Source organism: Tiliqua scincoides, chromosome 1, assembly GCF_035046505.1.
Source record: "Tiliqua scincoides isolate rTilSci1 chromosome 1, rTilSci1.hap2, whole genome shotgun sequence".
Lineage (NCBI taxonomy): Eukaryota > Metazoa > Chordata > Lepidosauria > Squamata > Scincidae > Tiliqua > Tiliqua scincoides.
The window spans coordinates 8,320,953-8,393,041 of record NC_089821.1 but is presented as its reverse complement, the minus strand read 5'-3'; the positions used below and the strand labels follow the sequence as shown (position 1 = coordinate 8,393,041).

General features: G+C 45.7%; 1 long non-coding RNA gene and 1 pseudogene across 1 annotated transcript; both read right to left on the bottom strand.

The window, feature by feature from the left end:
* Positions 1-9,776: 9,776 nt before the first annotated feature.
* Positions 9,777-9,893, bottom strand: LOC136638142 (5S ribosomal RNA; annotated as a pseudogene).
* A 40,323-nt stretch (positions 9,894-50,216) lies between these two features.
* LOC136636829 (uncharacterized) lies at positions 50,217-65,332 on the bottom strand. Its single transcript, XR_010793554.1, has 3 exons — positions 65,284-65,332; positions 57,929-57,988; positions 50,217-50,318 (listed from the first exon to the last, which is right to left on the bottom strand). It is a non-coding gene; the product is annotated as an uncharacterized lncRNA (long non-coding RNA).
* Positions 65,333-72,089: the final 6,757 nt, after the last annotated feature.

The following is a 72,089-nucleotide window of genomic DNA, read 5'->3' as shown; positions in this document are numbered from 1 at the left end:
TATCCATTTGGGCACATCAAAACTGTGAAACCAACATAGCGCTTAACACTGTGCAAATAATATATTGTTTAGACTGGTACCTTAAGGCTCCATAACCACTGGCTATACAGTCAGAGCCTGAAGAATAATTCAATTAAATATACAATTAGAAAATGTAATCATTCACAGCTCTCTTTAGCTGTGGGGCCGAATGCTAAACATATTTCCAGGGCTTCCATCTCCCCCTACCTCCCCAACTTCCTGGGACAAACACAGCTGATGGCGCCCGGAAGTAGGTGGTAGCAATGTGACGATGACACCACCAACTGCTTTTGGGGAAGCATGTTGGGCTGTTTGGATGCAGGGTTGGGTGAGCAGGCCGCACATAGTTGTGGTCTGCTCAAGCTACCCTCCCTGCTGCACCGTGGCATGAATGATTCCATGCCAGGGCGTCAGCTGCAGAGTGAGGTGGTGACATTGGCACAGTTCCCCTCCAAAGTGCACATCCTAATTCAGAGTAATTGGTCCTATTGCCCGAAGGCCAACCCTGATCTTATTGATTTTGGCCGAGTTTCACGCCTACCGCACTTGGACTTGAAAAATGAAAGTACGAAACCTGCTAAATCAGTGCTACTCAAAGTGGTGGTCTGTGGATCAGTTGCTGGTCCACTGGGAATTTCAGTAGGTTTCATGTTCAGTTGGTTTATAAATCAGTCACTTCTGTTTAATAAAGTGGACCAAGTTAAACCCAAGTGCAGTCTGGTGTCTTCTTTGGGGGGGGGGGTGCAAGGGTAAATAGAATGCCAGATGCAGGGGAGTGCCAGCAAGATGCAAGTTTCTTGTGGTCTTGTGTGCTCCCTGATGCATCTGGGGGGGCACTGTGAGATACAGGAAGTTGAACGAGATGAACCCTGGGCCTGATTCAGCAGGGCCTTTCTTCTTTTGTTCTTATGTTCTAGGAAAGAAATAAACAACAGAATCATTTTAAAATTGCTTGCTTGAGATCCATTTATTGTTTCATACACAAGCTCATTGTGTATTATTTTTACTTTCTTTCTTCAGTTACACAGGCCAACACACATTTTGCTTCCTTAAACGGTACACCAGTTCCTGGGTATATTTGGGGTGCTGATTCCAAAAATGGCACCCATTTTGCCCTATCACGTCTAGTTTTGGAGACACGGCATAGCCTCTTTAGTGAATGGTTCAAGCAGCTTCCTCATGAGGAAACTGCTTGAACCATTCACTAATGAGGCTATACTATAGCTCCAAAACTAGACGTGATCGGGCAAAACGGATGCCATTTTTGGAATCAGCACCCCAAATTTGTATCAAACCACCATAAATTTTGGGAGAAACTTTTCTGACCCTCTATTTTTCAGGCCTCTGTTATCAGACCTATATTTTTCTGCCAAGAAGTTCTCAAAAATTCATATTTTTGATGGTACTGGTCCCTGGCACACTGGGGGAAAAAATTGCTGGGCCACCACATCAGATAGTTTGAGAACTTCTCTTTTAAAAAAAGAGCTTGGAGAAAGGTAGTTCTTTTAACAATGCTAAAGATTTTTTTTTTTTTTTTGCATTTTGAAGAGGCTTCTTTGTTGCCTAAATTGTTGAGGGAACTTGTATGTTCAGCCTGGAGAAGAGAAGGCTGAAAAGGAGTATGATAGCGTGAATATGATAGCGTTCTTCACAGGGTTGTTGTATGGAAGAAGGAATAGATTTGTTCTCAAATGCATCTGAGAATAGACCCAGATCCAATGGGTACAAAGTACAGGAAGAGAAGTTTCTGCTGGAGACAAGGAAAAAATTCCTGACGGTAAGGGTGGTTCAACAGTGGAAAAAATTGCCAAGGGATGTGGCGGACTCACAGGAGATGTTTGAACAGAGGCTCGACAGATACCTGCTGGAAATGCTTTAGGAGAATTTCCTGCTACAGGCAGGGGGGTTGGACTAGATGAGCTTATGGATCCCTTCCATGATTCTATGCTGCCATTGTTTCCTTTGTGCTAAAGATCTGGCTCAGGTCCGAGGAGACCCATCGATGATCCAGGAGCTTATGGAAGAATAGGGGAAAATATTTTCCCTTTCCAAGCTTCCCAGTTGGCTCCCCCATATGTTTTGGTACAGCTGCAGGCTATAGTGGGAGAAGGAAAAGGCTTGTGCTGTTAAGACTGAGCAGCAGAGAGCTGCGCTATGGCTGGATCATGTCCATTCTTTTACTTACAAACCATTTTCTCAAACATGCAAAAGCTGGCATACCCTTTCACCAAGGGAGGCTGACATAATTAAAAATACCCTCTTAAGTATTTTGTTGTCATTCATCACTGGGGATGGCTATCCATATGAAGAAGAAAAAAATCCTTGTAATGCATAAAAATCAATTGACGGGCAACCCAGTTCTATTTAAGTGCTGATGCAGCAGCACCAGTGCAGCTTTTGTTGCATCCTATGGGGGAATTCTGCAGGCTGGAGGTCTCTCCAGGGTAAGGCCCAGCTGGCCCGATGGAGCAATTTGGACCTGCCCCAGTGATATCACTGGCACTAATCCGTGTTTATTCATGTTGGTGGATCAGGCCTGGGAAGGGGGATAGGATACAGTGCACACTGGTGCCACTGATCCCACAACCCCCCTTGGCCCAGTCCACCCACCCCAAACCGTCACTGCCCTACACCCGCCCATTCCACCCCTCCTCGACCTCTCCTGCCCCAGCGTTGCACAGCACAGAACGTGCCTTCGCCAGCGGGCATTCCTCCGCTGTTTCAACACATGTGGGAAGGCTCTGGCCTTCCCCTTCAGCACATCTAACTGTAACGCTGTCGCAGAGTGCTGGCGCGCGAATAGGATTGTGCCATAATTTGAATTGCTAGCCAGGCATGGCAAATGTGCCGAAAATATTTACGTGCATAATTTATCCTCTAAGATTTGTTGCTAGTTAAAACAAAAACAAAATGACACCAAGCTTCCATTCAAAATGTGGTGACTTACCAGTTCATCTATAAATAAGGAATACTTGTATACTGTTATGCAGCTTGTCCCTCAAAACGGCCACAGTGCCAGAAGACTGGAGGATAGCAAATGTCACGCCGATCTTTAGAAAGGGAAAGAGGGGGGACCCAGGAAACTATAGGCCGGTCGGCTTAACATCTATACCGGGTAAGATGGTGGAATGCCTCCTCAAAGATAGAATCTCAAAACACATAGATGAACAGGCCTTGCTGAGGGAGAATCAGCATGGCTTCTGTAAGGGTAAGTCTTGCCTCACGAACCTTTTAGAATTCTTTGGAAAGATCAACAGGCATGTGGATGCAGGAGAACCCATGGACATTATATATCTGGACTTTCATAAGGTGTTTGACACAGTCCCTCACCTAAGGCTACTGAAAAAACGCCACAGTCAGGGAATTAGAGGACAGGTCCTCTCCTGGATTGAGACCTGGTTGAAGACCAGGAAACAGAGTGGGTGTCAATGGGCAATTTTCACAATGGAGAGAGATGAAAAGTGGTATGCCCCAAGGATCTGTCCTGGGACCGGTGCCTTTCAACCTCTTCATAAATGACCTGGAGACAGGGTTGAGCAGTGAGGTGGCAAAGTTTGCAGATGACACCAAACTTTTCAGAGTGGTGAAGACTAGATGTGATTGTGAGGAGCTCCAGAAGGATCTCTCCAAACTGGCAGAATGGGCAGCAAAATGGCAGATGCGTTTCAATGTAAGTATAAAGTCATGCACATTGGGACAAAAAATCAAAACTTCACATATAGGCTAATGGGTTCTGAGCTGTCTGTGGCAGATCAGGAGAGAGATCTTGGGGTGGTGGTGGACAGGTCGATGAAAGTGTCGACCCAAGTTTCTGGAGGAAAAATCCATTACCGGTTACAAGCCATGATGCGTATGCGCAACCTCCTGATTTTAGAAATGGGCTGTGTCAGAATGCCAATGCAAGGGAGGGCACCAGGATGAGGTCTCTTGTTATCTGGTGTGCTCCCTGGGGCATTTGGTGGGCCGCTGTGAGATATAGGAAGCTGGACTAGATGGGCCTATGGCCTGATCCAGTGGGGCTGTTCTTATGTTCATATGTTACTTGACGGAGCTGTCACGAGAAAAACACATTATTGTTTTCCGAGCCACATTTGACATGTAAACATGAGGATTCCATTCTCGCAAAGATTATCGCCTGTTCTGAAATCTTAAATGTACTTGGAAGGAGTGCATGGTCAGGGCAGTGCAATCAAGATAAAAAGTACTGCAGCCTTGAGTCCCTTTGGGGAGAAAGGCAGGATAAAAATAAAGCATAATAATAAAAAGTATAATAATACTGCTAGGACCAATGTCTAAAGTCCTCTAACCCTGTTGCAGTTTGTCATGTTTTGCACTCGCCCCTACAGTGGCATAGCGAGAGGGGGTGCAAAGCAGTAAGTTTTGCGGGGAGACTCAGCACAGCACGCAAGTGGCCCCTCCCCTTTGGAGCCATTCCAGGTGATAGGAGCAAAATGGAGGCATTTTGGGGAGGAGGAGGAGGCCGCTTGCATGCCGTGCTGAGGCTCCTTGCAAAACTTAGTGCTTTGCACCCCCTGTAAGCTACACCAGTGCATCTCTATCTGCTATTTGTAAATAAAACAAACATCCCCCCAATTGGGTCACATTAGGCAGTTCTGCACACTCCTTCTCCCCACCAGGTTATAGCATGCAGTCATGCCAACAACTGCATGCTATGGTGGGGTGTGTGTGATTGGATAGACTGCAGGAGGTGCTATTTTTTACTTACCTCCTGGTAGGCTTCCCAATCAACTACTGGACTCCTCAGACCTATGCCAGTCATTTTGCTGCTTTGTTTGCTTGCTGTGGCTGTGGGTGGTCCGCTTTCCACCTTCTTTGGTGGTCTATTATGGAAGAGTGCTTGCTCAGTGAGATGCTGGAAGTGATCAAAGGTGATTTTTTCCCCCTGCGACTTCATGGACCACTTCTCAGGGAACCAATGATCTAAAGGAACTTCTCCACTCTGTGTGTGTGTGTGTGTGTGTGTGTGTGTGTGTGTGTGTGTGTGTATTGCATACAGGCAAATGAACGGAGGAGTGATCACCACCCATACAGTCAAAACTGCTGACATATTTTCTCTGCAATCCAATTTGCTGCCACATTTAATTACCTAAAATATTCACCTTTCAGGACAGTTTCCAGATAATGAACCTTTCTGAAGGTGAATCTCTTCCTTCTAACTTTCCTATTTGTCTCCTCTTTCCCGTGATCTTCCCAGAGTCTTTACTCAGGTTTTAGGACTGGATCATGTGATCACCAAATGCTTCATTGACTATATATTTTTTGCCCAAACTGATCCTACAAGGCGTTTGGTTGTTTTTGTTGCTGCAAATTAACATGGCAACCACTCTGGTTGACATATAAATAAGTCTTTTGTTATTTTTATTTGTATGGCTTTATGACTGGGATATCAGTAACCGTTATGCTACACAGAGAACAAGATACTCTGGGTTTAAATGTGGTTGTAGGTCAACCTAAAGCCCAATCCTAACTTGTGCTAGAACAGGGAGACTGGCTGGCCTACCCCTTATCCAAAGCAAGGTTGGGGCCAGTTATGGCTCAGCCCAGAGCAAGGGGAATCACTTCCCTTTGCACTGGGTAAAGCGGCACCTGCCCCAATGGGACTATCCTAAAGATGTGGTGCAGATCCAAGCAGCCAGAAGCTGCCCTGGGCTGCCTGGAAACAGGGTCAGAATCGTTTTAAAGAATGTGTTAGTTTGTCATGTCTAGCAAATAACTAAGGGCACAATCCTAAGCAGGTCTGCTCAGAAGTAAGTCCTGTTGCATTCAATGGGACTTACTCCCAGGAAAGTGAGGTTAGGATTGAGGTTAGGCACTAGTCTGGGCTGAATGTTCTCTTAACAACGTAATCGCATAACAACGGGGATAGAAGAATGTATCTCCATCGTTAAGTGGTGCACACCTGTGTGTGTGTAGTTGAAGAAGCACTTGTGAGCACTTAATTCAGTCCTAATACCTGAGTATTAGGACTCTGGAACTCTTTTCCTGGGTTTTAAAAAAGACAAAATCAGCAAAAATGCAAGAATGGTGACAGAGGATGAGTAGATCATTTTTTAAAAAAAATAAATTAATCGGTAAAAACAGGTATGGCAAAACACAAGCCTTGATCCCCTGAAATCCAATCATGGGGTTCTTTGTTGCTGCTTTGACGTTATTGCGGTTTAAAAAAAAAACAAAAATAAAAATAAGGCAGCTAAATCTGCAGCATTGGATTGCTGAACTCAGCAGCTATTTGAATTCAAAGACTTGCTTCATTTTAATGTAAAACCAGAGGGAACAACAGGAGCATTTTCTGTCCCTCAGCACAGTGAGGAGAATATGCCCTGTCAGATCCTGCTTTCTGTCAGTCTGGAAACCTGCCATTCTGTTGAAGAAAGATTGTGATCTAACCCACGGATATCTTGGGGACAGAAGGTATGTCGGGCCAAAGTGCTAGTTGTTTTGTATCAGACACATACAGGTTTTTCACATGCCCAATCTTGTCTGATCTTGGAAGCTAAGCAGGGTCAGGCCTGGTTAGTACTTGGATGGGAGACCGCCTGGGAATACCGGGTGCTGTAGGCTTATACCATAGTCTTTCGAGACTGAAGGTTGCCAACCATTTTTTTTGAGGAAGGCAAACATCGTGCACTGATAGATCAGAGGTGTAGCTAGAGGGGGTGCAAAGCACTAAGTTTTGCAGGGAGCCTCACCACGGCATGCAAGCTGCCCCTCATCCTCCCCTTCGGAGCCATTCCAGGCTGGGGAGCAAACGGAGGCGAATGCAGGATGGAGCTCATGGACAGTCAAGGCGAATGCCTCCTCTGTGCTCCCCCCACCCGGAATGGCTCCAAAGGGAAGGGAGAGGGGCTGCTTGCACACTGCAGCGAGGCTCCATACACAACTTAGTGCTTTGCACCCTCTCTAGCAATGCCACTGGTTCGGCCTCATGGAGATCTTTGAGTGTTGCCAAGATACCTGTGATTCATGGGGCTGTCCTCAAATCCCAACTCGTGTCATAAAGAAGGTTGGCCCTGTGTCAAGATTCACCAAGACCAGTTTGGAAATGTCCACAAGAGGTCTGGTGACACAAACCGTAATAAGTTGAAGGATATTATTTGGATCTGTACCGTTCCCTTTCAACTTCCCAAGTGAAATAGCATTGCTTTCTTTGTCCATTATTTTTATCAGTCTTGGCGCTCTCCTGTCCCATCATGTAGTAGCCAGGAAACCAGTCCAGGAAGGTCGCAATTTCCCGAGATAGAACAAAAGCCATCTTGCTAGCTGTCCCAAAGAGATTTATTCCCGGCATGGAACAGTGTAATTTTTTCCCCCCAAGCTGGTTATATATCTCCCTTATGGCGGTTCCAGGCGAAAGCTTCTACTTCATCTGAGAGACTCACCATGATATTTAGTGAGTGCTGTTTGTCCTTTCTGTGGACAGGAATGCATCTATCTGTTGAGTTGTGTCTGCAGTATGGACCAGCAATGAGAAACAGGCAGCAGACCAAGCTAGGTGAAAATAGGCTTCATCGTTTTTGGACAGCCAAGAACTTTCTTGCAGGATAGTCATGTGTGAAGGGTGAGTAGCCCAATCCTAACCAACTTTCCAGTGCCAACTCAGGTGCAATGCAGCCTTCAGGAAATGACCAAACATTCCCTTGCCTTGAGGAGGCCTCCATGACTGCCCCACCACCGCAGGATGTGTGCCCTGTTGCTATGTAGTATTGGCACTGGAAAGTTGGTGAGAATTGGGTTGTCAGTTGTAGCTCCTGATCTACCTGATTCTTGTTAGAACCTGAGAAGAACGGTGGGAGATGGGAAGACACAAAGCCTTCAGCTTGTAGCCATTGCCCTGGGAGCAAGGCTGTTAATTCAGCCCAGGAGCTGGAATAGTGTGGGTGCCTCCAAACCCCAAGTCTTCTTGAAGTTAACAAATGCTGAAGCTGCGTCTGTGGTAGGCAGTTTTTTTCAGATTGCAAGAAATAGGGATGTGCCGGAGCCACTTCCTTGAGTCTTGAGTCAAGTCCTGAGTCTCCGCCCCTTGACTTGAGTAATCCATGAGTCATAATGGCAGCCGTTGTGACTCGCCCAGAGTCATTTTTCATGTCATTTTGACTCGAGTCTGAGTCTTTTCGAGAAAAAAGTCAAAGAAAAAAAAATAAAAGCAAGCACACACACAAGTGAGTCTTGATTTGAGTCTGTTTGAGTCTTTGAGTCTTTTCATTTTTAGAGCAAAACCCCCAAGTCCTGAGTGAGTGCTCAAGTTTTGGACAAGGGACTCGAGTCTGTACGAGCTGCGAAAATGTGTATTTTCCCAACTTGAGTTCAAATCATCCAAGTCTTGACCTCTGGTAAGAAACGATGTAAAAATAAAATAAAAACCCAGATCTTCTGCATCACATGTGATTGAACCTGAGTCTTTTCCTAGAGGTAACCTAGGTAGCATCTACTCCAGCCATGTTTCATCAGAGACCAGCCACGCTTTTGTTGTGTCTGTTAAGGCGTGTGACTTCACTGAGAGGGTGACACAGCTGGCTGCCAGGCACAACTTGCGTGGGCCACAGCTGGCTCTACAGATCCCATTCTGCCAACCTCTTTCTGTTACCTTTTTGCCTTCTGTACCAGCAAAAAGACTGTTTGATTGAACATTGTTTACATACCTTGACTATGCCATTGAGTTAACTGGTTGAAGTTAGCTACCAGTATATCAACTTAGGTAATATCTTGGCCAGTAGCATAGCCAGAAGGGACGCACTGTAAGTAAAGCAGGCACCAATATGCTCCATGTAAACTGACCCTCCCTCTTGCTGTCTGAACCATTCTGGGTAGTGAAGGCAATGCACAAGCAACGCCTGCAGGCATTGCCTCTGATGGCAAGTGGGAGGGACCGCATACAATGCAGATTGTGGCGTCTGTTGTAGTTACCATGTTGCCCCCCCCATGGCTACACTATTGATCTTGGCAATTTTTAACACCACCCAAATCTGTGGCATGGAAGCTGTGTGTGTGTGTGTGTGTGTGTGTGTGTGTGTGTGTGTGTGTGTGTGTGTGTGTGTGAATCCTAAGTAGCATACCTTTTAAATTAAAATAATAACGCAATAACGCTTATTAATCAGTGGCGTATTTTTAATTGATCTTAATCTACTTGATTAAACAACCAAACGTTGCCGTCCTAAGACACATGCAAAGGTGTAGCTAGAAGGGGTGCAAAGCATTAAGTTTTGCAGGTGCCTGAATGCGCTGTGCAAGTGGCAACTCCCCCTTCCCTTTGAAGCCATTCCTGGTGGTGGGAGCAAAACGGGGGCGCCTTCGTTTTGCTTCCACTTCCAGGAATGGCTCCAAAGGGGAGGGGCCACTTGCACGGCGCATTCAGGCACCTGCAAATCTTAGTGCTTTGCACCCCCTCTAGCTACACCACTGGACACATGCACATGAAACCAAGTACAATTCCTAGGTCCTAGCTCTGGAATCAGCGCTTGCTGTGATTTCTAAGAAAGAAATCACTGTGTGGGTGTTTCCTCAAAGAAGCCTTGCTTGGAAGACAAATCGTACAAAAATAACTCTTTCAGAGTATGTTTTATATTTCAGTTCAAAAAAGAAAAAAACTACAAAATCTCAATTTTCAAGTGTCAGGATTTTCTAGGAGCTTGGCTGTTCTCTTACTGCCCAATCCCATCCCCCACCAATGGTGGGGCATATGCTGCATCCAGTGACAGGTTGGTTGGCAACCTTCAGTCTCGAAAGACTATGGTATAAGCCTACAGCACCCGGTATTCCCAGGTGGTCTCCCATCCAGGTACTAACCAGGCCTGACCCTGCTTAGCTTCCGAGATCAGACGAGATCGGGCATGTGCAGGGTAACAGTTAAAGCATTTCAAGTACCTGGGAATCAACTTCCATTATAGGCTCACACGGGCTTTTCATCGTAAGGCAGTGCAGAACACATCCAAACTAGCATCCTCTGCTATTTCCCGTTTCTTTTTCACCTGTGGCAATGGTTATGTTCCGGCTGCTCTGGAGGCATTTAAGGGGAAGTTTCTTTCCCAGGTTTTTATTTTTATTTATTTATTTATTCACATTTTTATACCGCCCTTCCTCCAAAGAACTCAGGGCGGTTTACACAGCTGCTCCTCCCCTCCTTGTCCTCACAACAACCCTGTGAGGTAGGTGAGGCTGAGAGAAAGTGACTGGCCCAAGGTCACCCAGGAAGCTTTATGGCCGAGGGGAGATTTGAACCTGGATCATCCAGGTCTAAGTCCACCTCCCAAACACTACACCACCCTGGCTCTCTTTATGGTTCTTTATGGTTCTCCTGTCCTGTATAAGGCTATTAACCAACCATAAGAACTCATTGAAGTCTCCTTTCTGCAGAAGATTTTGGGTTTTTCCAGGTGTGTTCTGTGTCTTGAGGTGGGGTTAATCCAGTTAAAGACTACTGCATGGCTAAGATTATTGAAATTTTGGTTCAGGATTTTATTTAACCCTACCTCTACTGGTCTAATGCACCAATTATTAACAGATTTAGTCCTGCCTTTGGAGATCGCTGATCTTTTAACTAAACTTAAGTCAATAGGGCTGGACACTGCAGAGCTAGGCATGATTGGCTGTGATGTAGCTGACAGAATTTTCAAAGAAAGAATCCTTGATATTGAACAACAAGCACCGTTTAGTGCTGCCAAAACTACATGCTCTCCACTCTATCTCCTGTTCCGGTTAGTTTTGGGAAACTGGCCTTCTTCTTTTATCACCTGGAGTGCCCGCAGGCTCAGAGAGCTTTCACACTTGCAAGATGTAACGCTCTTCCATCGGCCTTGTCAACGGGCAGGTTCAGTGGTATCCCCTACTCGGAGAGGAAATGCAAGTGTGGTAGGGATTGTATTGAGACTCAAACACATACCTTTTTCTACTGCCCGTTACGTGATCCGTCACGCAAGAAATATCTAGGTCTATTGTCAGCTAGGATGCAGGGCTGGGAGGATTCAATCATGCTCCAGTTTCTCCTTTCCACATCTGAATCTGAGTCCCTGGATACGGTCGCTTTTTTTTTATCCTGGGTAATAGCCAGGGAGAACTCTGGGACTCTGGGCAGTGTGTGAAGAAAGGACTGATGTTTATGTTTGTGTTGCCTTTGTATATTTGTATTTTGTTTTGTTTCTTTCTCTGTATTTTATGCCAATAAAGGTCTTACTGAACTGAACTGCATCCAGTTCGATGGGATCGATCAGGAGGCCTGCCAGAGGTAAGTAATTTTTTTTTTACTTATTGCTGTGTAGGCCCCCATACGGCCCAGGGGTCTCCTCAGTCCACGCCACCTATATTACTGTTGTAAGTTTGAGAGGAAAAGGCTGGGGCAGATTGAAAAAAGGGAGAAAAGATCCAGTATGCACGTTTGCCACTGAGGTCCTTCCCCTCCAGCCCACTCCCTGTCCCTATCCTCCTTCCTGCCTCAAAATGCCCCCAAACCTCCCCCTGAAGTCATCATTCTGACTACATGATCCTTGATCACAGAAGTCACATATCACAAATCTGCTTATTTAAAGAAATGCATTGTGAAGAAGAAAAGAAATGCATTGTGAAGAAGAAGTACAAAGAAAATTTTTTTCCTCTTTCCTTGTGTTTTGTGTCGTTTGTAAATTATAAGAGTGTGGCACAGACCTTCAGCTGTAGCAGTAGCGTAGCTAGAGGGGGTGTAAAACCCTAAGTTTAGCAGGGAGCCTCACTGGTGCGCAAGGGGTCCCCCCCTTCAGAGCCATTCTGGGCCGCCAGGAATGGTTCTGAAGGGGAGGGGTTACTTGCACACCGCGGGGACGCTCCTTGCAAAACTTAGTGCTTTGCACCCCCTCTTGCTACGCTAGTGATTTATAAGCACTGTGTTTAGTGTATTTTTAGGTGTTTCATATGGAGATACAAGTGAGAGTAATCATGGCAACAGCAGCAGCAGAGATAATTTGGGATTACATGATTTGATGTCAATAATAATAATAATAAAAATAATAACAATGCTTCCGACCAAATTCCTTTTCCCATGATTTACTCCCGTACACGCAAGTTTGAAAACAAAGAAGCAGCTAAAACCATATTGTTCATATTGTTCATATAAGCACAAGTGGGAAAACTGATCGGAATGGAATTCTAGATTGAATACTGTAACATTTAATCAGAAAGCAAAAGGAAAGAAGCAATATACAAAATCCAGCCTCAGCTTAGCAGGTGGTGCACAGAAACAAGAGGGCAGCATAAGCTTCTTAGCAGCCCCAGATTATAAAGTAACATTAAAAAAAAAAAAGGAAAGAAAATTTGCTGATTCAGAAAATGAAGGGTCTGCGAATCTTTGCCACATGTACGACGGCCTTATGAGATATTTCGGCACTTGAACATAAGGATCCTTCAAAATCTATTTTCAAACCAGATGGGAGTGTAATTCAAATGATCAGTCTCATCCTGATCACACTGCTGTTGATAGTATTTTAACTATTGTCTTCCAAGAGAGTAAGCTCTCTCTCTCTCTCTCTCTCTCTCTCTCTCTCTCTCTCCCTCTCCCTCTCTCAGTACAGCTAAATATAGATCACCTGAGATGACTCAGTTCAAGCAACAGCACAGCCAAAGTGTTACAGTTGAACAGGCTTCCTGTTTGCAGTACAAAGAAGGAACCACAGCAGTGAGGAATAGGACAGGGCTGATCTTTCGATCATTCTGCTTTGGGCCTTTGAAATTTCGTGCCGTGAACTTCATCCTCCTGGGAAGGAGAACAGAGCCCAAAATGCCAGCTGATCATTTTCTAAAAGCAGTGGGAGTTAATTGTGAAGCCTTCTGATAGTTCAGTGATAACAGAAATTTACTCAGGAGTGAATCCAACTGCGTTGACTGGGACTTGCTCCCGTGCAAGTGAGCTGACGGTTGCAGTCCTAGAAAACGGAACTTCCTGAGTGCAGTGGTGTAGCTAGAAGGGGTGCAAAGCATTAATTTTTGCAGGGTGCCTCACCGCAGCATGCAAGCAGCCCCTTCCCGCCCTTCAGAGCCATTCTGGGAGGGGGTAGCTAAACAGAGGCGAATGCCTGGAATGATTCCAAAGGGGAAGGGGAGGGGCCCTTGCATGCTGCGGTGAGACACCCTGCAAAGCTTAGTGCTGTGCACCCCCTCTGGCTACGCCACTGCTTGGGTGGCCAGAGCACTTATAGTACGATGTTCAGTTCAAAATAAACACAAGCAATATGGTAGCGAAATCTGTAACCAGTTGTCCCAAATCGGCAAGGTCAATGCACACAATGAAGCACCTATATCCACATACAGTACATTAAACTGGGAATCTCTCACACTAGTGCAGTGCACAAAGGGCACATGACGTTGTCTAGTTTTGGGAGCCATGTGCTCCAATTGTATAGTTGAAAATCACAGTGATAATGCTGATCTCATTATCTTAGCTACACTGGGAGAATCCAGCAGTAAAGGGAGTGCTAAGCACTAAATTTTGCAGGGCACCTCACTGTGCCACGCAAGCAGCCCCTCCCCTTCGGAGCCATTCTGAGCCACTAAAGCAAAACTATCAATACACGTTGCAGTGCCAATCATTTCTACGATATACAATACCTCCTTTCTTTATATGGGAGCATTACAGAACATGGATGGGATAAGGTAGGCCAAGTATATATGAGCTGGGAGAGATGTTTGATAAATAGGACTTACTTCTGAGTAGACCTGGTTAGGATTGTGCCCCCAGGCACTTGTTCTGGCACATCCCGTGACTGGAAAGAAGAGGTGATTGACAGGGGACATTCACTAAAATTGAACGTCGGGAGAGTTAGAACAGACAAAAGAAAATACTTCCTTACCCAGCATGTAATCTGTGGAACTCCTTGCCACAGGATATATCTGGCCTAGATGCCTTTAAAAGGGGATTGGACAGATTTCTGGAGGAAAAGTTCATCACAGGTTACAAACCATGATATGTATGTGCCACCTCCTGGTTTTAGAAGTAGCCTACCTCAGAGTGCCTGATGCAAGGGAGGGCTCCAGGATGCAGGTCTCTTGTCTTTTGTGCTACCTGAGGCATGTGGTGAACCACTATGAGATACAGGAAGCTGGACTAGATGGGCCTTTGGCATGATCCAGTGGGGAACTTCTTAGGATTGGATTTGTGGGACATGTATTAATATTGAACTAATGACTTAGGTTTGCAAAGCACCATCTTTTCTCCTAAGTAAATAGGAACAAATACAACATTCAATCCAACTTGCATTTCTTCCTTTCTATGCAATGGAGAGTATTTTAAGCCACTCTTGAGCTACTCTGAGCCATGAGAGAAAATCAGACTTAATGAGACATGATTAACGTCCAAAACCCAACTACTTTGGAAGGAGTCTATTACAGCAAGTGAGATGCAGCAAGAATCTTCCCTCATCATCTCCTCACCTTGTGATCCCTGCTACGGTTGCATTTGTGTGCTTGTTGAGAGGCGGAATCTTCTGTGGGATGACAGTGACACTTCCCCAGTGTGCATCTCCCAAAGGGAGTGAGTCAAGACCAGCAGGTGACCCTTCTCTTTTCCCCGCAGAGCTCAATGCCGCCTTTCCCTTCAATACCTCACTGAAGCCTTCTGCTGTCATATCTACGCATGTTAATTTATGAGAAGTGATTGAACTGATGTTAGCCAGGTCTGCAGTGTGGGTGGGATAGCTGCACAATTTGAATAATGATGCCTGTTTCTGTGCATAACTTCCAGCGTGTATGTCTTAGTGTTCCACATGATGGAGCTCTAGAAGGTTGGATGAGTGAATTTTGGAGAAACTGTATCAAGTTGAACATGTCTCTGTTATAAAATCATAAGTGTGGCAGGATCTCTAAGAGCTCAATCCTATTTTCCCCCCTCCCCTGCTTGTGGATCCACTCTATTCAGTGGGAGGTGGATCAGAAAGCTTTGGAGAGGAAAGGGAATTTGAGTCCCCATGCACCTCTGCAAGCTTCCCACCAGTGAGCCACCAGGGTTTGCCATGATGGGTACATGCTAGCTAGTTGGCAACCTTCAGTCTCGAAAGACTATGGTATCGCGCTCTGAAAGGTGGTTCTGGAACAGCGTCTAGTGTGGCTGAAAAGGCCAATTCGGGAGTGACAATCCCTTCCACACTGGGAGCAAGTGTAGTCTGTCCCTGGTCTGTCTCCCTGGCTATGGGCCTTCCATCTTTGCCTCTTTGCCTCAGACTGCTGGCCAAGTGTCTCTTCAAACTGGGAAAGGCCATGCTGCACAGCCTGCCTCCAAGCAGGCTGCTCAGAGGCCAGGGTTTCCCACCTGTTGAGGTCCATTCCTAAGGCCTTCAGATCCCTCTTGCAGATGTCCTTGTATCGCAGCTGTGGTCTACCTGTAGGGCACTTTCCTTGCAAGAGTTCTCCATAGAGGAGATCCTTTGGGATCCTGTATTCCAGGGGTGCTCATTATGTCGATCGCAAGCTACCAGTCGATCTCCAGGTGAAATGAGTTGATTGCAGGCTTCTCTCCCATCCATGCATCCCTAGGAGTGAGCCCCTAGCAGGCTTGTGAGCCCAGGGAGCGAGCCCAGGGAGTGAGTCCAGGGAGCCTAGGGAGTGAGCCCAGGGAGCCCAGGGAGTGAGCACCTGGCAGGCTCCTCCCTGAGAGAGGAGCTGCTGGCAGGCTTTTCTCCCATCCACGCATCCCTGGGAGTGAGCCCCATTGACTCCACTGGGGCTGACTTACCTTTCCCCTGTTTTTGCACTGGTATGTATGGAGATCTGCCCCCCCCCCAACTTCCATCTGTTGGTTCTGTGTGCAAGGGGTTTTGCACTGGTCTTGCTGTGATGTCTATATAGAGATCTTCCCTCCCCCACACCTTTCCCCTGGTTTTGCACTGGTATGTATGGAGATCCGCCCCCCCCCCACAACTTCCATCTGTTGGTTCTGAGTGCAAGGGGTTTTGCACTGGTCTTGCTGTGATGTCTATATAGATATCTTCCCTCCCCCACACTTTTCCCCTGTTTTTGCACTGGTCTGTATAGAGATCTGCTCCCCCCCCCACCTGTATTGGAATCCAGGAAGATCTGGTGAGGAGGTAGATGTGGTGTCAGCAGTGGCCCCTTTAAGGGTAAGGCCTGGGCATCCAGCAGAGTGTGCTGCACAGCTGCAGCCACTTGAAGGCAATAGGGCCCTCAGGGATATAAGAGCACCTGAGGCAGGAAGGGCTCCACTTATTTATGTGAGTCAGCCTTTTCCTACATGAAGATCATTAAGTCCAAGTACTGTTCCACCATGACTGATGAACATTTGGAAGTGTGCTTGAGGCTGGCTGTCAGCAGCTACTGTCTGGACTATGCATCCTTGGCTGATTCACTTCAGTGCAAGTCATCAAAGTAAACTCAAGTAATTACAAAAAATGTTTATAGTTAATTATGTTGTGTTGTGCAATATTGGCTCATGTGGTTATGCAAGGTACACCAACGTACATTGTACACATAAATGTTATATGTTATGATGGCGCGAACATTGTAAAAAAACTCTGGTAGATCTCTGGGCCTTGCTGGGTTTCAAAGTAGCTCTCCAGCCAAAAAAGTGTTGCAAGCAAACAACATGTTGGGTAGGGCCGAGTCTAAGGACATAGATGATGCTTCCCCCATGACTACCAAGGGAGGCCCAGTGACAGTTCTAATGCCTGCTGGAATCCACAAAATGAGCAAGTGTCTCACAAAGAAGACATTTTTATTAAACAACTCCTAGAAATAGATTTAGGATAAGGATTGTGAAGCTATGTGGAGACTTCCCAGTGGTTCGCAAGCAGAATGCCCACCTATAATGGAACGAATTCTTGCTGGGACCAGTGGTGTAGGTAGCAGGGGGAGAGTAACTGGCCCACCTCACCCCAGCACTGTCTGTTCTAGTGGCTGTCTGCTGGTGTTCTTTTGCATCTTTTTAGATTGTGAGCCCTTTTGGGACAGGGAGCCATTTAGTTATTTGATTTTCTCTATAAACCGCTTTGTGAACTTTAGTTGAAAAGCAGTATATAAATACTGTTAATAATAATAATAATAATAATAATAATAACTCACAACAGGAGAGGAAACTGAGCGCTTTCCACATGCGCTGCCTCCGACGCATCCTCGGCATCACCTGGCAGGACAAAGTTCCAAACAACACAGTCCTGGAACGTGCTGGAATCCCTAGCATGTATTCACTGCTGAAACAGAGACGCCTGCGTTGGCTTGGTCATGTGGTGAGAATGGATGATGGCCGGATCCCAAAGGATCTCCTCTATGGAGAACTCGTGCAAGGAAAGCGCCCTACAGGTAGACCACAGCTGCGATACAAGGACATCTGCAAGAGGGATCTGAAGGCCTTAGGGATGGACCTCAACAAGTGGGAAACCCTGGCCTCTGAGTGGCCCGCTTGGAGGCAGGCTGTGCAGCATGGCCTTTCCCAGTTTGAAGAGACACTTTGCCAACAGTCTGAGGCTAAGAGGCAAAGAAGGAAGGCCCATAGCCAGGGAGACAGACCAGGGACAGACTGCACTTGCTCCCGGTGTGGAAGGGATTGTCACTCCCGGATTGGCCTTTTCAGCCACACTAGACGCTGTGCCAGAACCACCTTTCAGAGCGCGATACCATAGTCTTTCGAGACTGAAGGTTGCCAATACAATAATAATAATAATAGGTAGAGAGGGTGCAAAGCACTAAGTTTTGCAGGGGCACTCAACACAGTGTGCAAACAGCCCCTCCCTCTCCCCTTCAGAGCCCTCCAAATAGTGGAAGCAAAATGGAGGAGTATGTCTGGCTCCAAAGGGGAGGGGAGAGGCCCCCTGCACACTGTGGCGAGGCTCCCTGCAAAACTTAGTGCTTTGCACCCCCTCTAGCTATGCCACTGGCTGGGACATTCTTTGTGCTGTAGTTGCTCAGGGGAAACCACAATGATAGCAGGAGGCTGCAGAGTTCAGTTTGCTGGTATCTCAGCAAAGTTCAGGAAGGACACTTTTATTTTTTACCTTGAATGGTAACTCTAGTCCATGGATGGGAACTTAAGTCAACTGATACCAAAGAGAATGCTTATTCATCTCTTCTTTCTTAAAGGCAGGATCAAAAAGGGGGGAAAAATCCATCCCAATGAGGTGTTCACCTTCTTTTGTTGAAAGGATTAGCTGTTTGCAGCAGAATATATCAGACGCATTTTCTGTCCCAGTTCCCTGTTCAAAATCCCTGTTCAAAATCCAGCTACATATAAGAAAAACATCTCGGGCAGCTAAGATTTCTGTCTCTGCTTTAGCCCAATCAGTGCTAACCTGTTCCCACCGTCTTAGTGTACTCATTTTTATGCTATTTCTAAATATAAATCTATTTCTACAGGCCAAAGCAGATTTGCCCCCAATCTCTTCAAACAGGCATTTATAATTCCACCTTCAGAAGCTCCGAAAAGCAGTTAAGAACATTAGAACATATGTAGAGCCCCACTGGATCAGGCCCAAAGCCCATCTAGTCCAGCTTCCTGGATCTCACAGCGACCCACCAAATTCTTCAGAGAGCACACAAGACAGGTGTCCTGCCCTGCATCTGGCATTCTGAGGTAGCCTACTTCCAAAACCTGGAGCTTGCACATACCTACCATGACTTGTAACCCGTGATGGACTTTTCCTCCAGAAATTTGTCCAATCTCCTCTTAAAGGCATCAAGGCGAGATGCCATCACCACTTCCTGGGGCAAGGAGTTCCACAGACTAATTACATGCTGGGTAAATAAATATTTTCTTTTGTTTGCCCTAACTCTCAATTTGAGTGGATGTCCCCTGGTTCTGGTGTTGTGCAAGAGGGAAAGGAACAACCCTCTATCCACTCTATCCATCCCCTGCATAATTTTGTATGTCTCAATCATGTCCCCTCTCAGGCGCTTCTTTTGAGATTGAAGAGCTTCCAGTTGCATAACTGGGGGAGGGGGCCAGCATGCTAAGTACATCAGGTGCCACAACACACCATGTAAGTGCTCCCTCCACCATAGCAGCAAGCACCTGTGAGTTGCTGTCACTGCTCCAAATGGCTCCGAAAGCAAGTGAGAAGGGCTTCTTACATGGTGTGTGGCAGCGTCTGCTGTACTTACCACACCATCCCCTCCGGCTATGCTACTGCAGAGAAGCCAGATCATCTAGAAGGGCTAAGGGAACAAGCCGAGCAACACAACACCCCATTTCCTCTGGTTGCTGCCATTCACTGCCAAAAAGAAAAGCAATGAGCCTGAGAGAACCACTTGGCATTGCGAAGAGTGGCCCCACTCCCATCCATCTGGGGATGAACACCATCATTCATTTTGCTGTCATTTTCATGTTATTGATTTTGATAGCCGCCTTTTGTTCATTGCAGCAAAGAAGGGTGGAATGCAGATCCCTCCAATAAGCAAAAAAACCGTTTTGGGAGCAAAACGGAGGCGAGCGCAGGCCATCATTCATTTTGCTCCCCCCTGCCCACAAAGGCTCTGAAGGGGAGGGGGAGGGGCCACTTGCACACTGCAAAACTTAGCGCTTTGCACCACCTCTAGTTACGCCACTGGTCTGAGGAGACCACTTCTCATTTTGGTTTAAAAAAAACAAAACCCACCCCAAAATTTCTGTTGATTTTTATTTATTTTTAATGGGGGGAGGGAGCTGCATTGGCTGTATTTGCTGACACTATACCACCTATATCACTTAACTAGTACACTAGCCAGGGTGGTGTAGTGGTTTGGGGGGTGGACTTAGACATGGAAGATCCCGTTTCAAATCCCCCCACAGCCATGAAGTTTCCTGGGTGACCTTGGGCCAGTCACTTTCTCTCAGCCTCACCTACCTCACAGGGTTGTCGTGAGGACAAAAGGAGGGGAGCAGCTGCGTACATTGCCCTGAGCTCTTTGTAGGAAGGGTATAAAAATGTAATAAATAAATAATTAGAATGTGAATTTTGGATAAAACACATAACACCGCTTTCTGCACTTCTTCGTTTTGGCAAAAACTGAAATTCACAAACAATAAAATAAAATTAAAAAAAAACAAAAAACAATTTTTCCCACCTCTGCCCATAGGGGATTGGGCAGCCTATTGGGGGGATATTTGGCTCATTGGCGCCAATGGTGGGGGATAGGATTGGGCAGTAAATCTCCCAATTAGAATTTTTGCGGGTTGACGCTGATAAAAGCAGGATCAATTCTTCTTGGAATGATATCTTCAGTTTGGGCCTGGGGGGAATATTGCACACACAAATCACCACCAACTTCAGAAACTTTGCTTAATGTAGTGTCATCGCTGGTATTTTATTAGTATCCTGGCTTCTAATGTCCCCATCTTTGTTACAGATGATTAAAGAGACTTGTGTGTGTTTGAAACGGCAGTAGGGGACACTTCTGAAGTTTTGTGCCACGTGCATTCTTTGAAACAGATGGCCGGAAGGCAAGTCGCTAGTGGGGGGGAGTGAGCTTGATTGATCACTTTGCAAACATCCAATGCAAAATTCCCCACTGTCTCCACATCCACATCACCTTTTTCTTTCCATCTGTTTACCGAAGACATAGAATTCACCTTTGTTGCAATGATCAAGTACTTCTGAAGTTGTCAGCTTGCATGATGCCCAGATGGTATCACATACACGTGTGGGAGTATCCAAAATATTTCTGCAGCCTGTACCGCTCCAAATCCAAAAGCTGCCTTGGCTGTGGCCCCCACTTCTGATAAATGATAGATAATTGAGAGTTGGGTAAATCCATGTTGTAAGTCCAAAGAGCCTCAATGGGTGTATTGGGCTGGGAAAGGGGGATAGGCTTTTGACATGCACCACTACCACCAAAATCCTTCCCCACCTGGCCTCAAACTGCCTGGTTTAGCCCATTCCCTGCCCCGATCCTCACCCAAACTGCCCCTACCACCACCTTACCTGCTCCAATGTGGGCTGGATCAACCACTAGCTTGCGTGTGGAGCTTCCAAACATTTGAGCTGGTGGCCTGAAGTGCGCAACAGAAGGACAGCTTTTGTGGCACTGAACTGGGACTTTAGGTTTAACACAATATAACTGTTGGATCCTGGCCTCGCCTCCTGCTCCCTGCCCACTCACCCCAGGAATATCCATCACCCGCCCCAAAATACCTCCCTCCCACCTCCTCCCCACCCACCCCATGCCCTTCCAGACCCCTGCACCAGCCCAGCTTGGCTGACACAAACTCACTGTTTCTGAAGCTCACTTCGGCATGGGAAGGCCAGTGCACATTGGTCTTTCATCCCCAGGAGTGGCACAAAAGTGCTTGATGGCACTTTTGCAACATTCCTGGGCTGGTGCAAAGGACTTGTGTCAGCCCAGGCGCAGTTTGAATTGCACCCTAAGGGACTTAAGGATTGTGGAATCTACTGCTGTAGGACCTGGATAAGATTCACCCATAAATTAATCATAGAGGTGGAGGAGATTAATTCTGAACTGCCTGGGTTCTTGAGGAAGCCCAGTTAGTTATCTAATCTTTCAATCACCTGTGTTTTCATTGGATGCTCTGCAAGACCCACCAGAAACTGGGTCACGATTCCCCACGTGGGACCTGACCCTCAGTTTGCAATTAGCCAGGGATGAACAGCTCAGCAGTTAAAGGCAGTTAGTCCGAAAGGCTCTTTTTAACAAACCGATGATGCTGGGAAACCCCACTCTTGGGAATACCATTTTAGAAGATGCAAATTTGGCATTTGGAACCAGATTTCAGAAACTTTTGTCTACTGGCTGCTACCCCAATAGCTGACAACTGGGTGAAATTCATACCACAAGGTACCAACGTGGGGTTCTAAAAAGTTCCTGTGTATCATGCAGTGTGAACAAATCAGCATATTTTCATTTAGCTGAGCTACTGCATGTGAAAATCATTGTAGTAAATTTGACAGGCAACAGATGTAAAATCCCCCAGTGTTTTCCTTCTCCCTCGTCTAGACCATCTTTAAGGGTTATTCTCGTTGGGCTTCATGCCAGACACTTTTCACACAATAATACCATGGAATAAGTGGGCTGAGAGCCAATCAGCTGTCACTACAGTTGGCCTGGCAACTGCATGATGACTTCAGAACTGGGGAAGGCAGCTTGGGTTCCCACCCCATTAATAATTTTTTAAAAAAACACCAGTAATATCAAAGAAAAATATCAAATCTCAGTAATATCAAAGAAGAAGATCTACCTGTGATGCCTCTTTCTGTACCAAATGTATGATACCCCAGAAAAGGTTATAGTGTATGCATATTTTGTTCATTTTTAAATTAATAAATTATTGATTTAATTAATTATCTTTTAATTTAATTAATCATTAATAATAATATAATATTAATATATTGTTGGAATTTGCACATATATTTATTGCCAATTTATTGGCTTTCTGGCATTTTTCATTTTCTAAAATGGCTATAATAATAACCCACCATTTCAGCCCGTGGCAAAAAGCTAACCTGTTACAAGACATGCTCTAAGATAGCAATTTTCAACCAGTGCTATGGCATATCAGTGTGCTGTGAATGGCCCGCTGGTGTGCCATGGGAGTTTGGGGGGGTGGTCTTTTCTTAGTAGGGCCATTGGGGGGGATGTGAGCCCCCCACCGGCAATGTGGTGTGCCTTGTCAATTGTCAAAAAACTGATGGTGTGCCCTGATGGTTAGTACCTTGTCAGTGGGGTGTAATGTAGACTTTGCCACAGGATGTGGTGATGGCATCTGGGCTTTGATGCCTTTAAAAGGGAATTGGACATGTGCAACCTCTTGATTTTAGAAGTGGGCTACATCAGAATGCCAGATTCAAGGGAGGGCACCAGGATGTAGGTTTCTTGTTGTCTTTTGGTGGGCCGCTGTGAGATACAGGAAGCTGGACTAGATGGGCCTATGGCCTGATCCAGGGGGGCTGTTCTTATGTTCTTAACTACAATTCCCAGGAAGACTTGCAGGTCTCTTGTTATCTGGTGTGCTCCCTGGGGCATTTGGTGGGCCGCTGTGAGATGCAGGAAGCTGGACTAGATGGGCCTGTGGCCTGATCCAGTGGGGCTGTTCTTATGTTCTTAAACTACAGTTCCCAGGAGGCCTTGCAGGTCTCTTGTTCTCTGGTGTGCTCCCTGGGGCATTTGGTGGGCCGCTGTGAGATACAGGAAGCTGGACTAGATGGGCCTGTGGCCTGATCCAGTGGGGCTGTTCTTATGTTCTTAAACTACAATTCCCAGGAGGCCTTGCAGGTCTCTTGTTATCTGGTGTGCTCCCTGGGCATTTGGTGGGCCGCTGTGAGATACAGGAAGCTGGACTAGATGGGCCTATGGCCTGATCCAGTGGGGCTGTTCTTATGTTCTTAAACTACAATTCCCAGGAGGCCTTGCAGGTCTCTTGTTCTCTGGTGTGCTCCCTGGGGCATTTGGTGGGCCACTGTGAGATGCAGGAAGCTGGACTAGATGGGCCTGTGGCCTGATCCGGTGGGGCTGTTCTTATGTTCTTATGCCTCCTCCTTCTGGAATTCAGTGTTCAAAGAGAGGAGGTGCAGTCATTAAAACATATGATTTCCCTTGCTGCCCCTAGTTCCAAAATGTCTTGGGCCATTAGTGATGAGCAGGGATATGAACCTCAGCTTCTTGCATCAAACTCCATCCTTCCAGACCAGCATCTCTCACTGTAGATTGGGTCATGAGCATTTCAGTGTGGATTTTATTTTTAATATATTAGACTACCTTGGTATGTGACTGCATTTGGGGAAGCGTTACAGATCTGTACTTTCAACAGGTTAGTAGGTATATGATTTTAAGAATGATAATCAATGGGCTTACTCCCAGGTTAGTGTGGATAGGATTGCAGCCTTTGGGATGTTTGGGAAGTTTTGTTTTTTTAAAAAATAAAATAGCAACTGCTTGGGAGGGTTAAGGAGGGTTCTTCTTTATTTTAAATAATTTTTAAAAATTATACATATTGTAAATTTTTAATTTACTTAGGGCACAAGCCTATGCAGGTCTACTCAGAAGTAAGTCCTATTGTGCTCAATGGTACTTACACCCAGGAAAATGTGGATAGGATTGCAACCTTAGTTAATCTGATATGATTTTGTCCTATGGGGGTGTTAAAATTTTTCCTGCTTGATGATGTCACTTCTGGCCATGACATCACTTCCAAGTTAATAACATCACTTCCAGTGGGTCCTGGCAGATTGTCATTCTAAAAAGTGGGTCCTGGTGCTAAAATGTTTGAGAACCACTGCTGTAGACATTACCACCCTCTAGTTCTCACCACATTGCAGCAAGGCTATTGCTGCTGCAATCAGGCAACTCCCATCCATTATAGAAGGACTAGATATCATGAGACTCAGGACTATAGGACCAGCTCATAGAAGCAAAAATACACTAAGCCGGGCATACTGCTGAATGAAGTCCTCATAGCCAGTGGTGTAGCTAAAGGTGGTGCAAAGCACTAAGTTTTGGAGGGAGCCTCACAGTGGCATGCAAGCGGCCCTTACCCTCCCCTTCAGAGCCAGGCTTCACCTCTGTTTTGCTCCCCCTGCCCAGAATGGCTCAGAAAGGAAGGGAGAGGGAGCGTTTGCATGCCACTGTGAGGATCCCTGCAAAACGTAGTGTTTTGCACCCCCTCTTGCTACACCACTGCTCACAGCCATATGCAAGCTCATTTGTCTACTGCAGCATTTCCAATTGCAAAAGATAACTGCAACGTGTAAGACAATATTTCTTGCTAATTAGGCTGTTGAATTGATCTTTTTCTCAAAAGATTTATGATGTATATCCCTGTTAGCCAAAGAAGCTTTGTCCCAACCCGAACCACATATTTACCAGGATGCTGTTTGCCAAATACATTGGCATCCACAGCAAAAGATGGAGTTACGTTCTCCCCTTAACGGAATTAGTGCGGAGATTTTGTTAGGGTACAGGGAAAGAGAGAGGCTTCATGGTGCACAAACTCAGAATAGGATATGCTGTGGCTGGGAGTAATCATTTGGGACATGTCAAGTTTCCGGGTATTGACCAATTCAGATTAAATCTAGCTCTTAAGCACGACTTGGTCCCTCTAGCGGTGCTGTCAGATTGATAGCAGAAGTAAGAACGATGTCTTCCCTTCAGAGAGGAGGTAAGCAATATCAAATTCAGCGGAACTGTTTGCTCCTCCTCTGTGCACGGCACTAAATTTTGTTCCCAGTTACTGTAACAGAATTAACCATCGCCTCACCAGGAAGAAGATGCTGTGTGATGTGTTGGGGGATCTCAGTGCCTTTTTGCTCCAAATCCACTTCCTCCACAAAATCATTTCTGAACCACAAATGTCCCCTTACCCCAAGGAGACCTTCAGAAGCTGAAAATCCTCCATGAGATGCAGCACAGCCAGTGCCAGTGGCATCGCTAGGGGGGTGCGCGGGGTGTGGGCCAGACCGGGTGATGCGCATGGAGGGGTGATGTGCACTAGTGACCAAAATCGCTAAAATCGTGATTTGTAGGAATAATATCATCATATTATATACCATTCAATGTGTAATTTACAGTGGAAAGCAATGAAAAAAAACAGAGTGAAATATCTCAGTTCTAGCAAAAATTATGGCCAAAAAAGCAGAAAACAAAAATGCAAGTGTCTTATGTAACAAAAAAGTATGTTTCCTTAATTCAGAATGGACCAATGAGACTGATTGTTCAAAGAGCCAATGAGATGTTATTATGACACAGCTTGAACCAATAAGGTATTAGTAAGGTGACACCTGGGCAGTGGTGGACCACCCCAGCCTCATGCCCCAGGGCAAAGGTCCAAGATGGCACCCCCCCAGGATGTTGCCAGCCCTTCACGTGCAAATCTGCCCCCCCTCACCTGAGGCTCATAGAGCTTCACACAGGTTGCGTCACAGGTTGCGTCAGGGAAGCTTCCTTACCCGAGGCTTTAACTGTGCTACTAGAAAAACAGAAGCACAGTTTCTGACCCTGTTGGGAGCCTCAGAGAGGTTTCCATGGGGTCCTAAAGCATTTTCTCCATCGTCCATAATGGGATGTCTGCCACTGCACCCGGGGGGGGGGGGTAACACCACTAGTGACCAAAATCACTAAAATCATGATTTGTAGGAATAGTATGTGCCCGATCTTGTCTGATCTTGGAAGCTAAGCAGGGTCAGGCCTGGTTAGTACTTGGATGGGAGACCACCTGGGAATACCGGGTGCTGTAAGCTTATACCATAGTCTTTCGAGACTGAAGCTTGCCAACCAACCAGGAATAATATTATCATGTTATATACCATTCAATGTGGAATTTACAGCAGAGCGCAATGAAAAAATATATGTTGAAATATATGTGTTCTATCAAAAGATTTAGCCAAAAAACCAGCAGGGCGGGGCAATAGTACATCACCATGACTACCACCCGGGTCATTGCCCTGCCCGCTGCATGGGAGGAGGTCCATCATAGGGGTGACACGCTGGCCTCCTGTGCTGCATGGCGAATCAGGGTTCAAAAACAATCTCAGCAGACTTAGAATTGTGGTTATCTTCGAGCTTTATTCATTGCCAGCAATGGGCTTCTCTTGGTGGTTCAAAATGGGAGACACAGAGTGCTGTGGTAACTCTCAGTGCCTCCAGAGAATAGCAACCTTTCCATAGGTGTCCATTGTTTAAATAGTATTTTGGCCTCTTTGTTTCAAAATCTCACACTCTCATTTGCTAGAAATTATGACATCAGAGTTAGCTCATTTTACAGACATCTGGTTGGCTAGGTTTAACTAACCAATAAGAAAAATAGAAATTTGCATTAAACATGTCCAGAGGCGGCACTGTTCACCCAATTATTATTGTCTTTGCCTATCTCTGCTTATTCTTCTATTGGCCTGACCTTGACTTCGTCTCTTTAACATTCTTAGTACCAGGCTTCTTAGGGCTGTATGCCAGCATTGTTTAAACTAAGTTTTCTCTTATATGTGTACTTTAGGAGATGTTAGTAAGGTATAGTAGTAAACCAGGTACTTGCAGAGAGCGTCTATCCAGAATCGCAGTGTGGATTCTGAGCCAACAGGTCCACCACTGATATGGTATTCTCCCTTAGACAACTGCAGGAGAAATGCAGGGAACAACGACAGCCACTCTTTATAGCCTTCATAGATCTCACAAAGGCTTTCGACCTGGTCAGCAGAGACGGCCTCTTCAAGATTCTCCCCAAGATTGGATGTCCACCCAGGCTCCTCAGCATCATCAGATCTTTCCACAAGGACATGAAGGGCACTGTTGTCTTCGATGGCTCCACATCAGACCCTTTTGACATCCGAAGCGGAGTGAAGCAGGGCTGTGTTCTTGCACCAACCTTGTTTGGGATTTTCTTCGCTGTCCTGCTGAAGCAGGCCTTTGGAACTGCAACAGAAGGCATCTATCTCCGGACCAGATCAGACGGAAAGCTCTTCAACCTCTCCAGACTGAGAGCAAAATCCAAAGTCCAGCTGAAATGTCTGCGTGACTTCCTCTTTGCCGACGATGCAGCTGTCACTACCCACTCTGCCAAAGATCTCCAGCAGCTCATGGATCGTTTTAGCAAGGCCTGCCAAGATTTTGGACTGACAATCAGCCTGAAGAAAACACAGGTCATGGTTCAGGATGTGGACTCACCTCCCTACATTACAATCTCTGAGCATGAACTGGAGGTTGTCCATGACTTTGTGTACCTTGGCTCAACGATCTCTGACACTCATTCTCTCGATACCGAGCTAAACAAGCGCATCGGTAAAGCAGCTACCACGTTTTCCAGACTCACAAAGAGAGTCTGGTCCAACAAGAAGCTGACGGAACATACCAAGATCCAGGTCTACAGAGCTTGCGTCCTGAGTACACTTCTGTACTGCAGCGAGTCATGGACTCTTCGCTCACAACAGGAGAGGAAACTGAGCGCTTTCCACATGCGCTGCCTCCGACGTATTCTCGGCATCACCTGGCAGGACAAAGTTCCAAACAACACAGTCCTGGAACGTGCTGGAATCCCTAGCATGTATTCACTGCTGAAACAGAGACGCCTGCGTTGGCTTGGTCATGTCGTGAGAATGGATGATGGCCGGATCCCAAAGGATCTCCTCTATGGAGAACTCGTGCAAGGAAAGCGCCCTACAGGTAGACCACAGCTGCGATACAAGGACATCTGCAAGAGGGATCTGAAGGCCTTAGGGATGGACCTCAACAAGTGGGAAACCCTGGCCCCTGAGCGGCCCGCTTGGAGGCAGGCTGTGCAGCATGGCCTTTCCCAGTTTGAAGAGACACTTTGCCAACAGTCTGAGGCTAAGAGGCAAAGAAGGAAGGCCCATAGCCAGGGAGACAGACCAGGGACAGACTGCACTTGCTCCCGGTGTGGAAGGGATTGTCACTCCCGGATTGGCCTTTTCAGCCACACTAGACGCTGTGCCAGAACCACCTTTCAGAGCACGATACCATAGTCTTTCGAGACTGAAGGTTGCCAATATATAGTAGTAAACATATATTTATTCTGTACAGGGAAACTAACTTTTAAATAAAGATTTCCCTTTTTAGAACTCTTTTCCTATTTATTTTAATTAAACTTAACTTTTTCTGTCAGCTTTTAGAGGCTTCATTAATGTTTTGCTGACCAGTGGACTTTCAAGAATGTTGGCCAATTAGACAACTTCATAGACAATTTATTACCTCATTATTTTGTTATTATGCAGGTGTTTCTTTTATCTTAGGGACTCAAATTAGTTAGCTGAACTTGATTTACAAGTGTCCTCATTAGAATGTCTGTGTCCAGTCTTGTTAGACAAGATTAATGGCTTCCTAGCTCAGACTTTCTTAAAATGATTTAAGTTATGTCTCTTTATTTTACACATCGTGGTGCTAAGAGATAAGTTCTTTAATTATCTCATTTCCTGGCCAGGTGCATCTTTGACTTCTCATTATTTTCAAATCTCCTTATGAGTTATGTTTCAGTTAAAACATCAAACAAGACTTTGAATCTTACAGAATTGGAATGTTCTCCAACTAACCTTTAGCCTTTCACGGTTGCTTCTGGCTGCTACTTGTTAATTCTCATTTCTCTGTGTATTCTTACAATTAACCTATTAAGATTCACTTAAACTACCATACTTGTATCAACTATACTTTAAAGAATAGCTTCAATAATTATTAAAGCTGTTTCCTGGTTTAATTATGTCTTTTGTTTCCTTTTGTCCAGCTTGACTTTCAAGCTTTTGGGGGTGTAATTTCTGTTCAGCCTGGCTCCATTTATCAATTCAATTAACTTTTTGACAACTGGGTATTCTGCAGTCTGGCAGGCTGCCAAGAGCAACATCCTTCAGGACTGCCTGACCAGCTTCCACTCTCTGTCCTCTGAGCATCCCCCTAAATTTGCCTTTGTTTATTTGTGAAATGCTTAAACACTCAGGCTTCTAGCATTTGAAATGTTCTAAGCATAACTGTAATCTTTATTTGTTTATTGGCTAAAAAGGGAAAACTTGTTGAATCACATTCTAACATTCAACTTAGCTTTTCCTATTGCATCCTTTTTAGAATGGAAAGTCTATTAAAACTGTACAAAATACAACTTTTGCTAATTAGCCACTCATCTTGACATATCTGTTCCTTTGGCAGTTTGCCTGGACACTCCTTAAAACTGGACATTCCTTAGGCAGTGCCTGCTTGAAGCTGGGACCTAGCATTTGATTTTTTCCCTATCATATTACCAATAATTAATCCATTTGTGTATTTAATCCTAGAGAAGCCTAAATGAATTTTATTTCAAACCTTTTCTTCTCCCTGAGTCAAGAGAATTCTCCTGCATTTTAGCTGGGGTCCTCTCTAATTCCTTCAAAAGAACATTTGCTGGCTGTCAAATAACACTTTAATTGGGCTTATTTATGGCTAGCTGTACCTTTGGCCTACTTCAAACTGTCTCAAACTGAGAGAGGGCAGAAGTGAATCCTTGTAAGTTTGTCTTATGGGAACATATATATATATAAGCCTAACTAATTTACCCATAACATTGCATGAACAAGCATTTGCATAAATGATTAGTTTCAGCATAAGTAAACATGAGTAAACATAAAACATAAGTGGCTTACATTGGCCTGTTGCACAAACAGACCCTCTCAGAGAGAGAGAGAGAGAGAGAGAGAGAGAGAGAGAGAGAGCAAAGTTGCTTTTCTGGGCCTGCTTGAGCAACCAAACAGAAGGCTGCTTCTGAGCAAACATACATTTTGGCTTACTTTGGGTATGCTGGACTCTTTAAACATACGTCTTCTCCTTACATAACAGAACATTTGGTTCATAAGCATTGATACATCTTGGCATCATACATACATTTGAACAAAACATCATGACATTTTACTGTATTTCTTTCTGGCCTTGCCTTACCTGCACTGGGAGATGCAAACTCTAGTGTTGCCACTGGCCACCACCAGCTCAGTTACATTGCCACACAAGGGGATTTTTTTTTAGGATTGTGCTGATGTTAGAATTACACAGGCCAACACATATTTTGGTGTCTGAAAAGTTAGACCTATTCCTGGCTATATTTGGGGCGCTGATTCCAAAAATTGCATCAGTTTTGCCCTATTGCATCTAGTTTTGGAGATACAGCAGAACCTCATTAGTGATTTCAAGCAGCTTTCTTGTGAGGAAGCCCAGGCCATGGCTTCTTCATGAGAAAGCATCTTGAACCATTCGCTAACCAGGCTCTGCTGTATCTCTGAAACTAGATGTGACAGGGTAAAATTGATGCAATGTTTGGAACCAGTGCCCCCAGTTCATATAATACCACCATAAATTTTTTTAAAAAAATTTTCTGATTCTCAAATTGGCAGGCTTGTGTTATTAGCACTACTGCTTGTTCCCTAAGATTTGATATTTGAAGTGTATCTCCATCATCTAGATCAGGGGTGCCCAAACTCTGGCCCTGGAGCCACATGCGGCCCTCGAGGCCTCTCAGTGCGGCCCTCAGTGCGGCCCTCAGTCTCCAAGGAGCCTCTGGCCCTCCAGAGATTTGTTGAAGCCCGCACTGGCCCAACGCAACTTCTCTCAGCGTGAGGGCGACTGTTTGGCCTCTCACGTGAGCTGTGGGATGAGGGCTCCCTCCACTGCTTGCTGTTTCACATCTGTGATGCAGTAGCAGCAGCAAAGGAAAGGCCAGCCTTGCTTTGTGCAAGGCCTTTTATAGGCCTTGAGCTATTGCAAGACCTTCATTCGTACATATAAGTTCGTCTTCAATATTTTCATTTATGTAAACGTATGTAAATTTATTCAAATTTTAAATGTAAATTAATTTTTTTTCCCCCGGCCCACCGACACAGAGAGATGATGTGGCCCTCCTGCCAAAAACTTTGGACTCCCCTGATCTAGATAAAGCTTTTAAAAATAATGTTCATTAATCGTGTTTTGGTATACCAGATTCATTAGGCATGTCTACATCTTCTAGTCACACCTGGAGGTGTTCTGAGGCATGAGAAGGCAGCTCATGGCCTCCCTGTGTCTCAGATCACCTCTGGACATGACTGGAAGTCACTAGCACATACTGGAAGTGTCTTCCAGTCATGTCCAGGAGGTTTCCTGAAGCCCTCCAGCTGTGGGATCAGCATTCACTGATATCCTTATCTGTGAATGCCAAGCCCGTGGATAAGGTGGGTTCGCTGTATTTATAACACAGAGAAGCCAATCTTCAATTTTTTAAAATGTATCTCATCATTAGGACCATCTTGTCACCAGATCCCAAAGGGCTGCAGCGGTGGAGTGCTTTCAACCCACTTTCAACCCACCCCTCCAAAAGCAGCCTCCCATGCTTCTGAAAAGCCACCCCCTCAAGGCCAGGGGTTACTTGAATAGCACCACATCAACTGTGAAGGGCCACCAGTGGGGAAAAAAAATATTTTCCCCCACACATACACAGAAACACTTTCTACTTGGGTATGTTGCAGCAGGGAGAGGAGCAGCAGGAGAAACCTGGCCTGTATTTTTAAAGTGCCTAAAGATATTGAGTGCTGTGCAAGAATTAAAAATCACCTGTCTGCAGGCATTCTTTGACACCACTTTGACAGGCATGATGTGTGCCACGGTCTTGAAATTTATTACAGGATTCCTGTTCATCAGGCAGCAAACTGGAGTAGTGTGTTGCAAAAAGCTCTTTGAGAGTGCGCTTGAAGCCACTAGACATTTGCTCCCGTTGCTTAAAATAGCACGTCTCACTGTGATGGATTAATCTTCCCTTGGCTCTGGTGCTGCTTAGATTACTAGAGCTGCTACTGTCCGAAATATGCTATACGAGGCAAGTATTTCACCCAAGTCACTTCCCATCCGGTCTGCAAAAAGAAAATGTATTCCCTTGGCGCCTGTCAGCAATTACACAGGGGAGAGAGAAAACAGTTCCACTGTTTTGTGAAGATTTCAGTCTAGTATTTCAAGGTCAGATCTAGCACCCGGCTAAATGGGACCATCGGTTATTAAGTCGGTTTAGTCCGACTGACTTTAATGGAGCTAAATTGGTTTAGATGCAGGGACCTCTGCAGAATGGGGAGCGCGGCTTGAGCTCGTTAGTCACCTCCATTAAATTAAGGCTTTATGCCAGATAATAGCATAAAGCAAAACAAACAAACACTGAAAGAACATTAACCTCCAGTGATGGAATGCCCTTGTACTAGAGACAGACTGCAAGCCCCAGGATCTTTCTAAAGGACTTCTTATTTGGCTGAATTTCAGTGGCTGGTATTCGGTTGATAGGCAGGTGTTAATGGAAATGTTTTATATTTTGTCCCTTTGTCTGGCCAAGCAGGGTCGATTGATATCTCTGGGGCATCTGGGGGCTCCATTCTTCTGGATTCCTTTCAGCTTGTACAGCCTGAGGATGTGGGCAGAGTCCTTTGGAGAGTGTAGCCTTCAATGTGACTGCCTAGCATTAGATCAGTTTATTAGATCAGCCTGGGGGGGTGGGGGGGGAATTGGCTAAATGGGTGGGGGAGGTGGTGAAGCATTCCTGAGAGAGGGGGTTTTGCCTGTGCCACTAAAAATAGCAGAGGTATGCTGCCTCCTTAAAAACAAACAAACAAACAAACAAACCTTCCTTGACCCAATGGTGCTTGATTGTTTTCGGCCTATGTCAAACCTCCCCTTTCTGAGCAAGGTGGTTGAATGGAGCCTTTGCCCAGCTTCTCCTAGCGTGCCCGCTGCATCCATACCTGTGCTGTTCTGACCTAGCTGTCGTACACTTGGTCTCACACTCCCAGGGTTTTGGGTGCTCAGAGTTGTTGGTTCTGAACCCTAGAGCCCTCAAAGATCCCTGTTCGGTAGTACTGCCACCACCCTGTAAGAGCCAGTGCCTGAGTCCAGGGAAACGACCCTCTAGGCTTAACTATATCCCTTGTAGGCACTGAACACTTCCTTTACTTAAAGTCTCAGTCCTCAAGTTTCTAGTCCACAATGAGGATTTTTGGTAGCTTGCTGAACGGCTAGGCAGGATTCTGAACCTTTGCCCCCAACAGACAATGAACCAACATGGTAAAAAGATTTTTACTTTATTAAGTACATAGGGTTACAAAAAGTTACAAAGGCAGCAAATGCTAGAGGCACAAAAACTTCTAGGAAACATATCAGCATAAAACAACAAAGATAACTGGCTAACTCTACTATTCTCTGACTCTCACCTGGGTCAGCTTCTTTTGTAGATCCTCAGTTACCTAAGAGGCCACATGGTCCTGGTGGGGCAGGATGTGCACCCACCACCTCTCTCACCCAGAGACCAGACCAAAAAGACTCTGTCCTCCTGAAGTGGGGCTGGAAGTTCGCCCTCTCAGCTCTTCCCTCCCTCCTGGAGATCTGCAGCTGTATTCCATCCTTGATGGGCGTCTTTCTGCTGCCTAGGTGCTACATAATCACCTTCCACTGAGTTGTAAATTCCTAGCAGCTAGGAAATGCAAGCCACTTCTGTGTTACTGTTTTAGCTTGGTTCAGGCTTTGCAATGTTACTAGGCCTGAACTGTACATATTCATGACACTGGCCACAGTGGTTCATGCTCTGGTGAGATCATGGTTAGACTACCGCAATGTGCTCTACATGGGTCTGCCCTTGAAGACACTTCGGAAATTACAACTGGTGCAGAACATGGTCGCCCGTGTGGTTGTGAGAGTTTGATGAATTGGCTGTATGGGACGATTGCTTTGGTGGCTACACTGGCTGCCAGTTCATTTGCAGGTCCAATTCATGGTGCTAGTTTTCTTAGCTCCTCTAACTAGCTTTCAAAACTCCTTAGTTAAATAATATACTTGGGATTGCCTTATAAAAGCATGTTCTGAGTGATTCTCCACCCCAGCCTTCACTTCCAAAGCACTTTTGAAACTCCAAGCATCTCCCAGTGCACCATGTCTGCCTGTGCTAACACAGGCCAACAACTCAGCTCATTTGTACCTGCTCCTATTTTTTCCTAGACAAATGTTCTGTTCAAATATCCCCCGTGGCATCTCCTCGGGTGCAGCCTGTATTCTGCGCTCTGAGTGCCAGTGTCTTGTCAAGAGCATAATTCAGTGTCAAATGTGGTCTGGTGGGAGCCTGGACTTCATTCATGGTCCAGAAAAATGTGACTTGCGCATGCACACACCTGAGGCTGGGATTAATATGTCAACCTGTGTTGATAGAGTGTGCCATGAAACTGCTTGCCAGAGACAGAAGGGCAAAGCTTTCCCTGGGCGATAGCAAAATGTTTCTGCCATGGCAATAACAGCTCTAATGCTCTAACAATGCCATTCAGCTCATTCCCAGAGAATGTCTGCTATTAATTATTGTGTATGAAACACCGACAGTGCGCTTGACCTGGTGAAAGATTGCCAAGGTAGATTATTCGCAAACTACAGCTGAGAGAGAGAGAGAGAGAGAGAGAGAGAGAGAGAGAGAGAGAGAGAGAGAGAGAGAGAGAGAGTTAAGGAAGGAGGAGGAGAGCGCTTGGTAGCCAGAGTAAAGCAATAGTTGTTTAGTGCAATCTTATGCACTGTGTTCAATGGGGCTTACTCCCAGGAAAGAGGGTATAGGATTCCAGCCTTAGTGCAAGATAGCGAGGTTGCCTTAGAACTGAGAGAAAGCATTAGCACAGTGGTGTATGAAGACGGTGGCCGGGAGGGCAGCAGCCCTGGGTGCCAGGCTTTAGGGGTTGCATAAGAAGTCACCCCAAAGTGGCCGAAGATGTGACCCTGGCTGTAGCCGTAATTTGGCTAGTACTGGCTGCAGTCACCGGCCAGAAAAGCATGTTTATTGGTATGATTGAAGTTCATGTTTATTGGTATTGATATGAAGTTACACAGTTACATATAAATATACAAGTACACACACACACAGCAACAAAAGAAAATGTTCATTGTTTGCACTTCTTTTCTGGCCATTATTATTATTATTCATTTCATTTCATGGATATTTCTGGAAAACAATTTTGTTATGGGGAGTACCCAAAATTTATGGGGTCCAGGTACCAAATGACCTTGCTATGCCTTTGACTTAGTATCAGGTCTTAACGGTGGCATAGCTGCAGGGGGGGCAGAGAACTCAGCCTGGCAGGAAGGTGGGCGTGCGGCCCCTCCGTTTGGAGCCATTCCCGGAAGGGGGAGCAAAACGGAGCCGTATGGGCTTTCTCGTAATCTCAAGGGTGCGCCGGTGCAGGGTGTGATCCACAATCGGGGCTATGATAATTTCATCACTGCACAGGCTGAAACGTGTTTCCAGAGCAAAGAAGTGTTCGGAACTGGTGGTCTCTCCTGGGTTTCATATTCTGCTGATTCATAGTCATCCTGCTCAGAGCTTGTGCAGATGTCAGTGCAGTTGGAGAACTCCCTCAAATCACTGCTTGCATAAGCAATGTTGCTTTGGCAGAATGAATTCAGTCACACTCAGCACTCTCCTTCCATGAACAGGAAGATCATCGGTTGCATATTTCCGGATCATGAAAGATTTTATGGGGTTCATGAAAGCTTTTCCAGGGTTACGCTGCCCACACCAGCAGACTAGGGCAGCATTTCTCTTTGCTTGTCCTCTGCTGCACCACTTTGCATGGTCCACTTATTGGAAAGACCACCAGAAGTAACTGGTGTTGATGTGATCACCAGTTACTTTCAGATTGGGAGGTCAGATGCAACACAACAAGCACTGATAAGGCGCTCAGAACAGATTGACTGGAGGACTTTTTCGAGCATGGAAAATGTGCACACTGGACACCGCTGCGTCCCACTGGACACCACTTAAATATCACTGGTTATACAAGTACCACTGGTTGAGAAACGCTGGACTAGGGGTTTGTTCAGGTTTTCCAACTGCAGTAACATCTGCACCAGCTCCCAGAGAAAGCCAGGAGAGCTGGCACCAGGGATGGGCAAATCCAGCATGGCTTGACTTGAGTCGAGTCACAAGTCTCTGCCCCTGCGATTTGACTCAAAAACGAGTCATAAGGGGGGCACTTTCCAAGTCGCCAAGTTACCTTTTCGTGACTCAAAAAAACTTGAGTCCCGAGTTGCTCCCTATAAAAAGCCAGACATAGAAAAAAACAGGGCTGCTGCCAGGCTCTGTGTGTGTGTGTGTGTGTGTGTGTGTGTGAGAGAGAGAGAGAGAGTTCTAAACACTCCCCTGCTGTCCCCATCCATCTGTAAACAAGGCAGGAGGGGTGGGACAGACTGCATGACAGCAGGGAGAGAAGCATCAAGAGAGAGAAGGGTCATGTGCAGCAGCTGCGAGGCTTACCACGACGACCCAATCCTTGGCAGCTCTACTCAGAAGTAATCTCATTTGCGCTGGTTGATCAATGAGGCTCCCTCCTCCCAAGTAAAAATGGAGCCATGAGGAAGAAAGCATGATCACTACGAACATGCTCCTCCCCTTCCCTGGGCTTCTCCAGCCAATCATAAGGCAAGAACCCTCTTGTGCTCTTTCTTCTGCCCTATCTCAGTCAAAGAAAATATCAGAGTACCCATCCTTCATCCAACAATCATCTGTTCTTTCAGAGATGGTCAAGACAGCCCACTCCTGCCTCCCCTCCCTGCTTGGATGTAAAAGCAAACATTAACCCCTCCCTGCTTCCTGGCTAGAATTTCCCTGCTGCTTGCCTGGTCTGAAGGATGGCCCCATGAGGATTTTCACGCCATGAAAACAGTAAGCAAGCACACCCGATTCAGACAGACTTGAATCTGTAAGCGGGGGAAAGAGTGCTAAGTCAAGGCGACCCTGACTCGAATGTTTTGCTGAGTCTTCCATGAGCGCAACTCGAGTATAAATGAGTCAGCAAAAAACACTGATTTTCATGACTCAGGCTCACCAGACTCGAAACCCCATCCCTGGCTTGTGGGAAGAAAAGTATAATCTGAAGTCGATGTGTGTCGTGATCAAAGGAGGAATGAAGGTGGGTTAAATGGGTGTGCTTATCAGATCATGTTCAGTTGCATACAAGTCCCCAATCAGCCACGAAGCTCCCAGAGCGAACTTGGGATCATCACAGTCTGTTAGCCTAATCACTAGATTATTAGGAGACTAACAGCCCAATCCTATCCTACGCTGGAACAAGCAGGCCAACTGGACCTCACTGTATCTAGCACAGGGTAGGAGGTGGCTGCTGTGCAACTCAGAGTAAGGGGATATTTATCCCCTTATCCCATGTTTTGCTCCAGCCACCTGTATGGGGCTACTCGGAGAACCAAGCTGCCCAGTATAATGCCGGGCTGGCCAGGAGCGGGATAGGATCTGGCCTACCCAGATGAGAAGTGGTACATCAGGGGTCAAATGTTGAGATACACTGTTCTAGACATTTGTCTGTAATCTGAAATCCCAAAGGATCTTTGCTTGGTTGTTCTTACTGATTTTATCAGGTTTATGATCCCTGGAATTTTGGTGTGAAGGTGAATTGTATAGTTTGCAAAGATTCCAGTGAACCATTGTGATTGTTATGACTATTATCATCATCACTATTACTGTTATTATTACAGAACTGTTCCTTGAGGGAGGGAGTTATTTCCTGTACTCAGTCCAGGCCCCCAAAGTCAGCAGCAATGACAACAGGAGCACAAAATAGCTGGTGGGAGGCTTTAACATCACTTTCTGCCCACATCTCTCTTAGCTGTTTGACTACCTACCATAGCTTTGCATTTAATTGTATGCTATACTGTATGCTGTCTTGGGGATCTTTTAGATCAAAAGGTTATATCTCTTTAAAACAAAAAATATATATGAATAACAACAATGCCAGACAGACTTTTGCACTGTATGCTTTGTTTTTTAAAAATTCAGTTCTGCTAAAAAGTAGGCTTAAGTACAATCTGACACGTACCTACTCAGAAAGTAAATCCATTCAATTAAATCAGGGGTCTCTAAATTTTTCGGCCAAAGGGCCGCATCAAATACCTGGCACAGTGGCGAGGGCCGGAAAAAAAAAATTAAATATAAAATTTAAATAAATGCATTAGAGATGAAACTTAGATGAATGAATGAATGAATGGGCTCAAATGTCTAGGACTTCTCCAAGCACAAACACAGCCCAATAAATAAAGCACACACTTAAATAGACCCCCATTCCCCTACCCCAAAAGCACAACTCTGGTTGTGTTTGGTCAACTGGGCCAGAGGCTCTTGGGATCAGAGGCTGGCCGTGGGCCTGATAGAAGCTCTCCTCAGGTCGCATCTGACTCCTGGGCCGGGGTTTGGAGACCCCTGAGTTAAATGAAATGTACTCTTAGGTAAGTGTGTATGAGTGCAGCTTGAGTTTCTGTACTGAATGCTAAAGACTCCATTAGGAGTAAACAAATTGCATTTAATTCACATTAGCCCCCCTCCCGCCCCACACACAATTAATTTGTCTCTGCCAATTGCATTTCATGTCTGCGGGTGCTCCTAAAAGGCTTTGCACTCCAATGAAGGAAGAATGTCACAGAGATTGGAGATCAAGGCAGCTGAGGAATTTAAATGTAGGGTTTAAAAATAAGTGACTTAGTTTCCATGTAGGGTGTCTGTAGTAAGGAACGAAAATATCTATTGCCCATATACTTAGAGGAAATTAACTCTTTGGAAGCAAATTCTGATAGCCAGACTGAAGGTGATGAGTACGGAGAAAGAAACTGGCATATAACTTGTAAACAGGGAGATACTGAAAAGCTGCCTTGTCTTTTTCAAGAGGTGTAGTCATGATTTTATTCAAAATGCCATTAATGTTTCAAGAAGTTGGCACACAACGAATCATACGAAGACACACAGTTTCCAACTGACTTGAAATGTATGGATAGTCTATGTTAAAAATAAAGGAGGACAAAAGGGGGGGGGGCTTAGATTTGCACCTCTGCCTTGCAAACAAATAATTTTTGTTTCTAAAAGAATACCAATTTACTCCCCAAGCAGAATTGTGCATTGTGCACAGAACTATGTTCAATAGTCATCTTTGCATGTAGGCAGGTTATATGTCAAGCCCTGCAAGCTGACTGTCTGGTACATTCATAGTTATGAATCATCATGGATTAGTGTACACAGTACACACAGAGTAGATGCTATATTCAGATTTTTTTCCCCCCCTGTGCTGCTCCAAAAGGAGGATCTATAAGGAGAAGGCAACACTTTGATCACCACGCTTTCATATTCCCCTGGCATATATGTGCAGGGCCGGCGCATCTGTGAGGCCAACTGGAATAGTTGCCTCAGGCAGCAGATTGGGGAGAGGTGTAAACTTTAGTCTGCCCACTTGCCTCCACCAGTTCTCCTCCTCTCACTCCCTGGATTGGAAAAAGAAGAGGGGGATGGAGCAAAAGCGTAGAGGGGAGAACAGTAGTTGGCTAGAGTGGTGGAGAAACAGTTCATCACCAGTAAGGGGGATAGCATCTGTCAGACTGCCTCAGGAGGTCATGGGGTGGTCCTGGATCCGTGCAACCACGTATCTGTTGTTTCCACAAGGGAGGAAAGGAACCGTGGGGTACAGAGCCCGAATGGCCATGTTGTGAAAACACGGTTTCTATTTTCTCGAGGACATATTTCCAGGGCAAAGTTACTGTTAGCTCTTTGCTCAGGCATAGCCAGAGGCATAGCAAACAATTGGTTCAAGGAAAGTTGCAAGCAGCTGAGTCAGCTGGATTACCCTGCACCTGTGGTTGCCACACCCTAATTAACTGGGCAGACTCTGATTGGGTGCTCAGCACACTTAAGCCTCACTAAGCAGTATGACCAGTGCAGTGGGTGAACTGCGCAACTGCTGCCGGAGACTTTGACAGTATATGACTGTATAATACTGTTTATGTATAATACTGTCTACAGAGCTTGCGTCCTGAGTACACTTCTGTACTGCAGCGAGTCATGGACTCTTCGCTCACAACAGGAGAGGAAACTGAACGCTTTCCACATGCGCTGCCTCCGACGCATCCTTGGCATCACCTGGCAGGACAAAGTTCCTAACAACACAGTCCTGGAACAAGCTGGAATCCCTAGCATGTATGCACTGCTGAAACAGAGATGCCTGCGTTGGCTCAGTCATGTCGTGAGAATGGGCGATGGCTGGATCCCAAAGGATCTCCTCTATGGAGAGCTCGTGCAAGGAAAGCGCCCTTCAGGTAGACCACAGCTGCGATACAAGGACATCTGCAAGAGGGATCTGAAGGCCTTAGGAGTGGACCTCAACAGGTGGGAAACCCTGGCCTCTGAGCGGCCCGCTTGGAGGCAGGCTGTGCAGCATGGCCTTTCCCAGTTTGAAGAGACACTTGGCCAACAGACTGAGGCAAAGAGGCAAAGAAGGAAGGCCCACAGCCAGGGAGACAGACCAGGGACAGACTGCACTTGCTCCCAGTGTGGAAGGGATTGTCACTCCCGAATCGGCCTTTTCAGCCACACTAGACGCTGTGCCAGAACCACCATCCAGAGCGTGATACCAGAGTCTTTCGAGACTGAAGGTTGCCAACAACACTGTTTATGACCTTGGACTGACTGTGACTTTGCTTGTAGATACTGGACTTGAACAAGGTAACATTGGACTGCTGTATTATATGTGAATGACCTGGACTGCTTTGACTCTTCTATGTATGACTCCTTGCTCAAAATACACCAGCTAATTCAAAGACTCTGCTATGTCTGCAAGTTTGTGTGCACCCTGCTTGAAAGAGGACAGACCCAGGTTCCTACCTAACAGTTACAAGGCCAGTGTGGCTCACAAGAACCCACTGCAAAAAACAAACCTGGAAATGTATGTATAAGTTTTCCCTAACGGGGCATATAACTTCAAATATCTGTGCCATTTTCCTTCAGCAAACAATGCCAAGGAAAAGGCATGGGAGACCCAGTCATAAATCCCTTTTCTTTTTTTGGCCCACAGTCACAAGCACATCTTTCAAGAGACTAAAAACTGAACTTACAAAGCCAATACAGCCATGAGCATGTCTGAAAACACCTTTCCGATCCTCAACATTTGTTCAGATCGCTCTTTCTGCAATTTCAGAGTTTGTAGCCCATCCGGAGCTTCTTTGTTGGAGCAGTACATTTTATGATCATGGTGTATGATGATACATGCAGTCTTGCAGGGATGAGAACTTGGCACCATGGCGAGACTCGGGTTGAGTCCCGAGTCTCTGCCCCTTGCAACTCAAATCACGCATGAGTTTTAATGGGCACCCTTTGCTGACTCGCCCCCTGAAATTCCCAAGTCATTTTGAGTTGAGTGTCTTTTGGGTCAAGCACACCAGGGCATGGACCAAAAGGGACTGGGAGGCCCCTAATCTCTGCAAGGTGGAAGGGGGCAGGATGGACAGCAGGAGGGGACAGAAGTGTCAAGCTAGAGAAGGGTCACGTGGCTGTAGCTGGGAGGCTTGCTTTAAGAGTACAACCCAATTATTTGCAGGTCTACTCAGAAGTAGTCCCATTGCCTGTCATTCAATGAGGCAGCTTCTTCCTCCCAGATAACAATGGCTGGAGTCACGGAGCCATGAGGAACTGCTTCCTGGCTTGCCTGCTTCCTTTTTCTCCCTCCAGCCAATCCTAAGGCTAGAACCCCCTTGGACTTCTTCTTGTGCCCTCCCTCGTCCAGAGGAAAAAAAATAAGACCACCCATCCTTTTGTCCAATGATCACTGTTTCCTTCCGATATGGACCGGATAGTCTGCTCCTACCCCCCCTCCCCCGCTCGATGCAAAACATTAAGCCTTCCCTGCCTCTTGGCTGGAACTTCCCTACTGCTCACCCAGTCTGAAAGATGACCCCATGAGGTCTTTCATGTCCCAAAAAAGTAAGTAAACACCCTCAGACATGGAAAGACTAGAATCTGGACATGTGGTGGCTCATTTCTGAGTCAGTGGCCTCAGACTCCAGCTGGAGTCATTGACAGAGGTGACTCGAGTGTACATGAGTCAGCAAAAACTCATGTCACCTGACTTGAGCTCCCATCCCTGCAGTTCTGTATAGAGTCTAGCACACTCTTGAGGTTGAACCAGTGTTCAATACTGCAGTGGTAATAAGAACATCAGCTATAATTTCATGGGTAAGGACCTGTCATTTCCAAATGTATGTCTAGCATGGAAACCAACATGGGGTTAAAAGCATCTTTCCTGGTGGCTTGAGCCTCTTGATCATGAACTGAAGAGGAGCACCCTGTATTTGCTATAAATACAGCTCATCTAAATAGCTATATATGTGCCTATAATTTATTAAATATTAAATACATACTTTTGTATATGTATATACATATACATGTATGTACGATTGTATAGGCATATACACAATATACATATATACGTGTGTGTGTGTGTGTGTGTGTGTGTGTGTGTGTGTGTGTGTATTCCCTCAAAATTCCCTTATTATAGGTGTGTTACAAGTAGTGGTTAAAAAAAAATCCCCTGTTATATTCCAGAGAGCCAAGGCTAATAAGTGTTTCTTCATTTGCAGTTCACTTGCAGCCCTCAAAGATGCTCTAAAATATGACTGGAGATCTGAAGAGGACAAAGAAAATGCTATTTCAATGCCTTCCCTTAATGGAATCATAGAAAAGTACTGTAAGAATTTAAAAATATATGGATTTAAATTTGAGCTCTAGGATTTGTACTTCAAATCACATAATAATGGAATAATTTATGAGCCTCTGTTTCCAGTCTGTATGGAAAGATCAAGTCTGCTATTCACCACCACCACTACCTTTATAATCAAGCATATCTATTTCTTCCGATGAATTTCTTCTCACCATTTAGCTGCCGAAGAGGCCCCCAAGGTCAATTAAAGCATGAAAATGCCATGATAAAACCATAAAATCATTGGCGCCATAAAAACATTGCAACAAGGACAGCTTGGGAAAGGATGAATCTATATGCCTTGCTTGCTTCTATTCTCTTTCTCTTCATAGGGCAGTTGGTGATTCTATGGAGGTGGCTATTGCGATCAGTGGGATGGGGGTTAGCTGAATGGGTAGGAAGGGCAGTAAATGCATCTTTTAGTGGAAGAGGTATTGACAAAACCTCAAAGATGGAGGTAATTCACTATCTCCTGGAAAAACAACAACAACAACAACAACAACAACCTCCCTATAACCTAATGGTAACTTCTAATGAGTATCCAGCTTCCTTAACCTTACTTGGTCAAGGTGATCAAACGAGTGGTAGCATCTCAGCTCCAGGGAATTCTAGAAGAAAAAGATTAGCTGGACCCCTTTCAATTATCTGGACCCCCTTTCAAGACCTGGCTATAGGACACAGACAGTCTTGGCTGTCAAGGTTTGTGCTGCATCCGGCACGAAAGGAAATTTTTCAGCCTGGATAATGTTAAAGCACTGTGTTTGTACCATGTGACCAAGGCACAAAGGAAAGTGCTGAGTCATCGTGAATGTGCGCTGATGCAATACTGTGAAATACGAGTCAGGAGACAATGAGGTCACCTGCTCTGTGATTGACTGGCACCAATATATAAACAGATACTGGAAGCTATGGGTGTGGGTTGTTAGTGGATGGTGACTGGGAGAAGTGCTGCTGGAGTCTTTGCTAGTGTGTGATGTGGAACCCATTTTAGAAATGGGCTACATCAGAATACCAGATGCTGGGGAGGGCACCGGGATGCAGGTCTCTTGTTATCTGGTGTCCTCCCTGGGGGCGTCCAGGGTGTTCTCCCTGTTATCTGGTGTCCCTCCCTGTCTTTTGCTGTGTTCTTGATAAGCTTTTTGTTTTGATGAAACTTTCTTCAGTACAAGTCGGGACTGCTCACCTCAAATGCTCTCCTACATGCTACTCTGCTCTGCTAGTGGGGGCAAACCAGCATACCCCTAGCATTCCTGACATTGACTGCCTTGGTTGATGACCTGCACTGAGTACTACATGGGGGACTGCTTCCCTGCTGGCCCTGCTGAACCTTTCTGTGGCCTTCAACACCGTTGACCATGGTATCCTTCTGGACTGACTGGCTGTGTTGGGGCTTGGGGGTACTTTCAGTGATTGCACTGCTTCCTGGCTGATTGGACCCAGATGGTAAGGCTGGGGGGATGCTTTGTTGGAGTGGGTCACCGATTTGTGGGGTGGCTCAAGGATTCATTCTGTTCCCTATGTTATTTAACACCTACATGAAACCACTGGGGGAGACTTGGAACGGGGTGCCACCAGGATGGGGATGACACCCAGCTCTGTCTCTCCTTTCTACCACTTTCCAAGGAGGTTGTTGGAGTCTTGCAGCACTGGCTAGAAGTGGTTGGGGCCTGAACGAGGCTGAAAGTAAACCTGGACATGACCAATGCTGAGTGACACATTAGTTGCAAGCTCCGAGAGGAGCTACTACTTGCAACTGCAAGAGCAAGGACTGGAGACTTCCTTGAGCAGTGAAAATAGCCTAGCTTGGACTGCATTAAGGAATTACTTTATTTTTCTGGTTTGCAAACTTATTCCAGCCAGTTTGCAGCTTCCCCAGGTTTAATAAAAACACTTACGGTCCAGTGTTCTCCTGGGAGGAGAGTTTTTTTTTCCCCCCCAGATGGTCCTCCTCTGCTTAGTCTTTGTAGCCTGGGATGGTGGCAGCAAATACAATCTACCCAAGTTTTTTTCCCTATTCAGCTGTTCCTCCAGTAAAGGGAAAGTGGGGAGCATGAAGGATTGTGCGCACGCAGACCCCTAGGCACTACTGCCCTTGATCAACCTACCTTCTTCCAGGACTTGGAGTATTGTGTCCAGTTCTGGTCGCCGCATCTCAAAAAAGACATAGTGGAAATGGAAAAGAATCAAAAGAGAGCGACTAAGATGATTATGGGGCTGGGGCAGCTTCCTTATGAGGAAAGGCTACGGCGTTTGGGCCTCTTCGGCCTAGAAAAGAGGCGCCTGAGGGGGGACATGATTGAGACATACAAAATTATGCAGGGGGTGGATAGGGAGATGCTCTTTACACTCTCACATAACACCAGAACCAGGGGACATCCACTAAAATTGAGTGTTGGGAGAGTTAGAAAAGACAAGAGAAAATATTTCTTTACTCAGCATGTGGTTGGTCTGTGGAACTCCTTGCCACAGGATGTGGTGATGGCATCTGGCCTGGACGCCTTTAAAAGGGGATTGGACAAGTTTCTGGAGGAAAAATCCATTATGGGGTACAAGCCATGATGTGTATGTGCAACCTCCTGATTTTAGAAATGGGCTGTGTCAGAATGCCAATGCAAGGGAGGGCACCAGGATGAGGTCTCTTGTTATCTGGTGTGCTCCCTGGGGCATTTGGTGGGCCGCTGTGAGACACAGGAAGCTGGACTAGATGGGCCTGTGGCCTGATCCAGTGGGGCTGTTCTTATGTTCTTAACTACAATTCCCAGGAAGCCTTGCAGGTCTCTTGTTATCTGGTGTGCTCCCTGTGGCATTTGGTGGGCCGCTGTGAGACACAGGAAGCTGGACTAGATGGGCCTGTGGCCTGTTCCCGTGGGGCTGTTCTTATGTTCTTAACTACAATTCCCAGGAAGCCTTGCAGGTCTCTTGTTATCTGGTGTGCTCCCTGGGGCATTTGGTGGGCCGCTGCGAGATACAGGAAGCTGGACTAGATGGGCCTATGGCCTGATCCAGTGGGGCTGTTCTTATGTTCTTAACTACAATTCCCAGGAAGCCTTGCAGGTCTCTTGTTATCTGGTGTGCTCCCTGGGGCATTTGGTGGGCCGCTGTGAGATACAGGAAGCTGGACTAGATGGGCCTATGGCCTGATCCAGTGGGGCTGTTCTGATGTTCTTATGACTTGCTCTTCTCTCCCTTTCTGTGACACATTTCTCTGCTTCCCAGCCCATATAAGTGCCTGAGACTGTGTTGGTTTTCAGGGAGATGTTTCAGCTAAAGCCAGCTTGCTAAGCTCTTGGTTGAGCAAGGCTCTCAGGCAAGACAGCTGCATGACATTTGCTTTAATTTGTTGATGCTAACAAATCTTTAAGTTCATGTCTGATAGATGGCAGAATCTTCAATGCCTCACTGAAGGTCTTCAAGCATTCTTAGCAGGATGACTCCAGACAGGAACAAACTGCTCTGATGCTCACTGAGAGACAAGATGGAATCTTTGGGAATCGTTAGCCTGATGCTAATCTGATTTTTACATACTTTTTTTTGCAAGTGTGATTGGATACAAGCAGTAGCGTAGCTAGAGGGGGTGCAAAGGACTAAGTTTTGCAGGGAGCCTCACTGTGGTCCGCAAGCGTCTCCCTTCGGAGCCATTCTGGGCCAGGAGAGTAAAATGTAGATTGAGAATTCCACACCTGCCACACCGCTTTTAATACCTTTCCCCCCCTTTTTTCTTTATATTTTCATCTATTTCTAATTCGTATTTCTAATTTACTGAGTTTGTATGTTTGATCTTTTAAAATAAAACTATAACTTAAAAAAGAAGTGAAAATGATTTTATTTTGTGACTTTTTAGCTCATATTTAGACCAGATTTGTAATGGTGTGTTCTGACTCATGAGAGAATGTCTGTGACTTTGAGTTCAACTGAAATGTAGCAAAAAGTTGCTTCTCACCTGGTTGGACAGAGAAAAATAAATGATGATGATGATGATAAAACAGGGGACAAATGTCTGTTGTAATTGTGGTAATTGTTCAGTTAAGTGCCAGCAACTTCTAATTCGCTGCCAAATCTGTGATAATGCAGTGAAGGAGCAGATGGGGTGGGAGAGGGAGAGAGAGCACCTTGGAGCATTCTGTAGTTGGCTTAGGACTGAGTAAACCATTTAAAACACATAAATAGTTGCAGTTCTGTCCTGTCTCTCCCGGCCAGTCAGATATTAGAGGAGAACACCCCCCCCCCCACACACACACACACTCCCTGTGCCTGAAACAGCTCAGATCTTTACTGTGACCAGAGGCATTAAAAGACTTGGAGACCCAAAGACTTGGAGACTGTGCCAACTGGCTAGATCAGGGGTCTCCAAACCCCGGCTCGGGCCAGACGCGGCCTGCGGAGAGCCTCCATCCAGCCCGCAGCTAGCCTCTGATCCCTTGAGAGCCTCTGGCCCAGTTGACCAAACACAACCAGAAGTTGTGCTTGTGGGGTGGGGGAATGGGGGTCCATTTAAGTGTGTTTGCTTTATTTCTTGGGCTGTGTTTGTGCTTGGAGAAATCCTGGACATTTGAGCCCATTCATTCATTCATTCATTCATACATTTCAGTCATTCATCTAAGTTCCATCTCTAATGTATTTATTTAAATTTTATATTTAATTTTTTTTCTGGCCCTCCACACTGTGCCAGGTATTTGATGTGGCCTTTTGGCCAAAAAGTTTAGAGACCCCTGGGCTAGATTACAAATCTCTGGGACAGTAGTTTTCAACCTTTTTCATCTCATGGCACACTGATGCTAACACAGTAAGAGTACTCCCTCAGTTTTTTTGACAATCGACAAGGCACACCGCATTGCTGACTGAGGCGCACATCTCCCAAAGGCCCTACTAATATATGAACTTCCCCCCGAACTCCCCCGACACACCTGCAGACATTTTGGGGCACACCAGTGTGCTGTGGCACAGTCATTAAAAATCACTGCCTGGGATACTGTGAGCCAAAACTCCATCGTATCATCAGTGTTGATTGAACACCACTGACTGTCCTAATTTATCTCACAGGTCACAGATGGAGGATTGTTTCAAAGGTTTGTAGCCAGCCAGCATTTGCTCGGGCAAGGGAACCCTGGTTGCTGCCAAAACAGATCCCAGATCTGGACCTCTTCCCCACTTCCCATATGCCCTACTAGCATCCTACCTAATTGCTTGTAATGTTTGCATGTTGGGTCAAAAATCCTTTTCAACTAGAAACAGATTAAGGCAATCCTGTGTGTGAGTTTAAAAAAAAATTATTCAAATAGCAGCAATAACTGCAAAGTCACATTGGGTCGGGTGCATAGAATTAATTTGTACATCTACTGAATCTGCTTTGGCGTCACATTTCCCCAACATTCTCCAATCATGAGAAATTTCCTTGATGCAGAGGTGAATGGGTGGGTAGGACAAGGAGGTTCTCTTGTGCTATGGGGCCCAGAATATAAGAACATAAGAAGAGCCCTGCTGGATCAGGTCAAAGGCCCATCTAGTCCAGCTTCCTGTATCTCACAGTGACCCACCAAATGCTTCAGGTAACACACAAGACAAGAGACACCACCTGCGTCCTGGTGTCCTCCCCTGCACATGGCAATCAGAGAAAGCCTACCTCTAAAACCAGGAGCTTGCGCGTACCTACCATGGCTTGTAACCCATGATGGACTTTTCCTCCAGAAATTTGTCTAATCTCCTCTTAAAGGCATCTAGGCAAGATGTCATCACTACTTCCTGTGGCAAGGAGTTCCACAGACTAATTACACGCTGGGTCAAGAAATATTCTCTTTTGTCTGTCCTAACTCTCCCAACACTTAACTTTAGTGGATATCCCCTGGTTCTGGTGTTATGGAATTGCCTTCTGTAAGAAACTTGCCTAACCCCTTCACTGCCTGCATTTAGATGGACAGTGGACAAGTTTTTATTCTGGCTGGATTAATAGTGTTTTAAATGGTTCTTTTTTTTTTTTTTTTTAAGAGCATTGCAATGTTTTAGAACAATGCGAAGAAGCCAGGGGTTTTCAACTGGTGAGCTGACATGAAAAGTCCACAGGTGTGCCTTGTGAGTCTGGAACACAGTGGCTGAAAATCACGGAAAAACTCTCCCAGGTTCTTTGTCTCTGTTTCTAGGGCAAATGCTTTAAGGGGTCTGCTGCTCCAGGCACTTGTCCTAGAAACAGAGCCACAGAACCCAGAAGAGTCTCCCAGAAGCCAGAAGTAACATCACAAGAGATAAAGACCATAGAGAAGACCATAGAGGTCAGTGTGCTGTGATAAGAAAAATGTTGAAAATCACTGTTATAAATTAACCTGACTAGTGTTGATAGGGAAAGGTGAGGTTGGAATTTTGGTATGTATAAATAAACCAAAAGTCATTTTCTCTAAGAAGAAAGATTACAGGGAAAAGTCACCATGAGGTGAGGCTCTCCCATCCACAACTATCATTTTTAGACACAAATAATGAGATGAAAGAATGGTGTTGCCAAGTGAATATTATGGTTTGTCCTTAAAATGCAAAGCCAGCAATTTCACGTATACCAACACCCAGGCCCACACACAAGTGCACCAATCTTATAACACGGTCAAAACGGCTTGTGGAAATTCTGAGTAGCGACAAGGTTTTGAAACTACAAGTTACAGAGTTTATCCATGGGAGATAGTGGATGAAAACAAAAGACCTTGTGCTGCTTAAAATGTCTCCCATAGTGGCTCCAACGATGTGGAGAGCTGACCATTCATAGGCTCTTGCCATTCAGTTTGCCATGTTTCACTATTTCACCTACCCCCATCTGGTTGTGAGAACAATATCACTTAGCTGGAGTATACAGACTAAAGGCTCTCCTCTCCATGACCTCCATTAATCACCCAATACTATCTGTGTGGTACGCTGGTGGATCCTGAGATCCACTGCATACCACAAGATCCACCGTCGCTGCAACCTCTCTGCTGATCTGCAGAGCACTGCTGCTGATGGAAGGCCCAGAAGGCTGCATACCAGTAGAACCACCCAACAGACAGGGGTGTGTGCTTGCTGATGGTGGGGGTAGACCGGGCTGGGATGGGGCGGGTGGATCAGGGGGATGGGACGGGGCAGATCTCAGCGATTGTGGCAGATGTCAAATCTGGAACCCCCGAACCAGATCTGCCCCCAGAAGGCTCATCAATGCTATGCCATCAGCTGACATAGCTTTGAAGAGTCCCATAGGGGACCAGGCAGCAGTTGAAGAGGTAAGTGAGATTTTTCTTTACTTACCTCTCCAGGCCAGTATCATCCCCATCCATCCCACAGGATGCAGTGGATGCCCTACCCCATGCAGGCTGTCCCAGGATGGGATTGGGCCATTAGTGGTCATCTGTGTTCACGTTAACGCTGAATAGCAAGGAGAACAAAAAAAAAAAGACATTTGGTTTAAACATTTGCAACTGTACAACTGGAATAACTTTATTCCCTTCACACTCCAGTGAAACGGTACCTTGACAAAATGATTCACTAAGAACAGATGCTGGCAGTTTGACTGAAGGGCCTGTAGCAAGTTTTAGGGCAACTTTACATCTCTCTGATCCGAGGCCTTTGACTAGAGTACTGGAAAAGCCCTCAGTCTCTTTCTTTCCTAAGTGCAGCACAGAGAGGTAGCATAAGTGTTCTGATTAATTTTTATAGGGGTAAAACCGCTGCAAGCGGCGAACCTGTTCCATTCGAAGAAACAGGAGAAAGAAATCGGAGGATTCCTGAAGTTATTTGGGTGGTATCCAAAAGCCACAACAGGATGGCAATCTGGTTGAAAGGTCCAGGCCACTCTCCCCCTTCTGCAGCCAGAGCTGTAACCAGCGTGAAGCCTGAGGGGCATTGCCTTGGACACCCCACCAAGGGTGCGCATGACTGCCCCCAGACTCTGCCCTGGGGCATTCATTGTTGCCACATCGTGCTCCCACTGCCCCCTCCTACCAGCGCTCTAGGGCACTGCCATCTTGGATTGAGTGAAACCTCACACGATCCAAGATGGGAGGCGCCCAAATCTCATGGGGGTTGCCGTCTTGGATCATATGAGGCTTTGTGAGATCTGAGCGAGCGCCACCATCTTGGATTGTGCAAGATTTCACGTGGTATAAGATGGTGGCATCTGGTTCAGCTGGGAAGAAAAAGTTGTGATGGTGTCATGACTGGTGGCGTAGCTGGAGGGGGGGCGGAGCACTCAGCCTGGCAGGGAGCCTCAGCAGGGTGGGCAAGCGGCCCCTCCCTTCGGAGCCATTCCCGGCGGGGGGAGCAAAACGGAGCCGAATGCCAGGTTGAGTGCTTTGCCCCCCTCCAGCTATGCCACTGGCCATGACCCCAGTAAGTGTGAGAAACACTGCCCTAAGACATATAAAAATCTCTTGACACGGTCCCTCACTAAAGGCTACTGAAAAAACTCCACAGTCAGGGAATTAGAGGACAGGTCCTCTCCTGGATTGAGAACTGGTTGGAGGCCAGGAAGCAGAGAGTGGGTGTCAATGGGCAATTTTCACAATGGAGAGAGGTGAAAAGCGGTGTGCCCCAAGGATCTGTCCTGGGACCGGTGCTTTTCAACCTCTTCATAAATGACCTGGAGACAGGGTTGAGCAGTGAAGTGGCTAAGTTTGCAGACGACACCAAACTTTTCCGAGTGGTAAAGACCAGAAGTGATTGTGAGGAGCTCCAGAAGGATCTCTCCAGACTGGCAGAATGGGCAGCAAAATGGCAGATGCGCTTCAATGTCAGTAAGTGTAAAGTCATGCACATTGGGGCAAAAAATCAAAACTTTAGATATAGGCTGATGGGTTCTGAGCTGTCTGTGACAGATCAGGAGAGAGATCTTGGGGTGGTGGTGGACAGGTCGATGAAAGTGTCGACCCAATGTGCGGTGGCAGTGAAGAAGGCCAATTCTATGCTTGGGATCATTAGGAAGGGTATTGAGAACAAAACGGTTAGTATTATAATGCCGTTGTACAAATCTATGGTAAGGCCACACCTGGAGTATTGTGTCCAGTTCTGGTCGCCGCATCTCAAAAAAGACATAGTGGAAATGGAAAAGGTGCAAAAGAGAGCGACTAAGATGATTACGGGGCTGGGGCACCTTCCTTATGAGGAAAGGCTACGGCGTTTGGGCCTCTTCAGCCTTGAAAAGAGACGCTTGAGGGGGGACATGATTGAGACATACAAAATTATGCAGGGGATGGACAGAGTGGATAGGGAGATGCTCTTTACACTCTCACATAATACCAGAACCAGGGGACATCCACTCAAATTGAGTGTTGGGCGGGTTAGGACAGACAAAAGAAAATATTTCTTTACTCAGCGCGTGGTCGGTCTGTGGAACTCCTTGCCACAGGATGTGGTGCTGGCATCTAGCCTAGACGCCTTTAAAAGGGGATTGGACGAGTTTCTGGAGGAAAAATCCATTATGGGGTACAAGCCATGATGTGTATGCGCAACCTCCTGATTTTAGGAATGGGTTAAGTCAGAATGCCAGATGTAGGGGAGAGTACCAGGATGAGGTCTCTTGTTATCTGGTGTGCTCCCTGGGGCATTTGGTGGGCCGCTGTGAGATACAGGAAGCTGGACTAGATGGGCCTATGGCCTGATCCAGTGGGGCTGTTCTTATGTTCTTATGTTATCTTTCTGTAGTGAAATCCCTGGGAATTTTGGGTCGGCCAGACTAAGATGTGCAGTTTCTCAATGGTAAGCGACACAGACCTAGCTCCTACTCGCAAAGTGCTGAACACTGCCAGGACACAGATAAAGGAATGAGGAAATTACTCTTGCTGAACTCTTGCTTCTATCTCTGCATGTATTAAGGGAGCAAACCCCGACTCAGGAAAGTGCCAGAGGAGATTTGAACATGACAGTAAACTTCCATCCATCTAGCCTTTGACACAGATTGGGGAGGGAAAAAAGCAACGCCTAATGTATCAAATTAAATTTCTGACCTCTGAAAATTAAATTAACCTCCTAGTGTAAATCAGCTTAGAGACAAGACAATCTCAATTGATCCTGATCGCGTATCACTAAAATCCACCCCATTTGAATTTCACTTCCTTTGGCTGCCCTTGAGAGATTTATCCCAGGAGCCTCCATCATGCCACACTCTTGTTTCCAGCATTAAAAGATGAGAGTTGGGCTTCATTTTCCCCTTGTCCCTTAATTATACTTATTGCAATTATGCTAGTATTCAATTATACCATTTTTTCTTCCTGATTGTATAAAGGGTGGTGTTAGCCTCTGCCCTTAAATATATTGCAGAGGGATTCATTAAATTCTCATGACAGTGCAATCCTATGCATGTTTACTCAGAACTAAGCTCCAATGAATTTGATGGGACTTAGGTTTGCAGCTTTAATGAGATAGGCTGATCTGTTGTGGAAAGTCGCATGTTGAGGTTAGAGAAGCCTGGTTTCACCTTGCTCTGTTGCACATTGGAGATCTGCCACTTTGAATTAATACTGCTGTGGAGGAAGGTTTGGACTGAAACCAGTCAAGCATTTTGTTAATCTTTCAAAGCTACACTGAGGGACTCATCATCACTATATAATGGGTGCCCAAACCCTGGCCCGGGGGCCATTCGCGGCCCTTGAGGACTCCCAATTCAACCTGCGAGGAGCCCCCAGTCTCCATTGAGCCTCTGGCCTTGAGCTACTGAGAAACCTTCATTCATTCATATACCGTATTTTTTGCTCTATAAGACGCACCTGACCATAAGACGCACCTAGTTTTTAGAGGAGGAAAACAGGGAAAAAATATTCTGAACCAAATAGTGTAATAAAATATGTCTCTCCGCTGCTCTGTTTCCATGGTCCTTAGCATATTTTACTACCTCTAGTTTAAAAGGAATTTTATATGCTAGCCTTTTCTGCTTTATCATCCTTGCACTGGTAGAAGGAGGTACTGTAGTATTTTTCTGCAAGTGCATTGTCACTAAGCAATGAACATTTGCATTACCTCTGAGCGCCTGCATTTGCATTTCAATTTGCATTTGCATTACCATTGCATTTGCATTTGCATTACCATTGAGCACAGGCAGGACCCTGGTCAGGGGCAGAAGCACCTGCTGAGGAGGCTCTGCTGCCCTGAGAACGCCTGCAGCTTTGCAGTATTCGCTCCATAAGACGCACCCACTTCCCCCCCCCCACTTTTTTGGGGGGAAAAAGTGCGTCTTATGGAGCGAAAAATACGGTAAATTCCATCTCTAATATATTCATTTAAGTAAATTTATGTAAATTTATTCAAATTTGAAATGTAAATTAATTCTTTTTTTTCCTGGCCCCTGACGCACAGAGAGATGATGTGGCCCTCCTGCCAAAACGTTTGGACACCACTGCTATATAATATTTGATTCTACTTCTGTGACTTTGATACATTTTTATTAAAAACCTGCATTCACTGTCATTTCTTTACCCCCCCACCTTTGACCTTCAAGGCACCTGAAAATGGTGCCTTGAAAACACTGAAAAAAGATCAAGAAAAACTAAACCAATATAAAAATGCAGTTGGACCTCAGTACCTGTGGGGATATCAAGGGGATCTGTATCAAGTATCAAGGGGATCTGTGGGGATCTGTTCCTGAATCCCCGTGGATACCAAAATCCTTGGATAAGCGAATCTGTGGGTCAGATCCAATAGGACCTCCAGACATAACTTGGGGTTCTCCAGTTGCATCTGGAGGTGTTCTGAAGAGAATGGTTGCAGATTTTCCAGCTGAAAATGATAAGCCCTCATTAAAACAACTGTCATTACCACAAACCTCCTCAAAAGTTTGACTGAAATTTTACTAACAATGTCTAGTCCTGAAGTTATGATGATATACGTTAGTCTTGCTCACCTTAGTACTTTATAAAACATAAGCAAAAGAAGGAAATCCTCAGATCTAGAGAAATGCCAGAAGGAAACGAGAGACTTCACATATACAGTCATTATCTGAGAAGATGACACAGAGTCTCAGATCTCTAAGAAGCAGTAACAATCAATTTTATCTAAAGAGACTACCTGCCATGACTCCCTCTGAAACATTGAAGGGGCAAGGAAATTCAATCAGCTGTCGGTCTAGGGCTCTGAAGCTTGAGGCTCTGACAGTCTGATGGGATGCTGGGTGTACAGACATGCTCCACAATTAAAGGCAAGCTGACCAATGTTGTGAGAGGCACATCCCATTTCCTTGAGCAGTGAGAAAACGGAGGAGGGTGTTGCTTCTTTTGGGATGAAAGGCCATTGAAAACGTATATCTGCTCCTGGGTGGTGAGGATGTCTGGCACATAGGAGATGGTCTTTACCAGAGGTTCTTGCCACAGAACAGCTCTGACAGGGAGGGGCTGCTTACAGGATGCACTGAGGAACCTGCAGTACTTACCACACCATTCCCTTGTAGCCATGCCACTGCATGGATAAAAACAATTTACAGAAGCTGCTCAGATGTGTAGATGGGAGTGGCACTTGCATGGATTCTGTACACGCATAACCTTCATTTTGCTCATAATCACCTTTAAGAGAACAATCCCATTTATATCTGCTTTCAAAGGGCCCTTAAAAGCCGAAGGAACTGGCTTCCCATTTTAACTGGCGCCATGTTAGAATTACTACAGAGAAGGCTCTCTTTTAAACTTCCATCCGCAGAAGGGCCAGAGACCTTCCTCGCAGCTTGTTTCACCCTGAACGAGAAGGCGGGCAACTTTGTCTTTTATATCTCTTGTTCAGGGTTGCGTCAGCATCTCATAAGTGGGCAGATTCCCCATCTTACCAGCAAGCCTGGGACCAGTGGCATAGCTAGAGGGGGGTACAAAGCACTAAGTGTTGCAGGGAGCCTCACCCCTCCCCCTCCCCTTCAGAGCCAGGCATTTGCTTCTGTTTTGCTCCCCGACCTGGAATGGCTGAGAATGGGAGGGCGAGGGGCTGCTTGCATGCTGCGCTGAGGCTCCCTGCAAAACTTAGTGCTTTGCACCCCCTCTAGCTATGCCACTGCCTGGGACTCCAGTTCTTGTTGCGGGGGGAGGGGGGACAATTTGGAGGAGCAGTATCATACTGTGTCCCATCTGTTTTCTGCAAGGACTGGTGATCTCACCCTACCCATCGTTTAATGGCATATTAGTACAAGGAAGAAACTGTAATTGAACTTTGTAAAGTGCCGGGTTTTCATCCTGATCAGATGAAAATGGGGACTTCCGTTTCCAGGTAGTGTACAGTCCATTCCTTGTAGACTGAAAGCACCAGGCTAATTCTAAAACTTGAGAAACCAAATCATGGTTTCAGTGAGTGAGTAGCATTACTAACTCACTGTTTTCCCAGCGCATTGGCACAAGCCATGTTCTTGCATCCAAGGATTTTACTGTGACTCAGCCTGCAGTGTCACTGGTGCTTAAGCCCACCTTCCCCCACCAACTTGAGGCAATGCAGCAAACCACTGTCCCTCAAGCGCATCTTGTTGTCAGCCCCATGTGCGCATCCCTTCCCAACCCTCCTCTTCTTTCCCAGCAGCTAACGCCTCCACCTCCTGTGTCTTTCCACTTCTGCAACTGCAAAAAGGTAGAGGGGAAGAGGCAGTGTTGTGGATAAGAGGGATGCTGTGGCCTTTTGCCACAGGGAGCTGTACTGGAATTGCGGAAGATCTGGCGAGGAGGTAGATGTGGTGCCAGCAGTGGCCCCTTTAAGGGTAAGGCCTGGGCTTTCAGCAGAGGGTGTGCTGCACAGCTGCAGCCACTTGAAGGCAATAGGGCCTTCAGGCATAAAAGCACCTGATGGCAGGAGAGTTTGGTGTGGGCAGCAGAAGGAGCAAAGCTTGAGGAAGGACAGACTGGATTAATGGACTAAGGAACTGATTTGTGAATGGACTTTGGAAGCTGCTGGAGCAGAAACTACTAGAGACACTAAGACTGGTGTGTGGCTGCTGTGCCCAAGACCTGCTGAGGACCAAGGGGCTGCTGTAGTGGTGGGAGGCTGCTGGCAGGAAGGAGGACCTCTGTAGCTTAAACAGGTGAGCTACCCTGGTGGTGGGGTCCAGCAGTACTGCAGGGCACAACCAGGGTCATTTTTGAGGAAAGAAGGGGAGCTAATTAGCTAAAGGTGGGCATAATTCTCCAGGCGGAGCTTGGACTGGGAATCTGGCAGAACAGGAGTAGCTATAGCCAATGGCAGAGCACACATTTTGCATATAGAAGGTCCCAGGTGGATCCCTGGCATCTCCAGGTAGACAGAGAAAAAATTCTCTCTTGAACCCTGGAAAACAGCTGCCAGCTGCAGTGCCTGAAGATCTGACTTGGTTTTTGGTTGCTGCTTATTGTCTGAATGCAGCAGCCATTGGGAACATTGCAGCACCAGGTTTAAGGGTGTGAGTAGGCCCATAAGCCATGACAAATGTGAATTTGAACTGGGGATCCCAAAGAAGACAGGCTGGGGATAGAAACAGCCAGGAATATAAATTGGGATTGGGGGTAGACAACTGTGGGCTTAAGCAAAGGCCATTTAAGGAGACACAAAGGCTCAAAAAACAGTCATTCAGAATGTATGATAATCATTATCTCTTTTGCTTTGGGCAAAAACTATTGACAAACCTCTCAGCAAATTCTTCTGGTCACTTTGTGCCAGTGTTTTTGGGAGGCGGGATCAATGAAACTGGTCCATCTGAGCCAAATCTCTTGAGTTGCGCTTGGCTTTCGGTTAGCAGCGCCTGTCTGAAGAGTGATCCTGAGTCAAGGTCAAGGATCTCTTGTGTGATACAGGAATTAGCAATTGCTCTGGCAAAATGATGGCAGCTTACAACTGTTTCTAGAAAGGCTGGGGGTAGATGATGTGACTGAAGCTAACTTAAATGTACTTCAGTATATATACTTCAAGCTTGGGCATGGAAACTTTACAGCCTGTGATCAGGAAATGTCCAATTTCCTCTGAAATATAGATTCAGGTATATGTCACTTAATGATGGGGATATGTTCTCAAATTCCATTGTCAAGTGATTTAATCATCATGTGAAAACTTACCTTTGTGTTGGTGGCGTTGTCATTAGGACTTCCTCAGGCTTTCATGGGCTTCAGAATAACCTGCAGAAACATCCAGAACAGATTTCTGGTTTTCAGAAGCAAACAGGAAGTAGCTTTTCAAAAACTGGAAGTAGCTTCCAAAGACTTCTGTGGGCCATTGTGGAGGCCCTGTGTGACCCAGGAGAAACCTGTGGAGCCTCCTAATGACAACTCCAACACAACCAACACAAAGTTAAGGAGTTTCAACTACTATACAGCTACTGTACGGCAAACCAATGATAGATCATCGTTGACACAGTCCAATATTGGTTAGAATGTCACTAAGTTCAAGGATGTCACAGGTGTGCACGCACCTGTATAGGGTTGCACAGGTCAACAGTTGAATCTTTAAGTTCAAGGTACATATTACAGAGAGCATGCACTTGATGTTTTGTTTCTGCGTTTGATTTTGTTTGTCTTTACAGGCACCAACAGCTAGATCAGGATCCTCCGTGGATCAAAAACACCGAAGGAAGGAGGGAAGATTTAACTTTATCCTCCACCCCACCATGGCCTCAATCTGAATGTCGCCCCCCACAGCTGCTATTTGTCAAATGAAAAAGGTCCCGTTGATACCATATCTGAACAAAGGGAAGGTAGGGTTAAATCCATGTCCTCTGCTATGTTCCTGATCCACAGGCAAGCCTGATCCAGAAAGTATTTACTGTTTTTAAAAAAAGGTGATAAGTGAGCACTTCCTGTCATGTGTAGTTTGAAGATTCTGGGATGTTCTCTATTTCTTTGGAACACTCCAAGAAGCACTCTGCGCATGCCCTTTTTATTGTCAATGATTAAACATTAATGATCTTCATAACTATTTAACATGAGACTTGATGAAGGTAGCTCTCGAATTAACAGTTACTTGATGTGAATGAATTGTTAAGGACCATCTCTTAAGCTGGCTAATGCACTTGAAACAAGAGGCTGATGAGTAAATTGGACCCTGCATGCATAACCAAAGAGCTCCTTGCATAACATTTAAATAGGTTGCTCTGTGTCTCGGAAAGAGCCTCGGTCATGGCAATGGGCAGAAAGGGAAGAGATGGGAAAGATGGTTTCTCTCCTGGCCTGGTGCTCTTTAAAGTGACCCGAGAAAGTAATCTAATCAGACTTGTTAAACTGAATCTGCAATGCATATCCACGTGTGCCCACGAGCACTGTTTGTGCTGCCCAGTCATCTAATTCTCCTTTCGGACTCTTGCCAAGGCTGTAGCCTTTTCCCTGCAGAACCTCAGCTCTGCTCAACTTAATTATTGGGAATGGTCTTTTTATTCACAAAAAAACACACGTGGATTTCCAGGTTACATAATCAGTGAAACAAATGTGGAAAGTCTGCACAGCTCCAAAAATAGCCCGAGTACCTGTCTCATTTGGTCAAGGGTAGAGGTAGGGGTGGAATATTTTGCTTTAACTGCAACTAGAAAACCCAAACATTGCAATCACAATATGGTGAAAGGGGTTTGGCGGTGGATGGGAATATATTATTCAATTAATTCAGGGCCAGGTCAAGAGAAATAGAGCGCTTTTGGGTGCCACTAAAGTGAGTAGCCCCATTGCGGGGCTGCCTCCCTTACCCAGGGGAAGGGGACCAATGTCCCCTACTCCTGAGGTGCCTCCTGCTGTAGTGTGGGAGGTGCTGGATGCGGCAGCAGCCCTCGTTGGTGCCACCTAGCCGGGGCTCCCCGGTCAGCTCAGGATTGGGCTGCCACTTAGGATTGGGCTGTAAGACACATTTATCTGCCTATATTTACACAATTTAAATGTGTGATTCTACCTATATTTACGCAAGCTGCAGGAGCTGAGCTCTTTGCAGGGCAATTAGCAGCTATCTTGCAAACTCCAGGAGCTGAGCTGTTTGCAGGGTAATTAGCGGCTATCTGATTTTTGAATAGCCTCAGGGCTTGAGGCAATAAATGATCTGATCTTGCCAATACTTGCATTTGCACTGGAAGCTCTGCGAAGCCTTTCATGACCCACCAAAAATCAGGTCGTGACCCACAGTTTGGGAACCACTGTATTACAGCATTTATATCCTGCCTGTCTCATAGACTTGAGTCTTGTAGACTCAAGGTGGTTTACATAGGCAGGCTGACCATAAACCCCATTTTTTCAAATGGGGTTTTTAAACTAGTATTATTCTATGAGAGAAGCTCATGGGATCCTCCATATCTCCAGATGTTTCCCTTCATGGTACAGTCCAGCTTTTGTGCTTTCCAAGCTTCTACAGGCAGCTGCAAAACACACCTCAGGCTATCCCTTCCTTGTCAGTCCATATTCCCTTATCTTTAGCCAGAGGCTTTCAGTCTCCCAACTCTAGCTGATCCTGATTAGCTTTTCAGGCAAGGTGACAGCTCCATCTCCAGACCATACCATCTCATGTTGGAATTAGCTATTCATACAAGTGTGTGACCCAGATAACTGAGCCACCCTCCTATACCCATTCCATATGGCAGTTCAGCAGTTCTGTAAAAGAATGGAGTCAAGATTATACCAGTAATTGAAATAATCGGAAGGAGAAATCAATAAGATACATAGAAATGTTGCTGACTAAGGGCCCAATCCTATCCATATTTCCTGCACCGGTGCAACCGCAATGCAACCCCAAGGTAAAGAAACAAACATTCCCTTATTTTGAGGAGGCCTCTGGGACTGCCTCCCCACCACAGGATGCAGTGCATACCCCATGGGCACAGCTGCACCGGCACGACAAAATTGGATAGGACTGGGCCCTAAAATGTCATTTCTATGAAATTTTATTTTGGAAGGTCTCATTAGTGATCAAATGATGGATAAGCTAAATAAGAAGTTAACTGATAAAAAGGATGGGATTAATTAGTATATGTATATTTTAAGGATGAATGCTGTTTTTTTAAAAAAAATTTCTCATACGTTTTTATCTATGGGGAGAATTATAGAAAATTAAATGAAAAGTGTTTATTTACCTGTTGCATGAGAGGAGAAAGTAAATAAGATAAGTAAGGGATAGAGATATTTTGCATAGATTTAACAGGAAGATAACGGAATTAAGATTGGCTGCCAGAGAATGATTGGAAATACAATAAGAATAAGTCATTGGGACTTCGCTATTGCTGTAATTTAAGAATGTGTTTTTTATCTTTGATTATTTTTTGGTTCTAAATAAATGAAAATATATATTAAAAGATAAGCTAAATTTCTCTTCCTTTCAGATTATTTCAGCTTTAGTTGCAGATTTTCCTGGTCATCACCTATTGACCTGTGAAATTAACTGGACTTAACTGCGGAGGCATTTGGTGGGGCACTAGTCCAGGAAATTGCACTAGCTGGGCCTATGGCCTGATCCAGCGGGGCTGTTCTTATGTTCTTAACTGATTTGGCTTGCTGGATCTCACATACTAGATCTCATCTGATCTTGGAAGCTAAGCAGGGTCAGGCCTGGTTAGTACTTGGATGGGAGACCGCCTGGGAATACCGGGTGCTGTGGGCTTATACCATAGTCTTTCGAGACTGAAGGTTCCCACCATCTCCCTATACTGAACACTATCTCCCGATCTCATCTGATCTCAGAAGCTAAGCAGGGTCAGGCTTGGTTAGTACTTGGATGGGAGACCGCCTGGGAATACCAGGTGCTGTAGGCTTATACCATAGTCTTTCGAGACTGAAAGTCGCCAACCATTTTGAATTATTTCAAGTTAGCATCCATCTGTTCAAAAGAAACTTTCAGATAAGAGTAGTCTTTTCCACTCTCTTTTTTGCAGCAGTTCTGTACGAATGACAGGGCGACCAATTCTGCACTCCTTCCATTTCTAGGTTATTATTTGGCTTTCAGCATCCATTGCCTATTAAACATCACTCTCGGCACTGTTATCTAGTTTCCTTTCTGGCTCTTGGGAAACGAGACTGCTGTGCTCTTGGACAGTTTAATATTATGATAGCTGACAAGTTCTTGCAGGATGGGACACTTCAAGTATCGCCTGCAAGATCAGCAGTGCAATGTGCCCTGACTGTGACCCTGATGTATAATCTAGAATAGGGGCTGTCAAAAAAAGTTTGGGATGGTTTTGGATAAAGATTGTGGAGCAGAAGGAGCTCTTATACCGGCTAAGGCTTCTGAGAACCAAAAGGCGCCTAGATCTGAAACAATGCAAGCTTGGCCAGCAGTAGTCCTGTTTCTGGGCCCGGCTTAGTAATGCTGCAACCCTGTCTTTCAGGGTTGCAATGCTATGCATGTCTACTCAGAAGAAATTACTACTGTGTTCAGTGGGTCTTACTCCAGAAAAGTGTGTACCAGAAGAGCGGCCGAGATTTATTTGTTTAGCGTATGGCATATAATATGGACTTGTATATCAGTTAGACTAGATCAAATGTCAGTGTCCAGTTTGTCCAGCCATTCAAGGACAGAGTAACCTTCATAGAAAAAGTCAGACCATGGGCCAGTGAATGCCCTCAGTTTGCAGCCAGACTGTTAAGGGATCATCCTCGGACCTGCAGGTAATTCGCAGGCTGGATAGTATCAGGCCCTGAAGCCTTGGCCTGACTGCGCACAGCATCATGGGAAGAGATGATGCAACAACTGGTGATGCATACCAGGTGACTGTCACCAGGTATGTCACCCCATGTGCCATCAGAGTGACTAAGCACTTTCTAGTTCACTCTGATTGGCCGTGGCAAGTATATACTCCAGCCAGGGCAAGCTGGGTTGTGGGAGAAGCGAGGTGGATTTACCAAAGGTGTCAAAGGCTACGTCAGTGTGATCCGTGAATTGTATCCTATCTGGACTGTTTGCTGTATATATTGTACATAGCAAAGAGACGTTTGGTGGAGGACTTCTGCTGTGTGTCATCTTTGTTCCCGGGAGTGCCTACGCTTTGGCCTTGAGAGATAGGTGGAGAGTGCAGCCAGACAGCTGCTTGCTGCGGAAACTATACCCACACCGTAACACAGACACAATGTGGTACATGATTTGTTGGGAGAACGCACAATCCTACTGAGGGATAGATACTAACCCCCATTTAAAGTATTTTTTTGTTGGCAACCTTCAGTCTCGAAAGACTATGGTATCGCGCTCTGAAAGGTGGTTCTGGCACAGCGTCTAGTGTGGCTGAAAAGGCCAATGCGGGAGTGACAATCCCTTCCACACTGGGAGCAAGTGCAGTCTGTCCCTGGTCTGTCTCCCTGGCTATGGGCCTTCCTCCTTTGCCTCTTAGCCTCAGACTGTTGGCCAAGTGTCTCTTCAAACTGGAAGAGGCCATGCTGCACAGCCTGCCTCCAAGCGGGCCGCTCAGAGGCCAGGGTTTCCCACCTGTTGAGGTCCACTCCTAAGGCCTTCAGATCCCTCTTGCAGATGTCCTTGTATCGCAGCTGTGGTCTACCTGTAGGGTGCTTTCCTTGCACGAGTTCTCCATAGAGGAGATCCTTTGGGATCCAGCCATCGCCCATTCTCACGACATGACCGAGCCAAGAGAGTCCTGACAAACACCATGTAGGGTACGGATCCTATTCCAAGTTTTCCAGTGCTGACGAGGTAAGTTGAAACCTGGCACCTTAAGCCCAGAAGGGCTGTGTGACTGCTCTGCCGGATCCCATTCTCCATGTTGGGTTGCAAAACCCAACACGGAGTTTCTCCGGTCTGCACCAACAATACAGCCAGGGCAGACTCGAGTACCACATTGTGGGGCTTGCCCTTACTTGGGGAAGGGGATGAATGTCCCCTGAAGAGAACTCTAGCAGCCTCCATGGGGATGTAGAATACAGTGGTCACCATTTTGGCACCACTGCACCTGGCGGCCCCACTGGGGATAGGCTTGGGCTGTCCATGATGGATTTTATTTGTGTTTCTGGTTTATTATAATGTAAGCCACCCTGAGGGCACATTAGCACCATCTTGTTGAGACAGAAATCTCAGGAGAAATAAAGTTCAACCCAACATCATCAGTCATGAGTGTGTTTTGGCATGTTGGCCATTACTCTCATTCTTTCATATTCTTCCTTCTTCACGTCATTATTAAATCATACGGTTCCCACTCACAATGTATAAAATTCTATTTTTTGCTTTAGGCTTTGTGAAATATTCCCCTCTCTGTTGCATTGTTGTACAGGCAGACTGTATCGCACATCCCATCCATCTCCACTTTCCCTCCTGCAAATTTCAGTCCTATTAAACTTACCTTGAAGCACTTCATAGTATTCTACATTTATTCTACATTCTACATTATTCTACAATGTATTCGACATAGTATTCTACATTTTCTCATTCTCTCATTTTCTCATTCTGGTACACAACTGGGGGGGCAGGGGAGAGTCTTTAGTGGTAATCTAGAGCAGGGGTGCCCAAACCGTGGCCCTGGGGCCACTTGCGACCCTCGAGGCCTCTCAATGGGGGGCCCCATTGAGTCTCCAATGAGCCTCTGGCCCTCCGTAGATTTGTTGGAGCCCGCACTAGCCCACACTAGCCCAATGCAACTGCTCTCAGCATGAGGGCAACTGTTTGACCTCTTGCATGAGCTGTGGCATGAGGGCTTCCTCCACTGCTTGCTGTTTCATGTCTCTGATGCAGTAGCAGCAGCAAAGGAAAGGCCAGCCTTGCTTTGTGCAAGGCCTTTTATAGGCCTTGAGCTATTGCAAGACCTTCATTCATTCATATTTCATCTTTAATATATTCATTTATGTAAACCTATGTAAATTTATTAAAATTTTAAATGTAAATTAATTCCCCCCCGGCCCCTGACACAGTGTCAGAGAGCTGATGTGGCCCCCCTGCCAAAAACTTTGGACACCCCTGATCTAGAGAAAGCTTTTATTATTTAAAGTGGGAAGCAGCAATAGTGGATGCTTTCTGGGTACCAATTAGAGAGAAGAGTAAATAGTGTCTAAATTTTTTTTTTTTGCTCTTAAAAAATAAATAGAAGTTTCCCAAAAACTGCATCCAATATCGGGAATGTACCCCATAATGTCCACCTGATGCTACATTTCCATTGTCTGTCATCTCTTTCCTCAATCTCCATCTTTTCCCTTTGTAGAATAGGCAAGAATACAGACATACAAGACAGATCAAGCCTTGTTTTCAGGAGTTGCAAACGTACCATCACACTGAGCAATGCGGCAGGGCAGTGGTGTAGCTACAGGGGCATGGCACGGTAAGTATTGCGGACACTGCAATGTGCCATGTAAACAGCCCCTCCCACTCGCCATCAGAGCCATTCCAGGCAGCAATGGCAGCACTCAGGAGAGTCTGCATATTGCTGTCACTGCCTGGAATGGCTCTGAAGGTGAGTGGGAGGGGCTTATATTGAGTGGGAGGGGCTTATATTGAGTATTGTGGCTCCTGCAGTACTTACCATGCTGTCTTCCCTGTAGCCACACCACTGAAGCAGAGCTCTATGTTCTAGCTGAAAAAAAAAAAAAAAACACTAGGTTAAAAGTCCTGCTTTAACAATGAATGGATACTTGATATATGGCCCAGTCCTATCTAGGGCTGGTTCAGAGTGTGCAGTGTCACCAGTGCAGTGTGAGATTAATGCTATAGGCTGACCAGGAACTATGCAGCCAATGAGAGGTAAGTAAAGGACATTTTTACTTACATCTCCATAGGCCACCTGGTCCTCCAGTGGGTCTACTCAGACCTATACCAGCTTTATAGCTGGTGTAAGGCTAAGGAGCCTCTGGGGTCAGGTTTGGGCTGAGAAAATGGGATTGGATCTGGTATCTATGGACGTGTACTCTGCTGCCAAATTACCAATGACAGAGGAGATTCTGAGACCTGATGCCACCGTCAGGGGTTCACTGGCTACTGTACCATCAGCAGTGAACCAAAGAATGGCAGAGCAGATCCACTGATGGTGGCCCTAGCATCTTGTGAGACCACAAGATCCATCAGCATAATGCAAGGCCAGGATTGGGCCCATCTTAGAACCAAACAACACAGGCTTTAAAAGTGCAACTTCATTTTTCAGTTTTCTTCCTCCTCCTCCTCTTTTTAAGAACTGCTATTGGAAGAAATCCAGATTGGAAGGGAGCACTTAACCCCTAGCCTATGCCAAATGCAGTTGGGGGTCCCTGCAGTTGCTGTTTCCCCTAGGAAGGATGAAAGGTGGCGGTACAAGACAGATTTAACATCATGTGTCATGTGAACCTCAGACAGAAAAAATGTAACCACATCCCATGACTTTTATTTATTTAAAATATTTACATCCTGCCTTTCCTACCATCAAATGGGACATTCACAGCACCTAACAACAAATTTCAATACGACCATTTCAATAAAATGCAATAAAACCCCAAATCCCAATGGCTAAAAACTGCAAATAAAACAGGAGAAGACAGCAAACCACATAGCTCCACATTTACTGGAGTAACTCTTATGAATTGGCTATAGAAACGTTCTGAACTCTTGAGGGGTGAGGACAGGTGGAAGGTAATTCCTGAAGATAATTACTGGAGGATACGTCTCTCCAGGGACCATGTCCAGGAATTCCTTCCCTTCCCTTTCCTGCCAAGCTCTTCAATAAAAGAGGGAGAGGGCAGATAAGGGAATGGGATCCCTGTGATGTCCTTGACTGACACACCATGCCTGAGGAAGCCGTAATTGACAAATCTCTGTGGGCTTTGTACAGCCCAGCCACGAGAACGCTGAATGTGACTTGAAGGTCCAGCTCTAACCCCAGACGTTTTTTGACACCTGAAGCAAAATGTCCAATAGATATATCGACCCTGCTCGTTTGATTCAGGGCACAGCAAGAAGAAGGCCGGCGGAAGGAAATGGCATCTCCTTTTCACAATCTGCTGAAGTCACCGCTTCATGTTATTTCACAAGGTCAGATCAGTAGAGAGTAAGGACGGCTGGCTAGGATGTGAAGCCCTGAACAACTTCTTTCCTGAGGCTCCAAATATCCCTCAAAAGGCTGGATAACAGAGCTGTCCTTTGTACCTACAATTGTGTATGGCTGCATCTGTGCACTTAAGTACAATAATGGTTAGTCAGTACCTAGGTCCAATTTATCAAATCTTCCATTCAGTGCATTTACAATTTGTGTCTAGCATACATGTTGATTTGCAAAATTTGAACCCAGGAACAGTCATTCACATTGCATACCTGTTTATAATATAATGTGTGAAGAGTCCAAATGTTGATCAGTTGGGATTTGAGTTTGTCAGAATCAGTGGCATAGCTAAGGGGGGCAGAGGAGTACACTGCCCCAGGTACCATGTCTTGAGAGGGTGTCTTAAAGGCCTTTGAAAGGCATTTCTTGTTTTTGGCAATCACCAGAACTGCCTTTCGGAGACCTCTAAAATGTCATTTGGAGGGTTTTTTAAAGAGTTTTTGGGGGTGTTTGGCATATGGGGGGGTGTTTAAAATTCTTATACCTCCAAGTGATGCCTTAGCTAAGTCACTGGTCAGAATACAGCAGAGGTTCTCAAACTTCCCAAGGTAAGCTTGTGCAGTCAGGGATAAAGGCAGCAACACAATCCTCAGGATTGCACAATCCTTAGGATTGTGTGTGGTACTCAAACTGGTGGGTCACAACCCAACAGCCTGTGTAACACTGCCCCTTTCCCTTTAAGGGGCAGGGCAGGGGGAAAGCAGTGATGCAATCCCTAGGATCGCACCACTGCAGGGGAAGAGGGGCTTTTTTTCTAACAGAACTTACCTCCTGCCAGGGTTTGGGGGAGGGGTGCAGGGAGTCCCATGGACTGCTCTGCAAGGCTCCCCGCAGCTTGTAAACAGTTTAAATAGTGATCGCAACCCACTTTCTAGTGGTGATCACAAAACCAGAAGTGGGTCAAGATTGCAACTTTCACTGTTTGCAAGCTGCAGGGCATCCTGCAGAGTGCTCAGCAGGGCTCCCCACACCCACAGGTAAGTTCTGTTAGAAAAAAAGACCCCCAACCCCTGCAGTGGTACGATCCTGGGGATTGCTTCACTGCTTTCCCCCTGCCCTGCCCCTTAAAGGGAAAGGGGCAGTGTTACACGGGCTGGTGGGTTGTGACCCACCAGTTTGAGTACCACTGGAATAGAGATTCAATAATTTGATAAATCCTGTGTGTAAGTAAAGAGTAAACACTCTTATCACTTCATAGAGAGCTAGAGGATGAGAGGCAATAAGCACTTGGATTAACCTGAAAGAAGTCAGCCTTGCGTTCAAATGTTTCAGCCCGTCAAAACTTCGACGGAAGCGGGCATGCGAGTGGGAAGCCAATATCGAGAGAACTGGTGAACAAGCAGAATTTCCCTGCCCCAAACCAATAACAGATATGCTGTTGCCAGCAGATCAGCTCCTCAGCTCAAAGCCAAATATGCTGGGAACAGGACATCCTTCAAGGGAATATTGACCAGAAATAGTAATGTGCAAGTGTGCTGGCACAGAAAAAGTGTGTTGGACTGTGGGGGTCGGGGTTGGGGAGAGCTGGCGGCGGTGAATGAAACAATAGGAACTGAAGATGTCTCTAAGTCTTTACACCCAGATTTGCCACAGGCAGTTCCTCCCAGGCAGGCTGCAGAATCCAGCAACAGCAGACAAGCAGAACGGGCAGGGATGTCTTGACACGAGGGCAGCATGGACTTTTTGGTGTCACTTCAAAATGTGAAGAGACAATTGCAGGTGTATGTGCCCACCGGGGCATTTAGAGAGAACAGTGCAAAAGAAACCCTTTAAGATTTTGGTTTCGAGAACAAGACTTTCTAATCTCATCTCAACGGAGTATCATTCTATCCTATACAGCAGTGTTTCTCAAACGGTGGGTTGGGACCCACCAGCTGGTTCCAAGCCAATTTCAGGTGGGTCTCCATTCATTTCAATGTGTATTTTATTTTTAAAGTCTGGATTGCAGCCTTTGGGATGCTTGGGGATTATTAAAAAACAGATTAGCAACTGATCAGGATGCTTAGGAGGGTTCTTTATTTAAATAGTTTTTTAACTTATTGCAAACTTTTAATTTACTTATGTAATTGATTTGATTTTGTCATATGGGGGGGTGCTAAAAATGTTCCTGCTTGATGATGTCACTTCCAGCCATTACATCACTTCATAAGAACATAAGAACAGCCCCACTGGATCAGGCCATAGGCCCATCTAGTCCAGCTTCCTGTATCTTCCAAGTTAATGACATCACTTCTGGTGGGTCCTGTCAGATTGTCTTTCAAAAAAGTGGGTCCCAGTGCTAAAATGTTTGAGAACCACTGCAATATAGAATACTATATTCTATAGAACACTCTAAGCATACTTTTTGGGTGTACCTCATTGTGCCACTGTGGGTCAAAACAGGAAGCATGCTAACAGTATAATTTCAATTTTCCTTTTTTCTTAATTAAAATATCACCTTTGTGGGGGAGGGGGGAGTACTCAGATCAAGGTATGCAGAGAGGGGATACTTAACCCTTTCATCTCTGTCCCAGTCCCTCTCAAAATAGCCCTCTCAAATTTGCTATATGTCGGTCTATTGCATGGGTGTCAAACTCATTTCATGCAGCGGGCCAAAATAGCATTCATGATGCCTACTGAAGGCTGGAAGCAATGTCACCAAGCAGGAAGTGACATCATTAAGCAAGTCATGACCATAAATAAGAACTTTTTTCACTTAGGAAGTCATCAGCTGCAATTGGCAGAAGAGAAAATATGCAAATCTTGACCATGTTTTCAAGATATGGGAGAGCCCAATTATCATGTAGGCCACCCTGTCAGCAGTGACATCTGAGTTCAGCTGATGAGCAGCTGCTGGTGATGCTGAGAGAACCTGAGGGCCAAATAATAAGCTTCCATGGGCCACATCTAGCCCCTGGGCCCTATGTTTGACACCCCTGGTCTATTACATCACTTTTATTTTTGGTCTTGGTAAAGCAAGATGAGTGATCAACAGTAGATATTCAGCCAGAGGCGTAACTAGGGTGGAGCCTGAGGGGCACCTGCCCTGGGCGCCACATGCCAGAGGGGTGCATGACTGCCCCTGATGCTCTGGCCTAGTTTTGGAAGAGGTGCTGGTGGCTTTATGCCCCTGTAGGGGAGCCTCTACAGGAGAAAGAACGGGGGGGGGCACAAAGTCACTGCTGTGAGTGCTTCTTCTGGGGAGAACCTGGAAGTGATATCACTGTGTCATGTGACATCACAATCCAGGCGCTGGCATAGTGTTTTACGCCTCTGTATCCGGCTGGGTAATTTCAGGAAACCAAACACACTGCAAACAATCACTTGTCCTATAGTTGTAACCTAGAAAAAGTTTTAAAAAGTATTCACGAGATCTGTACAAAAGAGACAGACTCCACTTGAACCACAATAGAATGAGGCTGCTGACGCTGAACATAAAAAAATATTCGAGCACAGCTTTTAAACAGACTTGAAGGGGAAAGCCTGAGGGACTGGGGAACATCTAATTCAGGACAACTCATTGCTGAGCACAGACCATGTAAATATTTCAGGTTCTATTAGTAGGGACAAGGTACAACTTGATAATGAATGGCAGCCATTTAAAAACCAAAGAGCCACATACTTGTGTGCAAAAGAGACATTTGAAAAGGGGTGCAATGCCTCATATTTATATAACACTGCCAGAAGCCTCTAAGCCAGGGGTCTCCAAACCTTTTGGCCAGAGGGCCACATCAAATATCTGGCGTGGTGTGGAGGGCCGGAAAAAAAGTTTAAATATAAAATTCAAATAAACAAATTAGAAATGGAACTTAGATGAGTGAATAAATGAATGAATGGGCTCATTCATTCAACCTTTTTGGCCCTCAGAACACCCTCCAGACACAATCAGAGCAAAGTTCTGGTCATGTTCAGTTGAGTGGACCAGAGGCTTTCAGGGGACAAGAAGTTGGCCGCGGGCTAGAAAGAGGTTTGCTGTGGGCCGCATCTGGCCCCCAGGCTGGGGTTTGGAGACCCCTGCTCTAAGCCAAGATGGGATAATTGGAGCACTTGAGAATGCAGACATAAGTGGTATATCAAGCAGAGGTGACACTAGGGTTTGCATCACCTGGTGGTGCAAGAGCACATTGCGTCACCCCTATGATAGAGCTTCTCCCTGACCAGACCATACAAAATAAATAACGATATCATACGCACAACCTAAATTCAGTAGCATCACTGGAGTTGGTGTAACCCCCATTCACTTTATTCATTTACAGCGCAATCCTAACTAGCATGTCAACATGATGACACACAACTGGAAAAGAATTCTAGTATTAGCTCTGATACGTGGAAATGAAAACTGTCCCATACTGGCACCTTATTGGTTCCCTGCTGGGTCATAATAACACTTCATTCGCTCTTGGAACAATCAGTCTCATTGGTCCGTTTTGAGTTAAGGAAGTCGACCTTTTGCTACATAAGGAGTTGTGTTTTGTTTTTCTGGTGAATTGGCCATAATATTTAATACAATAAAGATATTTCAATGTGGTTTGTTTCATTGCGTTCTGTGTTAAATTACCCATCAAGTAATATATAACATGATGGTATTATTAGTAAATGGCATAATTAGTAAATAACAAGGTTTTCACAATTTTGGCCGGGAGGAGTGTCATCCCCTCCCTTCTGGTGTCACCTGGTGTGATCCGCAACTCCTGCACCTGCATAGTGACACCACTGATATTAAGGCATCTCTGTCATCTTTCTGCATTTTTGTAAAAAGCATCTGGGAGGGGTCTGAATTAAGATTAGGACGTTGACAAAGTGAGAAGGGGCTTCGCTCTGTTCACCATACTATTTTGCCTGTGAAAATCATTTGCCACTTCCCTCATAAGAACAGCCCCACTGGATCAGACCATAGGCCCATCTAGTCCAGCTTCCTGTATCTCACAACGGCCCACCAAATGCCCCAGGGAGCACACCAGATAACAAGAGACCTGCAAGGCCTCCTGGGAATTGTAGTTAAGAACATAAGAACAGCCCCACTGGATCAGACCATAGGCCCATCTAGTCCAGCTTCCTGTATCTCACAGCGGCCCACCAAATGCCCCAGGGAGCACACCAGATTTCACACCCCAAGATGCTATTTGTCCCATTAGGGAAAGTTTATATGCATCCAGAAATGTTTTGGTTGTTGACTGATGTCTGATATCCAAATACATGCTTGCCCTTGTTTTGTAGCCCTTACTGGTGGGTTCTATCACTTTTATTATAGATTCTGATATATATTTCGTAATTTTTTTTCACAT